The sequence below is a fragment of the Balaenoptera acutorostrata genome, chromosome 14, assembly GCF_949987535.1.
Source record: "Balaenoptera acutorostrata chromosome 14, mBalAcu1.1, whole genome shotgun sequence".
Lineage (NCBI taxonomy): Eukaryota > Metazoa > Chordata > Mammalia > Artiodactyla > Balaenopteridae > Balaenoptera > Balaenoptera acutorostrata.
This window is the reverse complement of record NC_080077.1, coordinates 73456373-73522850: the sequence shown is the minus strand read 5'-3', so window position 1 is coordinate 73522850 and position 66478 is coordinate 73456373. Positions and strand designations below refer to the sequence as shown.

Sequence of the window (66478 nt, the reverse complement as noted above, 5' to 3'; positions counted from 1 at the left end):
ACTTGAAAATAATACCCAGATTAACCTAAAAACCAGGCTGTACCCTTTGTTGTTGCCTGCTTTGGGAAAGTGGTCGTTTCCTTAATGTGATAAGAAACTGAAACATTTTCAAAGACATAAGAATTGGGTGACGTGTTTGTCAGGATCCATAGCGTCTTGACCGGCACTTGAGGGAATATTTCCATGGCGAGAAATTCTCTTAAGCTTCTTGTTCATATTGAAAAAATAATTGAACCAGTGTTGTGGAATGTCCCCGTTTCAGAGGTGGTATAAGGCGTGTATATGGGGGTTTATTCGCCAAGGAAAGACTCTTGTAATCTGAAAGCACTGACTGTAATTCTAGTAGAATGCACACAGAATTTAAAACCAAATTTCTTCCTTGAAAATTCATAGAGGAAGATGGAGATCTTTTCAAGTTCAGGATTATTCCTTAACTATCGCGTGTGTTACTAATTCTATATTCTGTGGAGCTATGTGAGGCGTTCTCTTAAGAACTGGAGCAAAGGCACCGTGGCTGACTCATCTTCGGGTTTGGATTACATGTGTGGGGTTGTGTTTTGGATGGAGCTTTCTGGAATAGCAACACTCCATCAGAAACACAGTGGCACACCTGTACTCCAAATGGCTGAATAAGGCAAAACATATGACATCAAAACGCTGGGAATCATATTAAAAAGAAAAAAAAAAAAAAGAACACAGGCTGTAGCAAAGATAAAGACAGCACCAAGGCACTGATAGTCATGGAGAGTAGAAAGAGTTTTAAGTATGTTGCTCATGAAATGATTTATCTATCATTTAACCTCTGCTCATAAGCCATGTTTGTTCTGCCTGATGTCGACATGAACACCACACTCAGAGCGTGTGAAAATTGCTCATTTGGACGTTTATCCTAAAAAATAAATTCTCATCACATGTTGCACAACTAGAAAGGACTGCTCCTTATATTAACAAAGGCTTTGGAATACCACGAAGAAAGTAACAAAATGGCTTCTCCTGGAATTTTGAATGGTAGCTGATGGTGTAGAATAGATTTCACTATTTTTAAGTGGGGATGTAATAAATTAATGTTTAATATTAGAAGGGGGGATTTATATCATCTTTCATATAAAACTTTCACAAATTACCTTTCCATTCTAATGAATTCTTACTCAGACCTCTTAGAGGAAAGCGTTAATAGTGTCACTCTGGTTGAACTTTTAATTTTACATAGATTTTTTTAATGGATATGATTTTTAAACAAATGTAATAAATTTTTCTGTTTGCATAATGACCTCTGCTTACTTAATTGACTGCAAGAAATTGTTCTTGCAGGTAAAGTACAAGCAGGCAGGTGTGAAAGTGAACTTCTTCTAGATAAAAGCTTTTTTCTATCTCTCAAAAGATTGACTTTTAATAACTGAGTTTGAACTTTCATTCACTAAAACTTGTATTATAGTTTTATAGTTCTTGTAGTTATCTACACAGATTTCTATTCTTTTTCCTTGCTACTTAGATAACAAGAGCATGTTGCCCATTGGTTAATATTCCTGTATTATAGTTCTTTTCAAAGAATGCTTCTATATTGAGATTGCAATGGACTTCGATTTTAAATAGCTGCCTTCTCCCCGTGCATTACATGCTCCATGCATTACACCAGTGAGATAGTTTCTTATCAATTCCAGGGCTGCTCCGTGCTGGCATTACCATCAGAATTTGCCAGTCCGGCTTTCTGGTAACCCTGTGTCCATTGACAGGTTCTATGCAGAATTACAAGTTTTGGCATTAAACCTTTGACTTTTTCCTCTGGAAATATCACAAGAGAAATAATTATTAAAAACAGTAACTACTTTTCATCTTGGCCACTCAAGAAATGCACTCAGAGCATCTAAATTGGAAGTTTGGTGTCACCATGGTCTTTATTGAGAAACATGTGGCTGACAATTGAGAAGCCGGGAAATATCGTGTGGATTAAAGGAAATAAATTAAGAGCTGAGTTATATAAATCTTGAGGGCTCGTTGCACCTGGAATCATTTTCATGGCCATGAACACAACTGTGCTTTCTCCTCTTTAAAGTATCCTCGCTGCAGAATAAAAATTGCTGTTTTGAGTAAAATACTATACAAATCTTTCATTCGGCCACTAGGAAAAGATTCTTTTTTGAAAATATTTTATTTTTCTTGTTGAGATTTTCAAGAAGGACCAGAGTATTTTGGGTAGAGATTACTAAATTCTTCCATCACATACCTTTTATCTTGGACCAACATTCTCTCCTTGTGCACTATTCTTTAGCTTTCACTGAATCTGTTTTATTCAGCCTATGCTTTATATCCTTAGAAAATTTGGGGAACAGACACAAGCTGAGTTTGGTACAGACAATCTGGATATGGTATATGAAGTTTTAGGACATTTTAAACGAGATGCTTTTGAGGACACTAAACATATTGAATTTGTAGGATCACGGAAATAAACATTACAGTTTCCTTTCGTACTATGTTTAGGAAGAAATAAAATGATAATAATATTGCCATTTTTTGAGTTCCTACTTTACCACAGCATTCTGCTAAATATTATAGGGGCATTATTCAATAATATGAACATTTATAGGGCTTCCCTGGTGGCGCAGTGGTTGAGAGTCTGCCTGCCAATGCAGGGGACATGGGTTCGAGCCCTGGTCTGGGAAGATCCCACATGCCGTGGAGCAACTAGGCCCGTGAGCCACAACTGCTGAGCCTGCGCGTCTGGAGCCTGTGCTCCGCAACAAGAGAGGCCGCGACAGTGAGAGGCCCGCGCATCGCGATGAAGAGTGGCCCCCACTTGCCGCAACTAGAGAAAGCCCTTGCACAGAAACAAAGACCCAACACAGCCAAAAATAAATAATAATAAATTAATTAATTTTTAAAAAAGGGGATAAGTTTAAAAAAAATAATATGACATTTATTAAGTGTTTAATACATGTCAAACTCTGGCTGAAGCCCTTTAAATATATTAAGTCACTGAATCCTTACCAGGAACCCTATTAGGTAAGTGTTTTGTTATTTCCACTTTGCTGATAAGGAAGCTGAAGCTGACAATGTAGAGCTTTAAAACTCTTAACCACTTTGCTACTCTATTTTCTTAATCTTTGTAATATTCTGCAAGATAGGTGTAATTATCCCTTTTACATATGAGGATATAAAGCCCAGAGATTGTCACTTGCTCCAAATCATATAGCTAAGACGCGGGAGACCGAGAATTCAACCTGGGCCTGAATGATGCCAAAGCTTGTGTTTCCCCATCACAAGAGATACACTTTTTCTAGAAGGCTAAGTCAATGGCTTTAGAGAGTTTGTTCTGCAAGCGTGGAACTGGGAAGGCTCTGGGACCGTAACTGCGAGGCGGTGTGGCAAGGGCACGGCAATCTGCCCAGAGCTGTCGTCCATACACATGGTTCCAATTGGCCTTCGTACCCAAGCTTCAGGATCAGTGCTGAGAGTGAATTGGGAATTTCAGAGTGGTTTGCTTCCCAGAGTGGACATGTGCCTTCAGACAGGCTCTTTGTGGAAATCCCGCTGGGACTTCCACATAGCACACATATTTGTAATGCCTTCCCCTGCCTCAGGCTACAAGGGTGCTTTGTAGTTAGAATCTAGTTCATTTTAGTATCCCATCTGGTCTTTGGTGGAGTACATTGGAAAAAGTGAACTATAGATTAACCTCCAAGCCAGAAAATATTTTCATGGTTCCCATTTCCATAGGGTCACAAGGGTATATGAGAATAGAATGCTTGGCAGGAAGTAAAAATCCATACTCTCAGAAATATTCTATTTAGTTCTAACTGTATCTCTTCAGACCTAAATACTTATAAGAGGCCACAAGTAGGGGCCAGTGCAGAAAACATCACCCTGTTCCTATGGCAATGGATTAAAGAGAGAAGGCAGTGTATTTCAGGCTCCTCATGTTCAAGTCATATAGAAATAAAATTTCAATAATTGCCTATATAAATGTATATTTTTATATTATGGGGCTTCCTATCAATTTGGGGGATTAAAATGATCAAACATAATAAAATACACATTAGAGCTACTGTTCACATTGTTTTGTGAGTACATTGTCAATATGGCTCCTGCTCCTTTACATTATTTTCCAGATTCATGGACATCATAAGGTGTGTGCTCTCAACTGTCTTTCTAGGAGGAAACAGCTCAGGTACTGGGTGTCTAGCCTTTCCTCTTTTACAAGGTAGAGATTAATGTAGTTTTATCTACAAATTGAATCCAACAAACACAAATAAGTTAAGTGAATCTGGATCCATTGTAGTAGAGACCATGACCCCACTGTGGCCAGATTCTGAAATTTCTTAGAGCAGAAGTTCTTAACCTTGGGCCTTTAGGACATAGATAGACTTCAGTAGATCCATAAGCCCCAGAAACTGAATGCAAAATTTTGTGTCTGTTAATTGTGGGAGCAAGGGACCAAGACATTCATCAGAGTCTGTAAAGGCCCTATGACCCACAAAAAGGATGACTGAAAGATACATGGAAATTCCACCAACACTGCCTTCTGTCTCTCGCTCAGCGACAAATATGATGAAAACAACACTACAATGAAAATACACATATACACACTTCCTTTTGTTTTACTGTTTCCTCATGGATAAGGTTATTCTTTTTGCATGTAGTGTGCTGTGTATCAGTATGAAGATGTCCACTTCTTTTTGATATGCAAAAATTCTGTAATATATAAAATAAGTATGCTGTATGCATAGAACCCTTCAGCTGTTTCTCAACTGGAAATGAAACATTCAATGACATTTCTAGAAAAAATATTTCAGATGATTCACACATCATTCATAAATAGCTACTGGAGGTCACAAAATGAAATCAAATTCTGGGAGTGATTTTTCTTTTCTTTTTTTTCATTTTTTTTAAATTGAAGTATAGTTGATTTACAATGTTGTATTAATTTCTGCTGTACAGCAAAGTGATTCGGTTATGCATACATATACATTCTTTTTTTATATCCTTTTCCATATGGTTCATCATAGGATATTGAATATAGTTCCCTGTGTTATGGAGTAGGACCTTGTTGTTTATTTATTCTATATATAAAGGCTTACATCTGCTAACCCAACCTCCCACTCCATCCTTCCTCCAACACCCTCCCCCTTGGCAACCACCAGTCTGTTCTCTATGTCTGTGATTCTGTTTCATAGATATGTTCATTTGTGTCATATTTTAGATTCCATATGTAAGTGATATCATATGGTATTTGTCTTTCTCTTTCTGACTCACTTAACTTAGTATGATAATCTCTAGTTGCATCCATATTGCTGCAAATGGCATTATTTCATTCTTTTTCTGGCTGAGTAGTATTCCATTGTATATATGTACCACATCTTCTTTATCCATTCTTCTGTCAATGGACATTTACGTTGCTTCCATGTCTTGGCTATTGTGAATAGTGCTGCTATGAACATCAGGGTGCATGTATCTTTTTGAATTATGGTTTTGTCTGGATATATGCCCAGGACTGGGATTGCTGGATCATATGGTAATTCTGTTTTTTTGTTTTCTGAGGAACCTCCACAATGTTTTCCACAGTGGCTGCACCAACTTACATTGGGAGTGATTTTTCATATGGGAATAAGAAAATGCTATTTGTACTCTTTAGGACAGAGAGAAAAAATATACCAAAACAGAATTAAAGATTAATTTGTAAGAAATTTCCTCTCCCCCAAATATTATAGAAAAAACCCTCAAAAATCATAATGCAGATAGTCTGCACCTCATATGCATTAAAGATGAATTCCCACTCCAGAAGCAGCAACCCTGGAGCCTGAATTCTCTTTTCTCTCTGTGACAACCAGCTGACATTTCCTTCTCGTGCTGTCCCTTCCCTCCTTCCCTGCTGCTTGAGACCACTAACACCTAGGATACTCTACCCAGCAAGACTGTCATTTATCAATAGAATCTAAGGAGAGAGAAAGAACGTCTCAGAGAAGCAAAAATAAAGAGTTCATCGATACTAAACCTACCCTAAAAGAAATGGTAAAGGGTCTTCTCTAAGTGGAAAAGAAGTTATCTTCATTTTATAAGGGAGAATCCTGAGGATCTAATTGAAAAAAAAATAGAAAAAAAATATTTTTATAGATAACCAACAAGGACCTACTGTATAGCACAGGGAACTCTACTCAGTATTCTGTGATAACCTACATGACAAAAGAATCTAAAAAAGAAATGAGTATATGTATATGTATAATTGAATCACTTTGCTGTACACCTGAAATAACACAATATTGTAAATCAACTGTAGTCCAATAAAATTAAAATATAAAAATAAAAAAAATTAAAAATAAATTTTTTTTTCCCTTTAAGCCCATGTGTTGCAGTTTGGAGCAGTAGGCAACTAGAATGAGAAGGGCCCTGGTCTAGGTCAGGCCCAGTGGCATCCAAGGAGGTCTCTGGTCAGTTTTTACAGCCCAGGGGCTAATTCTTAACATTAGGCTAAAGCTAAAACATTTGACGTTAAAATTAAGTATAAGTAACTTTATTCCAGGAAACTCAGTAACCACGGTCACAAAAGACTGATATATAAAAACAAAAATTCTAATTTATTAATTTCTGATGAGAAATAGAGCTGTTCAGTAGATCAGCCACTTCTGATCACTGATCATTACATTCTTTCCCAATAGATAAACCTTTATGGAAAGCAAAGTTACGATTAGAAAGTTGCTTAGTAAGTGTGAAAACGAAGGAGAGTGTTAACTGAGTGATTTCAATAGCTGTGTCATCAACTTACAATAGCTAATAATAACAATAATAATAATAGTCACCAGTATTGAGCTTTTACTACATAGGAGACGTGCTAATTTACATGGATTTACATTTGAATATGATAAAACTATTTTTCAGAGGAGGATCTGAAGATCAGAGAGGTTAGGTGATTTACATAAGATCACACAGCTGATAAGTGATTAAAGCCAGGATTTAGCCCGAGGTCATTTTGAATCTAAGGTTCCTGTGTCTCACCAAAGGATGGGGTTGCCTCCTCCATGGGAGGGTGTACCTGGAGATCAGAGTTCCTCTCCCTAGAACAATGCTGTCCTCATTCTGTCAATATTGATCTTTCTGATTCTTTTCTCCATGCTTCCATGGGTGACCAGTGCCTCTTCTGACTGAAATATCCTTTCTTTAGCCCTATCAACACCCTAATCATAAATCCTGCACCTGAGAGCCATTCTCTCTCTCTAAGTTAGGTATCTGTACTCTGCAACTTTGGATTCCTATTTTGGAGTTTAACTCGTAGGAAGTATTTGTTTCTTATTCCCAGGTTCTTAGGTTACATATTCCTCCGTGCTTCTCAGTTCTGGGTGTGTGTCAGAAATTCTCCACCCTGACTGTGCAGTAGAAGCACCTTGGAAGCTTAAAAAATGCTTTCATGAGGTCTAACAGACCAATTAAATGAGAATGCAAGACTAGGCTTGTTCATTTTATTAAACAAACGAACGCCTTCCCAGGTGATTTAAAAAAAAAAAAAAGGCTTACTTACGTTCTCCAGACTTTTTAGTTAATTTATTTGGTGGTAATGGTATGCTCAGAATATACAGTTAAATTACCTTTACTTTTGAGGTCAGATTTCCTCCTTAATCTTTATACATTAATAAAACTTTTAATATAGATTATTCTTGTGCTTTGTGTAGCCAAGATATTGGGTCTTTGAATATGCGGGCTCATTTTTCCAAAACCCCCATTTTACTCAAATATTTAGGAGAAAAAATATTATTTTTATTAAGATAAATTCAGTTATATCAGTTATATCAGTTTCCATTCAAAATTTCCATGAATTTTAAAGAGTAATTCCTAAGACTTCAGTGAAATTTCCTACATGTGGTGGCTTCAGTTATGGTAACAATTCTCTCTTCTTGGCCAAAGGGAAAATTCCACAGAAAAGTAAGGAAGAAGAAGAGGTTTGGGAGGTAGAACAAAAATTAACATTATTCTTGTAGACAGTATAGTAGTGAGGCAAAGACAAGAGCTTTAGGCTTTAATGGAAAGATGGAAAATGAGAAATGAGTTAATGAAAATTGGGGGCTCTATATAAGCATTCACTTGGCAAGTAAATCATTCAACAGACATGTACCAAGACTGCCCTGGGCACTGGAGCTATAAAGATGAATTGAAGGATCTTGCAGGCTAGTAGGAGGAACAATCACATAGGTGTGATTATAACACAGGGTGGTCACTGCTGGGAGAGAAGGATGTACAAACTGTAAATGGGGTAGAGTGCCAACTCTGATCATTTTACTTTATTTTTTTTAACATCTTTATTGATAATTTTAAAAATTAAGAGCGGGGGCTGAAACTTGGCAGAGATGATACCATGTATTTGTATAGTAGTACTTTATAGTTTCAAAGCACTTTTGCATGAATTACTTGTTTAATCTTCCTCAAGCACTTTGAGATAAAACAGATTATCTCTAATAAATGAGGAAAAGTAAGAGACTCGTCCAGTATCACGTTCCTAAGACCATGCCCTGGTCTTCTGTTTCCCATGACACCACCTTCCATTTATGCTGATTAAATATGATTCTAGCAGTGTTAATTAGAAAATGGAAGAATCGTCGTGTTCTTTTATTTTCCTTTTTTTAAAAAGACAAAATGTTAAATTCTTTTGGATATGAACACAATCCCTCACTTCTTAACACTCTCCATAATACCTGCACGATGCTTATGACAAAATTGCTGCTTGACTGATAAATGGAGTGATTTTGCTTGTACTGAACACTCATGAAAAAAAAAAAAAAAAACCTCTGCCGGTTAGTGCCTAATCGGTCTCAGGAATAGAATTTGTCTTTCCTTTGAAATACTCAAGGAATCCTTTTCATTGTTAAAGGTTAAAGCTTGTCTCATTGGTTTCCCTTAAAAATATGTTTTCCAACTTGTGCTGTGTGTGTTATTATAACAAATAAAAACATTAGAAAAAGTTCTGGGTATGCTTTTTCCTTTAGATAAGTGCGGTGCTACTAGAACATATGACATCATCTTTGGCTCCAGCATTTGGAAATGAGAGTGTATAAAAGATGACAAGTTCTAGTAGCCACGTCATAACAGGGGATGAAATTTAAAACAAGGCTGACAAAATAAAGTTTGAGGAAACTGACTATTTTTTAAATTGTACATTTATCATGACAGTTTGGGGGTTAATCTCTGGAACCAGCACAAGCATGAATGAGGTAATTGTTGCACATGTTGTGGATAAGATAACCAAATGGGGGAAAAGTCCATTTCCAGGCTAATGTGCAACTCAGATTATGTGCCTGATGGCTGGAAACTGTTGTGTGGTTAGGATAATACAGGATTCAAAAAAAACTCCTGCCGAGGGAATGGTGAGCGGTCACATTGGATCTGAAGCTTTCTGAATGGGGCATGAAAGGAGGAGGCAGGAAAAGGAGTAGGCTGGGACCCGCCAAGAGAAAGATTTGGAAAGCAAGAAAATGGGAGGTGAACTACAAGACTCCCTCGCAGAAATGACATGGTAAGGGTTGGTAATTAAAACTTCACTGAAAAGTGAAATCTGATGATAAAACTAGCTTAATGCTGTTCCTGTGTACATTAGGATATGAGAGAAGATTGTAACACTGATTGCCACTCCTGGGTACCCAGATGTTCTTACCATCAGAAAATGTTCAGAGGTCTTGTTTGAACCCACTCTGTTTTATTCTGTGGCTTTGAGGACGGGGAGAGAAAGCGCTGTGAGGGACATGTTGACTGAAATGCACCATGAATTTCATGTCTCTTTTGTAAAAAGCACTTTTAAAGCGTGCCAAGATATTTTAAGTGTTTCAACAACATGCTTTTGTGACAATAGAGAAACGAGGGTACATTTTCATGGTATCAATAAAAATATCATAGTAATTTACAGGGTTGGACTGAACTCTAAATTGGGTCACAATGACGCTCTTTCAGGGTGGAATGAGATAGCAGCAACCTCTATTTTGTTCCTGAACCACTGAGATCAGAACAAACATCATCTCTGACTGCCTCTATGAACTGAAGTCTTGGTTGCCAGGGGGCTGGAGTTTTATGGAGGGCCTCCATTTTTGGAACTCTCTCCTTTTCCCTACCCAACAGATCCCAGATTTACAAGCTTTGAGGTCTCAGAAGGAAAGGGAAAAAAAGGCCTATTTGTTTCTTTCTTAACTGGTGTAGGTTTCCAGATGGTATTAGAAGCTATTATTGGCTGAGAAGAAACACTTGTTTGTTTCTCAGTCTTGTACTTGGGTCCCTAAATTTGGCAAATGGCTCACTTTGAATATCTAAGCAAATAAACAAAGCATTTTCAGTATTTTCTGACACTCACTATCCTTTCCTTCTCAAACTTTGCCAGATGCAAACACCAAAGGCCAACTTCTCTAGTTTCTGTTCTGTTTAGAATCTCTTTAGAGAATTACACCGGTGAGAATCCCATATCTGATTCTTTTCATTGATGAGTCTGTGGACATATGATTCTGTGGTTCAGTTAATGATGTAATGTAATAATATAACTTAATGAGTTAAGTTGCGTATGGCAACAAGATAGGGCTTGTTGATTCCGCCCCACCTCCCCAATGTCATGCTGATGGGGCACTTTCATCAATGTCACATTATTCAAGTTTCTATCAATACTATCCCACACACAGCAGTTGGCACTCTGGTATGCAAAGATGTTTAAGACCAAGTTTCTGACATGAAAGTATCCACAAGATTATAGAGACATTGAGGAGTACACACACCACTTTTCAATCTGTTTTTCTAAGAGAAGGAGGCAATGAGGCTTGATGGAAAGAGACAAACATGGGCTTTGAACTCTGGTTGTACAGCAGTTCAGATTCTGGGTCTGCTACTCCCTTACCTAGAGCACACCACTTTACCTCTCAGGGCCTTGCTTTCTTTATCTGAGAAGTGGGGAAACTGATACTGTGACTTCATAGGGATGTTGTGAACGCTGAATAGGATAGTCCATGAAAACTACCCAGTACCACACTGGATACATAAAAGATGCTCAACAAACATTGGTTCATTCCTCCAAACAAGGAATAAAGGATCCATAGCTGAGGGGATTAGGGAATGCTCTGCAAGTAAGTGGGCTTTGGGCAGGGTGTTGACGGATACATAGAAGTTCATGCTAGTGGTTTGCAGAGTACTGTTCAGGAAGACAGACTAGCATAAGGAAGGAAGCGTGTCTGGGGAATAACATGTGGTTCAATTTGATTAACTAATAAGGGAGCTCTGTATAGGGATGGGCTACAGATATAGCCATGGCGGGCCTCCAAACGCAATGTGAGGAATTATTATAAAACTCTGAGAGCAAAAAGTATCAGTGAGATAAGTAGGGGGCATTGTACAATTGAAGTTGTCCCAATGAAACATTTCTGGCAGCAATATATGCATTAGATTATAGTGGAGAGAGGCAGAGGCCAGGAGACGGGTTAGGACCACTGTAAAGTAGTTCGGAAGAGAAGTAATAAAGGTTTAAACTGGCGTGGCAGGAGAAAGGGCATGCAAGTGTAAGATGAGCAAGAAGGGAACTGGAATTGCTCCTTAACTCCTGCCTAGACAAAACCCTCACTTCCCCCGACAGGTCTCTGTGTTGATCACATTAGACAGAATTTTATTTGTTTAAGGGCTCGCCTCCCCTACTGGTCGGGGAATTTGCAGAGAACTGCATTTTACTCATCTTGGTATTTCTAGACTTTATCACAAAGTCTGAGAAGATGTCAGCTTTAGAAAAAAGTTTGTTTCTTGCGAGAATAAATGTGAATAAATGGGGAAGAGAGACCAAAAATGTAATGGCAAGAGGAAAAGAAAAAGAAAGGAAAGTCAAAGATAAGTGCAAAACGAGGGGAAGGAAATAAGGAGAAAGATGAGAGGGATGTGTGGGAACAGCTTGAGTTCATTCACAACTGGGGATATGGAATTTTAGCCATTAAAAAATTAGATTAACACTTCGCTTCTTTTTTTCCTCTACCCCGAAGCCTTCACCCTATGCACTGCTCTTAATAAATAATACTTGATGAAGATGGTGATGATGTGTCCTCTTCATGTTAATCCAGGCAGCTCTCAGTTTATGAATGGGTTCGGTTCCAAATGTCTGTTGTAAGTCAGCTGTTTGGCTATGGAATGTGTTTTTCCTTTGAGACAATGTAACAGTCAGTGGTTAAATTCTCCAACCACTTCACAGAAGGCTATTTAATCCACAAAGTATCAAAATTAGCGTGCTAATGAACTGTAGAGTAGTAATTCCTTATAGGCATATTGCATACTTCTTCATGGTTTGCAAAGAGCTTTCGCATACATTTAAAGAAATGGAATGTCTCTGCATAATATTCTTTTCCATGGAAAAATGTATTCCAAGTTTTAAATGAGGAGGCTAGTAACACATCCTCCACCCACTCTGGTCTCTGTGAAACGACTTGGCTTCCAAGGAGAGGCTCCCACACTGCCCTTCCAAGAGGGGCGCGCTCCAAGGGAGACCCCGTGACAGGGAAGCAGGATGGCTGTGTGTCTGCATGGGGCTCACGGTGAGCGGAGTCATCACTGGCCCTCTAGACAGAAGAGCCAGTCGGTATCTAGATTCTGCCACTACCATCTGGTAACCTTGTGTGAGTGTTTAGTTTCCCTGGATGGAGAGTGGGGATAAGGAGGCCTCCCTCGTGGGGTCTGTGATGTTGAAGATGAGATAATGTGTGAACAGTACCTGATACATAATGGATGCTCAAGAACGTTCTGTTTATTCTTTTCCCCACCTGCCCACCGCCACTAAACTCTGAAGCGGAGTGGGTAAAGAGGGGCTCCTGCGGTGATCGTATCCGCTGATGAGCAAGGTGATAGGAACCAGGGAGAGGCTCTGGGGCGTGTTGCCCAGGTGGGTCCAGCTCCCGGAGGGGGAGCAGTGAGGGCTCCAGGGTGCCGAGTTTCCCAGACACCGGCGGCAGCTGCGGTGCTCATTTCTGCATCAATATTGTGCAAAGCTCCGTCTCAAGGGGAACCAGGGCTGGGTTGTGTATTATCAGTGTAACTGATATACCCCCAAATCTCAGTTGATTATCGCAGTGGAAGTTCAGTGCTTACTCACGCTCACGTGAAGTCCTCCTGCGGGCAGTTTTCCTCCGTGCGGTTTCAGTGATGCAGATTCTTCCCACCTGGTGGTTCTGCCGGTCTTCACCACTTGGCATCAAGCTGGTGGTAGAGGAAAGAAAAAGCGTTATCGGACGACGTGCATTGGAGATTTTTATGGGCCAGGCCTGGGAGGGGCTCACATCACTTCCACTCATATATCATTGGCTAGTGTCAGGTGACCACATAGGATCGCAAAGGACTGGAAAGTGTAGTCTTGCTGTTTTGCCCAGGAAGACAAGGAAATAGCTTTGGTGGTCAGCTAGCAGTGTCTGCCACAGATGAGAGCAGGGTCCTGAGTATCTTCTTGTTGCTACAAATTGATTGCAAGTGAGTAATTATAAGTAAAAAAACCACCTGAGGGCAATGCAAGGTAAACAAGTCAAGCTGAATGCATACCAGAGAATCCACACTAAGATAAATGGCCTGAGTACTTTGTGGGTAAACCCTGACACGTTTGCTAGTTTTCCTTCTCTGGCAGAAATGAAGGAGATGAAACAGATGAATACCAACCAGTTTTCAAAGTAGATGAAAACAGAGAGATGATGATTCTTTGAAGTTCCTCCACCAAGAAAGTGTTGAAAACAATGTCAAACTTAATAATATAAATGAACTTCTGCTATTTCAATCTACTGGTGCTGTCTGAAAACACACAGCCACTTTTCATGTTGTTCTTTCCTTTCTCTGAATTACTTAACACGCTGACTCAAGGTCTGTGTATTCAAGTCACACCCAGAGCTATGGTTGATTAGGACAAGTTACCTACCTCCTAACCTTCTCTGACTGCTCTTGTAAAAGGTCCCAAAAAAAAAAAAAAAAAAAAAAAGGTCCCAGAAAGAGCACGGACTTTGGAGTTTAATCATTTAACAGGTCAAAGGTATTCCTGGCCGCTGCTCTGTTCCAGGTGTTAGAGATAAGACACAGGATGGCCCCATGAGGAGCTTACAGTCTAGGGATGGAGACAAGAATATAAATGAGATTAGTGCAGCACCGGCAGCATGTTCATGGGATGATGGCTCCACAGAGTAAGAAGTGCTGAGAGTGGAGGGTGAGGAGAGAAGGGGAAAAGTGAGGCGTTGCCTAGCAGCAGAGATGAGGGTAGGAGGGAGCCAAAACACAAAGGATCTTGTAAGCCATGTTAGCCTATCGTTGACTGGGAGTTAATTTCACTCTGGTGTGCAAGCCCAGTGAGCTCAGAGGAACATTGTCTATTGATTTAAGAATCATGCCAATTTATCTGCAAAAATGGCTTCCCCAAACATCTCTGTGTGGTCTTACTCTATAAAATTATATTAGCAAAATGTGTGTGTGTGTGTGTATCTTCCAGAGCATACAAACATTTTTCAGATTACTGGCATGGAAGATATCTATATATCAGGGGGAGTAAGTGAGAGTTACAAATTATGTTCCCTGTGTTCCCTGGGCCTAGACTTGTAAAATGATTTCTTTTTTCTAAAAGAAAAGCTGCTCAAAACCAACTTAAAATACAATCAAAACACATTCCACTGGAAGTTTGGGGGCATTTCATATTGCATTGATTTAAATACTGGTTTAGCAGCCAATAACTAAAAAGCAGTCACTTTGCTTATTCCCAAAGAGCAGGGAATGGGATCATAAAGGCAGGGAAAATAACTAACTGTCCAGTATAACCTAAGACATTGCAGTTACGCAATAAACATGGGATCACTTGGAGAATCTGTCAATTCGGGAAGCATCTAATCGTTAGAGCTATTCCCACTCTTGGCTTCTCGCTAGAACCACGTGGAGAGTTTTAAACCATTTTGATGCTCAGGTCACACCCTGGACAAATTAAATCAGGATCTCAGGAAGTGGGAGCCATGCAGTAGCATTTTTAAGGCTCCCCACGTGATTTCAATTCACAGCCCAGTTTGAGAAGCACTGGTCTACTAGACAGGATTACCGGGTATATGGAAACAGCAAGTTCCAATTAATCAACTCAGTGAATTTCGATCACGTGCCAGACACTGTGCTTGGTCCTGCGGGCTAAGACACAGGCCCTGCCTTCAAGTGTGTCACATTGTAGAAGAAGGCTGGAGGATGCGGGGGGTGAGGGATTGGAGACTGGGTATGGATGTTGGTTCAAATGCGCAGCAGCGAAAGGAAGAGGCCAACGTCCTGGTAACTATTCGATAACAGTCATGTGTTGTAGCTGGAGAAACTGGAACATAAATCTAGAAGGATGCACTAGAGGAAACATTTTTTCTTAGATGGGGATGAGAAGCCAGGAAACTGGCTTCCTCCTTGTGTAAAGCACCCCGTTACTTTAGCCTATCTACTCCGGCCTCTGCTAAGCATTTTAAAGGAAAACAAAATCCAAAAGCAAATCAAGGAGGCTTTTTAAAAAATTGCTTAAAAACAACAATGTGTTTCTAGCTAACATAATTTGTTTAAAATATACTATAAAAAGAACACTCACTTGAAAAAACAATGTTTTTCTTTTAAATGTTTTGAACTAAAGACAGACAGCAGACGAGATTTTATTTTATAAGCCAATGGCAGCATTCTCATAGGGTTGTAATCTGTAATATTACAAAGATATTGACATTTTTTGATCAATATCTGATAAATGACTGATAAAACACACTGATTCTTATTTATTTATTTATTTACTTACTTACTTATTTATGGCTGCGTTGGGTCTTCATTGCTGCGTGTGGGCTTTCTCTAGTTGTGGTGAGCAGGGGCTACTCTTTGTTGCGGTGCCCGGGCTTCTCATTGCGGTGGCTTCTCTTGTTGTGGAGCACGGGCTCTAGTCACACGGGCTCAGTAGTTGTGGCACATGGGCTCAGTAGTTGTGGCTCGCGGGCTCTAGAGCACAGGCTCAGTAGTTGCGGTTCACGGGCTTAGTTGCTCTGCGGCATGTGGGATCTTCCTGGACCAGGGCTCGAACCAGTGTCCCCTGCATTGGCAGGCGGATTCTTAACCACTGTGCCACCAGGGAAGTCCCATTTTTTACTTTTTTACTTTTTTTTTCATGGGGTGGACCACTCTACACCTTTCCCAAAGTAGTATCTGTAATTGCACTTTCTTTTCTCTTTTTTTAGATGAGTAAATATCATGGAAAGAGCATGGGTATTGAGCCCCGGTTCTGCTCAGGACTCTGGGACTGTGTTTCCTTGTCTGTAAAACAGTGACAGTAAGTGTTTGGCTGAAACGCTAGAGTATTAACTCTAACAAATGTGAAAGAACCATATGCAGGTTTTTATACTTATTAAATAACAGCTGATAAATGTACGAGTAGTGGGGACATCACTCCTTATTCTTGAAAGTACATTTAGAATATCTACTTGATATTATTATGTGTTCTCCCTAATCAGCTGTGCTCAGGTATCTTTCTCCATCATCTGGAAGAAGCCATGGTAATGTCCACTAACACTGAAACAACAGATTCATACAGAGTTCCTGCAGTGCTGTTTGGGGCGGGGCCGGGGGGCAGGAATTTCTAGGTATTAGTGAACAAAAGCTAAATCAGAAAAGAATGTAACAGTAGTTTAGCAAAAATTTTACATGTCGCACAACAATTTAAAACATAGGATACTTTATGTTATAGCTTATAGAACACAACTGGATTCTCAAATATTGTCATAACTAACATAAAATCAAAAGTTAACTTTTATAATACAATGTCTTAACTAATGAAGTCCTCTTATCTTGATGATGTATAGATTAGTTAATAATCATTTTATTTTATTTATTTTTAAAAATATTTACTTATTATTTATTTATTTGGCTGCTCCGGGTCTTAGCTACAGCACACAGGATCTTCCTTGTGGCATGCGGATCTTTAGTTGTGGCATGTGGGATCTTTAGTTGTGGCATGCAGGCTTCTTAGTTGTGGCATGCATGTGAGATCTAGTTCCCAGACCAGGGATCAAACCTTGGCCCCTTACGTTGGGAGCATGGAGTCTTACTCACTGGACCACCAGGGAAGTCCCAGTTAATAATCATTTTAAAAGGCAATCATTTCTAGGTTCCAGGAATAAGAGGTCAGCCTCATTTGTGTATGAATTCTCTGTGAGTTGACTCATATCTTAATAGACCTTTCAACTGGATGCTGGTGTTTTAAATTAAAACATCAAGTCAGTTTATACATCTGGCCTTACTTGGTGGTTTTCTAACTTGTCAATGGTATATCTTAAATGTACTTATAGTCATCATAGTTCAAAATAGCCACATCCTTAAATAATAATTTTTTGAGAATATAGGTTCTTAGAAATACACCCGCTTCAGTTTTTGTTGTCAGATCCTGGGCTGAGGAGGGGCTGGGGAGGAAAAGAATGCCAAATCTGCGTTTCGGGCCATTGGCCACCTCCCAGAGCTGTTTCAGCATCTCGATTGTGCTGCCAAAGGGAAGATGGGGACGCAGGTGTCCACACTCTCATCCTCTCCTGCCAGCTGCAAACCTCATCACAGTTCCTGTGAAGTCCATTTCCACAGATCAGGTTTCTGCCAGGGAAGAATTTAACAATCTCCTACTCCGCTTTCCACCACCAACAATTAGTTTTAGCAAATGGTTCAGGCCACTGCCTGGGTTTACATATGATTTCTATTCAAAAAAAGACAAACTCCCTACTCAGACCAGACCCACATGCTGGACACTTGAGCTCTCCTCTTAGATATAATGGAGTTGAGGCAGTTTCTATCTTTCATTTAAATAAAAAAATCACTCTCACATTTGAAATCAAGTTGGCTGTCTTCCCTCGCTGGGTTAGCCATCTGGTAATGGGGGTTTTAGAAGGACTTACGTTCAGGCCAGGAGTTTAGGAGAAAAAAATCATTATCCTTTTGTCCTTGTGTGCCTTACTCTTTTAATGTGGTCAAATTTTTTTTCTTTTTTAATGTTTTCACAGCAGATTTCCCCCCCCCGCCCCCTTTCAGATAACACATATGGCAAATAAGTTAAATTCTTAATACATTTTACAGTCAAAATTTGCTTTTTTAGAGTTGTGGATCAGAAAAGCACATACCTGATTGAGGTCACTACAGCTCATTGTAAAACAGGAGAGATTCAAAAAGTTTACTCTCTTGATCTACTACATACTTGTGGTTCTTTTAACATTGCTATGTTACTTTTCAGGGTAAGGTCAGTTTCCTTTCACGTGTTTCAAAGGCTTATGATTGCCCCACAGAGAGGGATTACAACTTAGCGTGTCCAGGGATCTCACTGTTCTATTTAGTTAAGTTTTTTGAAAAACAGACCTTGATGGCTACTATCTATCTAGTCACTCTTCTGGCTGTTTTCTTCATAGATAGAGGCTGATTATATCAAGCAGTTAAGAAACATGTTCAGAACACCCACCTCATAGTAACCATTCTTTCCATTACATACCTTCAACTTCAGAAAATCGTAGGTAACTCAAAGTTATGTTTCCTGGAATTGAAGGTAGCTGAAGAGTTCATTCTTGTTTTGTGGATGAGAAAATTAAATTTCAGAGAAATAGGTGATTTTTTTAATATGCCTGCCCACCTCAGACAGAGTGGAGAGGGGGCTAGAACCTAAATATTCTTTCTGCCTTTTGTAACTTTATTCATTTTCCAGGTTCTATGCATTGCATCCTTGAAGACAATTTTTTATGGTAATGACAATTTGCAGGAAACCATGCATCTTCGAAAAACACTCATTTGGGAACTGCCTACATCTCAGTTAGGAACCTGTTGTTAGTTTAGATGAAGCTCACCTTTTGTAAGTCAATAACTAAGTAAATTAGTATGTAAAACATACGTTAATACGTATGCATAGTATGCATAGTACTCTAGACTCATGGGGAGTATTTTCTTTTTCTCTTCCTAAATAAAACACCTTGAATTCATTTAAACATTTTAAGATAAACATTTTGAAATCAGTTTGATATTAATTTTCTCAAAAAGAAGGAAAGAAGGAAAATCAGAGAAGTTTATGGCATGAAAAACCTATTAAATGGCTTTGTGATGTGTCAATTTGGCTGGATTGAACTAAATTTCCCAGAGTCCTCTTTCTTGTATGGCATGAACCACACGGGAGATTCTTGGGAGATTTGGAAGCAAAAGGAAGCAGCAGCTATTTTGTAGCTAACACACACACCACACACACACTCACACTCACACACACAGGACTGCTGATGTGCTGACTCACCCTGGAACAAAGCAGTGGCTGGGCTTCAACTGCCCTACCGCCCCCTGGGTCTTCCTTAGCTTCTCTGAGTCTTGCGCCTGGTGTGTTGCTTTAGCTCTATGACTAACGGCCCTGGTTTCTGCAAGTATTAGTATTCATTTTCTATTGTTGCTGAAACAAATTATCACAAACATGGTACCTTAAAACAATTTCTTGGAAATTCCCTGGTGGTCCAGTGGTTAGGACTCTGCATATCCACTTCAGGGGGCCCGGGTTCAATCCCTGGTTGGGGATCTAAGATCCTGCATGCTGCACGGCGCAGCCAAAACAACAACACAACAAAAAGTTTCTTATCTTACAGTTCTGTAGGTTAGACATCTGACATGCATCTCACTGGCATAAAATCAAGGTCTTTTATTCAATCCCATGTTTTTGCTGATGGGGAGAAGAACTTTGCATTAGTGAAGCCCATGACAGCAGCATTATTTCTGTCAAAGCTGGAAAAAAGTAAATTGTGGGGAAATTTTTATTTTAAACACTTTTTCATGATTTTCTTCTTTAAAATCCAGGCAGCAATATGAAAAAATAAGAAAACTATCCTTTAGATTAAACACCTCGAATATGAAAGTGTTTGTATTAGTCATAGGCAAATAACATATCCCCTTAAGTGTTAAGTAAATGTATAATCATGGGAAATGAATTTGCACAGCTTGGGGTTTGGGTGAAATTACTGACTTTTTTTTTTTTTTTCTTTTAAGCAATGAAATTCTTCATGAAAGAGGTGGGATTTAAGTTTCTTTGGTAATGAATTAAGAAAAAAATTGGTTTTGGCAGGAGGGTTTTTTTTTCCCTAATGTATTTCAAATCCACTTAGAAACATCTAGATTAATTCCTGTCCCTATTTTCTATCCTCCCATCTGAATATAAATGGAATGGAGTCAGAGATATACAAGTGCAATCAAATCATGCAGGTAGTGTCGAAAATATAGTAATGTAGGCGTAGTCACAGAATTCCCATATGTAACTGGCACAGACAAGTCTTCCTCATGTGAATCTCACAGAGAAACATTGATCATTATGCAGAATTGCCTAGAAATATGACAGTCCGGAAAATTTTTGAAATGTGGTGGATGCCCACCCTTTACGCATTGGAAAAATCACGTCCAATTTATCTTCTTGTCTAACTTCATTCAAAACTGCTGCATGCGTTGCTCAGCTAGTGTGCTGATGCGGTTCCCAGAAGAACACTGCTCCCTCCAAAAGCACTTATTTTACCACCCACATCCTGGCTGGAGGCCCCCTGGGACACTGGCTCTCCTCTGTGATTCAGGAGTGGAGTGTGAACTCAATCTGCTACACACACAATAGCACATTCTTGGAGAATGGCTGTCTAGACCCGTTTCCTTCACACAGTGGCTCAAGGGTCTTTTCACGGAGTGATTACTGGATGTTAAATTTCAGGTAGTGGCTTCTTCAGCTGATTCCTTACCCAGTTCTGACCGTGGCGTTGTAAGTGGCCTTATTCCACAGATTAGTGTGGTTGTTAATGTGCCCATACACATTAGCTTTAAAGTGAGTTTTCTGGCAGCTGAAGCCTTTTACCTCTTACCTGTTCTCTCTCTAGAAATGAAGAGGATTTAGTCTCTACTCCTCGCTCTTTTGCAGGGGGGTGGGGGGTTGGTCTTCTGGACTGGGGTAAAAGCTTTTGGGGAAAAATAGAATATTCAAAACAAGTCCCAGACACGCAGATGCTCCAGCTAGCATCTGTGGGTTTTGAACTAGTTTGAGGAAGTCCAAGTATCTAAAATGACAACTTATGCCTTTGAATTCCTGAAACTCTGTCCATGGCTCCACACTTGTTAGCCAAGCAAATTTATTTCCTTGTGCTTTATTTTATCTATCTCAAAAAAAGAGGTGGCCAATCAGTAACAAGAGCAAAATATGTGTTAAGAGTAAGGATAGAGAGATCAGAACTGAGCAGGGAGAAAAACCCCTAAAACTATTCATATAGTTAAATACTGTGGCACATTGTAAGATAATACATATTTCTTGGAGCCAGAAACTATGGCTTACTTATGTTTGGTTTAGGAAAGCCTACTTCCTCCTAGTATTGTAAAAGTGTCATTCTACATTTTCTTCTCTTGCTTTTATGATTCTTTTTTTGGCTTTGATTTTTAACCCAGCTGTAAAATATTTTGGTACATGTCTTAAGATAGGTATTATGTCTGATTATCTCAACATCAGTTATTGAATCCTCTTCCAATTAATTTAAAAGATACTTATATCAAATTCTAAATTCCCCCAAACACCTGGGTCTGTTTCTGGTGTATTGACTTTGCCAGTACCATGATGTTTTAGTTACTATAGCTTTCTATTGTGTTCTAATACTTGGTTTATCAAATAAAAACTGCCTTGCCTATTCTTTTAGAGATGAGCTATAGAGTCAACTTGTCATATTTATTAAAGAATTCAATTTAGGTTCTGATTAAGAATATGTTGCATTTATAGAAGTATCTGGGGCAGTTGGCAATTTCATATTATTGAATGTCCCCATGCAAGAACATGGTCTATTTAGGTGCCCTCTTGTGTCTTTCTCTTCTTGTTCAGTTAGTACATAATCTGATTACATTTAGAGAAGAAACAAAACAGAAACAAAGCACTCCCATGACGCTTGAATTCACCCAAACCACAAGTTCCTTTTGTGATTGTTGTTCTAGAAGGGGTCAAATTATTAAACGTGTTAGTTTTTTTTTAAAGATTTTTTTTGTTTGATGTGGACCATTTTTAAAGTCTTTATTGAATTTGTTACAATATTGCTTCTGTTTTATGTTTTGTTTTTTTTTTTAGCTGGGAAGTCTGTGGGATCTTAGCTCCCTGACCAGGGATCGAACCTGCACCCCCTGCACTGGAAGGTGAAGTCTTAACCACTGGACCACCAGGGAAGTCCTGAAATGTGTTAGCTTTTAAAATTAAAAAATAGATATGTAATTGCTTTGGCCATTTGCGCATATAATGTCAGTCCTCTTGTATCGCAAAATATCACTCAATAAATGCTTGTTATTAGAGAGGAAGTGTTGAATATTTTTTCCAGGCCTGTCAGCTTCTACCTCCGGTTTTATAACACTTCTCCTTATGGTCAGTAGGGGGCGCTCCCGCAGCAACAGGCCCTCTTTCAGTGCCACTGAATTCCCCCAAATTTCAAACCTTAGGAAATACTGGTTTATAAATTATCAACTGCAGCTCTCACACATTCTAACAGACTCACATCTGTGGGCATTTTATGTAGAAGACAAGTAATGGGAGAAGGTGAGATCTTCAAAGTGTCTTGTAATCGAAGAAGGCCTGTATTATATAAGCACAGGAGGCTGAAAGGGATTATAACAACTTGTGTTTGGGCTAACGAGTGGAGCCTCTGCTTTTAGGGGCTGTTCTTTTGAGCCCTGGTGCCAGCAGACTACTTTGTGAGCTGTCAGTTTCCTGATCTTAGTCCTCTAAGGGCAACATTTTTTAAGTGGTGCTTTAAATAGGGTAGCGGAGCTCAGGAGAGCAATGAGTTGGAGGCTATGGAAGGAAACAGGTCTGGTTGCAGACAAGCCTACAGGGAAAATTTTGATTCTCTCTACTGGCTTTGGAGCAGTTGCCCTCATTGTTGAGGGTGGTTATGTTCAAAGAAGTGTGCCACTCTCCACCTCCCCTACCAGGCTGAGCTCAACGCTTCTTCCTTATGCTCCCAAACCATCCAGAGTTTATTTCTACTTTGCAAATATCACATTTTGTGATATTCACCTGTGTATTTGTTGTATCCCCTCTATGTTAAGATACGTGAAGGCAGAATCATGTTGTGTTCGTCTAGCATAGGGTTTGGTATACTATAGGCAGTTAATAATTATTTGATCGATGGATGACAGAAAGAAAGGAAGACAGGTAGAAGGAAAGGAGGAAAGAAAAACGTGTCACAGGGTGGTAGATTGATATCATAGGGTAAGTGAATTTTTAAACTGATCCAGAATCTGGAAATAACAACAGTAACAAAACACACAAAATATTACTGGGTATAACCCAATACAAATGATAATAACAGGAAGCAAATGGTTTCTAATGAGGTTAGTAATAATATTTGTAATAGCAAATATAGAATGTGACCATAACTACCTCACAGTGAAATAAAGACCATTTGATATTTATGTATAATAGATTCCAAAGTTTAATTGCATAATGTAAAAGTATCCTTAAAAATAGTGAGGTTCTAGAATGCAGTATTCCATATACAATTTTATTAAAATCATTCATCTTACTGAAATTGAGATATTGAACAGTCAACTCATAATTCCCACTGTGGCTCTTATTTGAGTGGAATTTTTCTTATAGCTCCCTCTCTTAATAAAGCACCAGAAAATTATTAATTGAGGAGGTTAGTTCAGGTATTCACATTCATAATTCCTTGGGTTACCTTTCCCAGTAATACTGTGAACTTTCCTTATCCTCAAACAACTGCACATAAGGGTATTTTGAGAGTCTTCATTCTTCTGGATAGTTCATTATCCAATAATCTAGTCTATATGAATTGTTCTTAGAACACCTAAGGTTAAACTGGATGATATAAATGCTGTTTTGAGTAGAACAACTCTTTTTTTTAAATAAATTTATTTTATTTTATTTATTTATTTTGGGCTGCATTGGGTCTTCGTTGCTGTGCGTGGGCTTTCTCTAGTTGTGATGAGCGGGGGCTACTCTTTGCTGTGGTGCGTGGGCTTCTCATTGTGATGGCTTCTCTTGTTGCGGGGTATGGGCTGTAGGTGCACGGGCTTCAGTAGCTGTGGCACACGGGCTCAGTAGTTGTGACTTGCAGGCTCGGTAGTTGTGGCTCGCGGGCTCTAGAGCACAGGCTCAGTAGTTGTGGCGCACGGGCTTAGTTGCTCCGCGGCATGTGGGATCTTCCCGGACCAGGGCTTGAACCCGTGTTCCCTGCAGTGGCACGTGGACTCTTAACCACTGCTCCACCAGGGAAGCCCAAGAACAACTTTTTAAGATGCCCCCACTCAAAAAGTTCATGCTTACTAATTTGATAAAAATAATTATCTATTTTTTCTATACAGTATTGACTTCCTATATTTACCTAAATGAGCAGTTAAAATTATGAAGATCACCTGAGTCAAAGATTCATCTTGACAGTAAAAATTACCAAATGTTGTTTGATACATTGTGTTTCATTAACTTGATATAATATATTATTTACATAAATTTGGTATAACGTTTTCAAGTCCAATGCAAATATAATTATCTGATTTTTTGTGTGTCTAGTGTGATGCAGTGAACAGAAAGTAGGTGGACAAAATGTTTTTCACTGAAAAAAATTCAATTAGACAAGTATTTGTTGAACATTGACTTCGGAGGTAGAACCTGCTCTAGATTATAGGGGTTCCAATTCCAGCTGTGCCACTTAAAGTCGGAGGAACTTAGGCGTGGGACTTTACCTCTCTAAGCCTCAGTTTCCTTATCTGGAATATTCTTTAATTACAACCACTATTTTTAAGGTTGTAGGAGGATTAAATGAGCTAATGCACGTAGAGCAGTTGGCATAGGGCCGACAACACTGTGATCTCTCAGTAAATGGTACCTGTTAGATTCTCACCATTGTTCTAGGCCCACGGGATAACATAAAAGATGTTTGAGATACTGCCTATGTTTAAAGAGGCTACACTATTGGGAATTCACTGGTGGTCCTTAGGACTCCGCACTTCCACTGCAGGGGTCACGGGTTCCATCCCTGGTCGGGGAACTAAGATCCCACAAGCCATGTGGCATGGCCAAAAATAAAATAAAAAAAAAAAAGAGGCTACACTATTAATAACACTTTCTCTATTATATTAAGAATCCTGGGCTCTGCACAGCAGGTTGGAACATTTAAAAAATGATTCATTTAAAAAATATTCTTGCCTACACAATGTATCTTTCATATAGGTATATAAATTATATTTGATATGGGATATGCTTGTATTTTATTTGATTTATTACCTTTTATTGTAAGATAAAACACAGGTACAGAAAAGCACATACACAAAAATGTATAGTTTAGGAAATTATTATAAGGCAACAGCCTTGAAACAACACTCATTTTAAGAAATAGAATATTGCCAGTTGTGATGGCTAATTTTATGTGTTAACTTGACAGGCCACAGAATGCCCAGATTAAACATTGCTTTCTGGGCATGTCTATGAGGATGTTTCCAGACAAGATTACATTTGAATCTGTGGACTCAGTAAGGTAGATTGCCCTCTTCAATGTGGGTGAGCACCATCCAATCCATTGAGGGTGTGAATAGAACAAAAAGTGGAGAAAGGAGGTACTTGACCCTTTGCTCCTGCCTCACTGTTGAGCTGGGACATATTGTATGTTCTCCCGACCCTCAGACTGGGATTTACACCATCAGCTCTCCTGCGTCTCCAGCTTAAGACCACAGATCAGATCGTGTGACTTCTCAGACTCCAGAATTGCATGAACTTATATACCTATATCTTTATCTCTATCTCCATCTCCATCTTTATCTCTAGCTCTATCTCTGTCTCTCTATATATCCTACTGGTTCTGTTTCTCTAGAGAATCCTGACTAATACAGCATCCTTTCCAGATATACCTCCAGGAACATGTTCCAATCACAGCACTTTCCTCCCTGCAAAAGTAACCACAATCCTGTTTTGTATAGTAAGCACTTCCTTGTATTTCTTTATAGTTTTATCACCCAAGTGAGCATCTTTAGTTCAGCCTTGCCCATTTTATAAAACTTGATACATCTTTTATGCCTCTTTATTTAAATTTTATTGACGTATAGTTGATTTACAATGTTGTGTTAATTTCTTCAGTACAGCGAAGCGACTCAGTTACATACACACACATACACACACACACACACACACACACACACATATATTCTTTTTCATCTTCTTTTCCATTGTGGTTTGTCACAGGATATTGAATATAGTTCCCTGTGCTATACAGTAGGACCTTGTTGTTTATCCATTCTATACATAATAGTTTGCCTCTGCTAATCCCAAACTCCCAATCTTTCTCTCCCCTACCCCTCTTTTATGCCTCTTTTAATCTATAGGTTCCTCAACCATTTCTTTCTTCCTCTTACAATATATCTGTGAAGAACCCAGAGCATTTGACCTGTCTAGAGTCAACAGTCCGGATTTTGCTGACTGCATACTCATAGTACAGTTCAACATGCTCTTCTGTCCTTTGTATTTCCTGCAGATTGGCAGCTGGATCCAGACAATTAGACTCAGGTTCAGTCTCTTTGACAATACTATGGTTTCCATCAAGAGGTTCATTATGTTTGATTTTTGCTCTTTTGTAATGTTTATAGCAGTTGATGTTCAAAGTTTAGGTATATTAATTCATTGAGGTTGCAAAAAATGTAATACTTAATTCTATCACTTCTTTTTCATTTATTAGTTGGCATAATTTTATAAGGAGATGCTTTCTCTCATCTACTAATTGGCTACCCAATTCAGATAGGAGTGGAAGCATAAGCATATGATACTTTTTTTATTTACCCAATTTTCAAGATAATGAAGCAGTTCTCTGTTATTCTGTGCAGATGACTAATTAGATTATCTTAAATATCATTACAAAATATAAATATATTGGTTGGGTTTCTACTGATTATTATTTTTATCCTTCTTGATATTCTTTGTCCTGTTTTTGGCCAATTGGAGCTTCTTTCAAGTTGGCTCCAAAGTCTTCTGACATTATAGAATGGTCTTTCCTTGCTCTCTGGTATGTCAAGATATTTCAGGTCATCTTGTATATTTCTTGCTCCTGACTTAGAATCAGCCATTTCTCCAAGAAGCACAGGTATTTTTTAAAAGGAATAGTTTTTTAATAGGATGTATGCTTTAGGATCACTCAGTGGAACTAGGCTTATCATTGTTTCTAGGCTTTTTCAGAGAATTCACTCTAATATTTCCAATTCAAACACAGGACTACAGGGTTTGTCCTTTACCTTGTCTATATTCCATCTGTATTTTCTTCTGTCTATAATGAGAATCTTAGTTCTCAAGGACTTAGGGGATGATCAAATTAGAATGTCCCAGAATTACTCACTTCCTTTATTCCATGTTACACATGGACAGTCTCAGAATAACAAAGCTTCTGTTGAGATCACCGTCATGACTACTGAAAGCAGTTAGGTTTGTTTCCATCTTCTCGCCCTATTCTTCCCCTACCTTTTTCATGATTGTTTTATCTGTATTATCAGCTCATATACTCTTTACCATCTAGAACAACTTTCTCATTCAATTTTAGTTCTGTAAGTAATGACATATTTAGTGTTCAACCCTAGTCCTTACGTCCATGTCCTTCTAATCCTTTTAACTGTCTGAAGCTCACTCTCTCATAAATTCTAAAGGGAAGACCTATGGGAATGAAATTCCCTGAGTTCCTACATGTTGACAGCAATTTGTCAATGGTCTTTATACATTTTACATTCTCTTCCCTTGAGTGTCTTCAATGTGTTCTTCATTTTTTTCCTGGTATTATATGCTTCTGTCAAAAAGTCTCTTTATTTCCCCTTATAAATCATGTGCTATTTCAGCATAGATGCAAAAAGGATTTTTTCTGTTTTCAAAAGCCCATTGGTTTTACTAAATTATGTGTAGACATTGGTCGTTCTGAGTCAATATTCTCAGGTACGTGCGTTCTCCTAACATGTTGCTCCAATTTTTTTTTTTTCAGTTTCAGGAAAGTTTTCTTGAATCATAGTGTTATGTTTATTTTCTTGTCTTTTTTCTTTTTCAGAAACTTTTTGACTATCAATAATATTTGTCACTTTTTCTTTTTCCCTTTTATTTTTCAACCTCTTTCTTCATTTATTTTTATAAATTGAGGTAAAATATACACAAGGTAAAATATACCATTTAACCATTTTTAAGTGAACAACCCAGTGGCATTAAGCACATTCACAATGTTGTGCAACCATCACCGCTATCCACCTCCAGAACTTTTTCATCTTCCAAACTAAAACACTCTGCCCATTCAACAGTAACTCTCCATTCCCTCCTCTCTCTTCACTTACTTTTGATTTTCAAATGTTTCAGTCTTTTCACCAATTTCTTAAGGCATTTTTTGTTGGGTTTATTTACTTTTGTGATCCTTCTATTTTGTGAGTCTTCATTTCTAAAATGATATTTTTCCTTTATTTTCAACTTTTCTTTAAATATATCATCTCATTTCCAAATTTGTCTAATTCTTATTTAGGTCTGTTGTTCATGTCTTGTACCATCATTTTCTTAACGTCTTTTAGCTCATTTTGAAATGCTACATTACAATTTTGATCTGTTTTTTTTGAGCGTGTTTCTGGAATATGGTAATTATTTATGGGACTGTGATTCTACTTCTTCTCTTTTTTTTTCTTACAGTAACTTACCATGGGATTTGACCTTCATAATTTTCTGTGAAGTTTAGTTTATGTGAATTAGTTTTCCAGAGCTTCAGAAGGAGGCTTGGCTTAGATGGATTTTCTAACTTTACTGAGCATGCTCTTCTATTGTTTTCACATAGTATTAAAAAATATGGTGCCTTGGTTTTTGAGATTTCTTGGTTCTTTTTCTCTCCTGCACCTTATCTGGATGTTTTCTTTTCTTTGCCTCCACTGTCCCATCCTGCTTGATTTTTGTTCCACTTCCAGCAGTTTTTGCTCACTGTAAAGCCCTGTCCTAAAAAGGATCTGCCTCATCACCTTTGAGAGTTCACAAGGATAGGAGTAGATTATATTCAATACTAATGAATATCGTGGCAATGGATAACTGATACACTGGCATCCTAGATCATAGAATGTAATGCCTATAGAACGTTTAAAGACCATTGGTCCCAACCCTGTAATTTTACTGATGAAGAAACCAAAGCCTGGAGTAAAAAAGTATCCAGACTAAAACATCTACAGTGCTTGCATATGTAGATGAAGACTAGATACATTCACTCTTTCATCTGTACCACATCTTGTCTCTGTTCCTTGAATAAGAAGTAGGATTTAGAGAAGTATCTTCACATAATATTTCTCACTCATGCAAAGTCCAGTGCAGATATTTCTGGTCAAACCTCAGACTGGAGAGTTATATGATGCTGCCTTCTTCAGACATGACATCCAAGGTTGCTGCAGAATGGGGAAGAGTTGGTGGGGAATGCAGGCTGCATATGTGAGTATCTTCTGATCACATTCCATTGGCTAGAACTAACCACATAATTCCATGTATGAAAAGGGGGATTGGAAATATGGTGCCTGGATAGTCAGCTGTCTATCATAGAAACCTGTCATAGAAACCTGCTATGAAAGGGGAAAATTAAACTTTAGGGGTCAGCTAACCATCTAGCTATAGAAACCTTTCCCAGAGAGATGCCTGTAGACTTCCTCTTACACAGCTATGGGCACACTCATCATTGTGGAGGAGAATGGGGAAACCATGACTGACTTAAACTAATGCAGATTTATCTTTCAGCTGCTTACAGGATCACTCTGCCTGAGTAATGAATATCTGAATGAAACTGAGGTTCTCTGGAAGAAGATTAACAAGATCTTCTAGTCACCATAGATAATGTCTTTTTCAAAATAGTTATACTAGGCTGAACATGAGCAGAGAATGGACTTTAGCTGCTGCTGCAGGGCAAGCTGATATGGAGATAATTAGAGAGAGAGAAAAAAAATTGAATGATCCTTGAACAATCATGGAATAATTCTGTATAGCTATCAACAAGGTCCATGTTCTACTACAGATTCATTTTCAGTAGGATATTTAGGCTGAGTAGTTCTTCTAGCAAGGCTAATGGATTTTGTTTGATTTAGCTGTGATGTCTTGCCTAGATTACTTCAAATGTATTTATGAGATGCCTAGTCAGATTTAAGACCATGACACATAACCAAATTAACTGGTCCTAAGAAGAATCAGCATATAGCCTTGATTTAATTAGCTATTAATTAGCAAAGTGGATGTTCAGTCAGAGATTTTACTTCAAGGAAACAGCAAACAAACCTATTTTGAGCGAAAGAATGGCATAGACAATTATGAGACTGTGAAGTGATAAATGGTTGCTACATAAATTAATGCACTAGACTTTACATATATGTCAAAAGAGCATAAATTATGCATCATTCTTTTCTAACTTTTAAACACACCAAATGGCACTTAATTTGGACAAATCTTTTGACTGCTCTGGGGATTAAAATGAGAGGTTAGAATTAGATGACCTCTGAGGTCTCCTTCAACTCTGTATATTTTCAGGCTTTAAGTCTTAATTTTAAATAAATTATAACCTATGGTTAAACTATGACATCTTATTTCTCTTAGATTCCTCAGTGGCTAGTATATACTGGATCTTCAGTACATATTTGATGAATAAGTGAACCTAGAGTCCTTTTCATTAGCTTCCATAAGAGAAAGGAGGTTAATTACAGTATTTCTCAATAGATGTGACAGACCTACAGACTTTATTTTGATGACTGCTATTATGCTATTTTAATATCTCTATGTGATCAAATAGCCATTATACTTGCGTATTTGAGTGACTACAAGTAGTCAGAAACCACAGTTGTTCTTATAGCTGTTGATTTTAAAAGTCAATCCAGTTCATGAGTTTTGAAATAGGTCAAGTAGTGAGCGCCTGGGGTCACTTCCTTTGTATAATGTATGTTAGTTGTACTAAATCTTCATTAATTTGATTTTCATTCATTTGATATTTTTGATGGTTTGATGGTTTTGGCTGGGCTGAATTTTTTTTTTTTACTTCTTTCTTAAGTGATTGATGTCATAATCAAGATTTCTGGGAAATGTTTATACTATTAAAGAATAGCCTGCTTTGTTAATTATTCATTTTGCATTATACATTATTAGTTATCCAGAAATTCTCATTTACATATGAATAATAATAAACACAGACAAACTAATCACTGAAGTATAAGGTAACTTTATTAGATCATTTTGAGTCTCTTAAAAAATTTAAATTAATTCAAATGCATATTCTTGAAAATAATCCATAATATAGTCTTTTCACTAATTTTGACTGGTTCTCCTGTCTAAAGGTGAAATTTTTGAACATTTTGACATGTTTTACTATGGCAAAAATTGTAGATATCTGAGATAGGTTATCCTTTTTGGTTATAAGAAATCAAAATGCAAGGCTTCCCTGGTGGCGCAGTGGTTAAGAATCCGCCTGCCAATGCAGGGGACACAGGTTCGAGCCCTGGTCCGGGAAGATCCCACATGCCGCGGAGCAACTAAGCCCGTGCGCCACAGCTACTTAGCCTGCACTCTAGAGCCCACGAGCCACAACTACTGAGCCCGTGTGCCACAACTACTGAAGCCCGCATGCCTAGAGCCCGTGCTCTGCAACAAGAGAAGCCACTGTAATGAGAAGCCTGCGCACCAACACGAAGAGTAGCCCCCGCTTGCCACAACTAGGGAAAGCCTGCGCGCAGCAATGAAGACCCAACGCAGCCAAAAATAAATAAATTTATTTAAAAAAACAAATCAAAATATAGATAAAGTGCAATGGTCATCATAAAATTTTACTTTCAGAGTGGTTATTTGTATTTTATAACTGAAACACTTTCCATGACTGATCAAGTGCTTCCCAGTCTCTAGTGAGCCAAGATAAACTGTCTGCAGAAAATCTGGTTATGAATTCATCAAAAAGAAATTTCTTAGGCAAACTGGAGCAGTGGATAGGGAATTGGTGGAGATCATAATAGGTCCTGTACTGAGTTCTTCTGTGATATTTCAACAAAATGAATGAAATGCAAACTAGTGTCTCTAGTCATCAAATTTTTAATTAGTTCTAAAAATGAGGCAATATATATGCATATCAAATCAACGTTTTGTGCTGATGATAGCTCTTTTAGTGGTAAACTTCCTACTCAAAGAGAATCCAACAGTCCCTAAAGGAAGGGGTCACCCACATTTTTCTTAAACAGGGAAACATACTTTCAAGGCCAGTATCTTTTTATTTAAATCATTAAGAAACAAAAAAAGAAAAAAATTAAAGTAATACATTTCAAAATAGAGAAATATGTTTTAAGTTAGTTTTGCCACCCTCCAATCTCAACTTAAGATATTTTCAGAAACATTAACTTCTTTTCTATTTTACCTTAATATTTTATTTTCAAAGAGACTTATTAACTGATACATAAAGTCTTATGATATTGGATCCAGATTACTACAGGAAAGACTCAGTGTAGTAGGGCTTAGCAGGAAAAAATAACAGATGATCATAACTACCTGTGTTATTAAAAAAATTGCTTCTTTAAATGTGACCAGCTCATTAATATTAACATTGGTTTTTTTGTATTCCTGGATGCTTTTCCGGGATATCAGTTCGTTTTGCAGGCTGCTTTTCTTTGCTCCTCTATGAAAGCGTGTAAAGGGATTCAGTGTAGGAAACTATTCAAAAGAAATCTAAAACCTGAAACTTTTTTACTTTCTTAAATTAGAGCTACAGCACACCTGATAGACTTAATACACGAGGAAAAGAGTGTCCAGGTCAGGCAATTGCATGTTTTCCAATCCTGATAACATGCAGAGTGGAATCAAGACTCTCAACATGAAAATTACCTTAGAAAAACTTATTTGTATGCAGAAAACAATTTTTAGAATATTATTTCATCCTGAATAATACTTTCAGATGTCCAAATTACCTTTTACTCATGGTTATGCTGCAAAAAGAAAAATTACAAGACGTTTGGCTACATCTTAGTTTTCGCATATGCAACACATATCGTTGCATTCACATGCGGTAGAGATCTTCAATAAAATATTGAAATGAAAATCATCTGCCAATGATGGCCTATTTGTGCCTTCTAATCTATAAATTGCTTATGTCCTGCTTCTGAGGTGCAGCGTACTTTCTCATAAATCGGGGGAAGTTTATCCTTTGAGAAGATGGATCAAGAGATGACAAGCTGTGGACCAGTTGGGAGCTCAGGAGTCCAGAGGAGGGGATTTTAAATGTGGATGGCAGGGGATCTCGTTCTGCTGTGGGTCTGCAGAATGTCTTGAAGTGGTTTTCAATGTTTTGGGTTTGACAGACCCAAAGTGTGTTTTGCTAAGCACTTTTCTCTTCATTTTAAGCCCATGTGTATTATAAAGGAAATTTAATCCGTATGTTTTTGATTCCTTTACACTTAACTCATCAAAATGTTGTTTTGGAAGAGCTATTTGATGTCCAAGAGGCTTTGAGTCTTTTTATAACTTTTAAAAGCTTTTCTCCCTCCTTAGAAACAGGAAGTTGTGTTTTTCTGAGTAAACGAACTAAAAAAACCTAGAGGCTAGAGTTGGTTAGAAGACTTCAAACCTAGGCTAAATGTTAAAATTAATAAAACAGGAGACACATATCATACTCACTATGCACTTGGTTTGTTCTAAGCATTTTTGGTGTTTCAATTTATTTAATTCTTGCAACTACCATGTATGGTAGGTGCTGTTACTATCTCTATTTTAAAAAAGAAGTTATGTCACCTTCCCCAGAGTTACACAGCTCATGGGGTGGAGCTGGATTTGAAACCAGGCAGGCTGGGCCCCTGTGTCTAAACATTTAACCACTATACTGTACTTCCTGTTTGCATAGTGTTATCCTGCAACTTAAGAATTTTGGACACTCCTTAAAATTAGTTATGTACCAATACTGTACTAGATACTGAGAAGGTCATGTTCTTGCCCCTAAGAGGGTTTATTTTGTAATGGGCACAGATAGACAAAACAAAACAAAACAAACAAACAAAACAAAAACCAAAAACCCTAAATGAAATACTGCATGTTTCTTCCATGTCATTCATTCATTCAACACACATTTATAAGGTATCTACTGATGTCAGGCTCTTGCCTGGTCATTAGTGAGAGCAGTCCTGGAGCTTGTATCCTCATGGATAACGGATATTGTATTTCATCCCCCACCCCTTAGAGCAGACCACTGGGGGAAATGGGCAAAATTCCTGGGCTGCTTCTGATATTTCCAACAGTGACAGAAGGTTAGGAGGCAGCGGGGATGACTTGTACTTCCAAGTACAGCTCTTCCTTTCCTCAATGATGTTAAGAAGCTAGTATTCCTGTTTATGTAAGATAAAGATTTTATCCTCAAAAGTCTTAGTTAAATTGAAGAATACCCAGAAAACCTTTAGAGAAGGGTTTTTCACATTCATTAGTATAAATTGGTATGGTTTACTGCATCTGAATTATGAACAAAAGATTATAGCGAAAACTCCTAGGGGCAAGACGGGAATAAAGATGCAGACCTACTAGAGAATGGACTTGAGGATATGGGGAGGGGGAAGGGTAAGCTGGGACAAAGTGAGAGAGTGGCATGGACATATATACACTACCAAATGTAAAATAGATAGCTAGTGGGAAGCAGCTGCATAGCACGGGGAGATCAGCTCTGTGCTTTGTGACCACCTAGAGGGGTGGGATATGGAGGATGGGAGGGAGACGCAAGAGGGAGGGCATATGGGGATATATGTATACGTATAACTGATTCACTTTGTTATAAAGCAGAAACTAACATACCATTGTAAAGCAATTATACTCCAATAAAGATGTTAAAAAAAATAAAGATTATAGCAAAAACTTAAGGAAGTGTTAACAGTTATCTCATTAGGTTAATGTTTATTTGAATCTTTATGGGTGTTTTTTCATCATAAAAGTAATACAAGTGTATTAAAAACAACTTGGAATGCAGAATCAAGTTAAAAAATGAAAATCTACCCACAAACACAAGTACAGCGGACATTCCGTTGGTTATAGATGTGTAGTTTAGTATTTTTAAGTGGCTATAATTGTCTTGCTTTTAGTTATATACTTACTTTTTCAAATGCTTTTTTTCTCATTAAAAGCAAAGAAATACCATGTTTTATCTTTTAAAATGAAATATCACAATAGAATTTGAAACCTTGAATTTGGCTTTCCTTTAAACTTGAAGAAGTATACATTTTCTTGAAGAGAAGTCCACTTAAGATGTTCCCTGGGTAATGAGAATGACCAAGGCATGGCTCCCACTAGAGGGAAGTCACCCAGGGAAGTGTAGGCTGAAACATGGAGGGGCTGTGTGGTGTGGTGAGGTGAAGTCACTCAAAATGATATCCTTTCCTCAGGAAATGTGCCTTGGATTCCAAATCAAAATTCTTCTAAAATTAGATGGAAGAGTTTAGAAAGAACAAATACTACCAGCTGTATAAGACCCGAAAAGTGGCTAGAAATAATAAAAATTTGTCAAGCCTATTACAAAGTTGTGCTTTTTTCTCAAGTGCTCAAAAGAAGTCTGAGATTAACTGTATTTTGTGAAAATTATTTTTCTCATCAATATTGTTTGTAAGAATGAACACCTTTGAAAGATTTAACCTTTAAAAACCTCTAAAACGTTTATATAAAGTAAGCTTTAATATAAAATAAGCCTCGACACAAGCTGAAAGTGTTAAAAATTGTCAATTACCTCAAAGAAAAGAGAAAGCATAATCGTACTTTCATTTGTATTGAAAAGTAATATAGAAACATACTAAATAAAAATCATTATGTTGAAAAAAGAGTTATGTTTTTAATTTTTCCATGAAATCCCTCCAAGCAGCCAGAATGCACATTTCACATAATTTTCCAGGTTTTGTCCCTAAGTCCCTCTTGGCTTTGAGAATTTTATTCAAATGTCAAGGGAATTAAGAAAAACAAAATTTCTTTGAAGAAAAAAAGGAAATCCTTGAGCCACGCGTGTTTCAACCTTTGAAGTGTCTTGTTCAAATAATTACCTTTTCTCAGGTTTATTACAGTTTTTCATTTGTCTTCTCACATTTTTCTCTCAAAATACTTTGTTGTCCTTTATCATATTAATTTTTAAGTTTAAAAATTTCAGTCTCTGCCTATCAAAAACAAGCAAACAAAAATAAAAACCCCATACAGATACCAGTTCTAATGGGCTAAACTTGATAGCAATGTCAGACTTGCCATGACATCTGTTGCTGACTCTCCAAAATTGGTGGCGGGAATTGAAGCGATTCAGTTTGCCAAAACAATGATCTGATTCTACAGCTAACTGATGCAGTCTGGCTTACCAAACTCTGGGTCCTATGTCTCCATTAGGGTGGAGAAAGACAGTTATCACAGGTCCCTGCCTTGTCTCATCTTTGTTTTCATACTGTGACCCTGCCTTCTCTCTGCTCAGGAAAGGAAGGACAGAGAGAGCTGGAAAGGTACAGAAGGACTGAGGGGAATTAAGCCCAGGAGCATCGTCCTCTATACTGTATCACCAACATATGAAACTGAATATTCACTGCAGACCTCTTTAGATCTGAATGGATTCCTAGTTTATCTAACTCCCACGCCAGAGGCAACTTAGTCTATCCTGAAATGTGGCTCACAAAACAGTCTTATTTGAAAAGAAAGAAAAAGATGGGAAAAGCGAGAAAAAATTCAGGTTTCCTAATCTGAGAACTAATTGCCAAAGATATTGCACAGTTCATCTGGAAGGACAAAGTCAGGTTAAATTAAGTAAAACCACTTTATTCCCCACAAGTTAAAAATATGAAGCTCAGGTTTTACAGAATTCTTTTATAATGTATTCTGCTATTTTTCTGGCTTTGATTTAAATTAATATAGTCAGGAAAGCATTTAGAGAGATGAGGTTATGTCAATTTTTGTACTTCCAAGTTTTGCTCAGGTTTTTAATCAGAAACTGCATAGTTTGGGGAACCTGTCATTTTCCACATAGAAAAATGTTTGTGTTTGTGTGTGTGTGTGTGTGTGTGTGTGTGTGTGTGTGTGTGTGTGTATTCAAGAAATACTCCAATACACAACCTGAACTGGATTGGTCATGTCTGGAGTACCTGGAAACTTTTGCTTTGAGTCTAGACGCTCAGGTAACTGATTCAGCCAATTAGTGAAAATAACAGTAAAGACATGGCTCTTTAGTTGCATGCTAGTTATGTGTGCAGTTACTGCCTTTGAGGGTTGAACTTCCCAAAGGAATCCTGAGAATTTAAAAGAATTCCCAAAGAACTTGATAATATGCTTTTCCAACTTCCAAAGGCAATGGATTCCCTACATATATATTTCCTATTTCCTCTTCTTCTCCCTCTCCCCTCCTCCTCCACTTTCTCCTACTTCTCATTCTCTTTCTCCTTCAGTTTCTTTATCTCTCACTTTTGACAGTCACACATCATAAGTCTGCTTACTTACGACTATCCTACAAAATATAAACAGCAAGTGTACAAGAGTACAGTGACAGAAATGCAGGACTTCAACATAAAAATCAATTCAAATGAGCTTTTTCCCTCATTGAATCAGGAGAACAATTTTTAAAATAAAAGGCAATTATGTGGAGAAGCAAGAGTAGAACTAGATAATGAGAAGAAAAAGGACACACGAGAGGTGACAAGTCCAATTAGGGAATGGGGGAAAGCCTTCTTGAATTTGGGTTTTGGATCATTGAAACACAAGTTGGCTCTTACCTTCTCTCAGCCATGGTTAGGGTTACAACACATCCTGTCAGTCTTTCACTTCAGTAGAAACAGGACAGGAAGTTTTGAGGCTGGAAATTGGATGGGTGCAGCCAGGGTACCTGAAGATTTAGAGAATCTATGAGAAAATCACCTCACAGTGATGCTGAAAGAACTGACTGCAGGGTCCTTAACTATTACTCCTTTTCCTACAGGTGTTCCTCTGGGCTGGGTCTGTAACAGACCTTTGATTCCTGCCTTACACAAGTCGTAACTGGTTTAGTAGTAGAGGGAGAGGAGGATGAGAATGAAGCCAGCAGAGAGGATGGGCCTGGGCACTTTCTTAGTGCTCTTAGGAAACGAGTGTATGGACCACAAAAACAGCATCCTGCCTGGGTAGAGGCTGAGGAGGGTGGAGCCACCAATGGGAGCATCTCAGAGGGGAGGAAGCATCTAACTGGAGACAGAAGATGATGCACGTGGCATGCAGGACAGGGTTGCTGAAATGAAAGAGAGGGAAAGCCACTCAGCAGAAATGTTGCAAAGGCAGGGGGAAGAGAAAGAAGAAAAACATAGTGAACATTTGAAGATTATTTTGTGTTAAGCTCCATCGCAGGCACTAGAAAGATAAGTCATTGAACCATGACAACAACTTGACAAGAAAGGGAGTTTTCATTCCCATTCCATAGATTTCCATATCTGAGAAGTCTAGATTTCTAATTGATTTACAAATAATGAATTTTGGAGACCTTTAATAATTGGAACAAGAGAAGAGGTAAGATTATAACCCAGAATTCTCTGTTTTCGTGGCCAGTGATCTAAGTACAGCAGTTCATCACAGAAAAATTCTTCCCAGTGAGTTCATTTGACAAATCAGATAGAATATCTTTGGAAAGAAGTTAACTGTCTTGATAAAATAAGATTTTACTATTCAGTGTGTCAGAGGCAAAATGAATTAATACAGGGAGAAAACCTGCACTCTTTCTATGTTCCCCCTCAAATGAACCCCTGAGCATGTTGCAGTGGGAAATACCTTGATGTCACAGTAGCCTCACCAACAAGACACAGAAAGACTCACCAGACTGATTAAGAGCCCTGAATCACACAGTATATTGAATCAATTAAAATATATAGCAAGATACAAAGGGCAAGAGATGGGGTGAGTTAAGACCCTTAGGATAGAATCCAGTGTGGTAAAAGGACCTCATTACCTGAATCCTGGGGCGTGTCGTGTCTTTTTGCCACATTGACCTTCCCTGCTTACTGTGGGGTTACAAGGACCAGAGATGAGGGTAGGGAAGGGAGCGCCATAGACAGAAGGTGTCTGGAGCCAGTACACACTTGCTTTGCTGCAGAGTTGCAGGGACGGTATGCAAGGTCAGAAAGTGAAGATCACTGATAACTGCTGAGCAGCCGCAGCTTCTATTTGTGTGTCTTTAGCAGAATGATTCACCAATGGCTGATTAAAGGATTCTAAACTGTCATAAATATTTGATATCTCATATTTTTTTTTCTCCAAAAATATATTTACCACCCTGTGTAGCACTGCCAATGTTCTTCATTCCTCTCTGTAGCCCCAGATTTCCATTTGGCCTCAATCTCCTCTGCCTGAATGAGTTAATTTCCTTTTCTTTTTTTTTTTTTTTTTTGGTGTTTAACGTCTTCTTAAGAATTCTTTGAGCTCTTGTATGTCTGAAAAAATTAGTTATTTTACCTTTATTTCTGAAATAAATCTTGCTGTGTATAGAACTCTAGGTTGACAATTTTTTCTTTTAGTTTTTTAAAGATACTGATCCATTGTTTTCTTGCTTGCATTGCTTCTGATGAGAGGCTATCATCCTTGTTCCTCTGTATATAACATGTCTTTTCCTCTGAATGCTTTTAAGATGTTCTCTTTATTACTAGTTAAGCAAGTAGATTATTATTATTTTCATTGGTATAGTTTTTATCACTGTTCTTATGCTTATGGTTCATTGAGGTTTTGGATCTGTGGATTTGTAGATTTTGTCAAATTTGGAAATATTTCATTCATTATTATTGCAAATATCTTTGTCTCTTCCTGTCTGTCCTCTTCTTTGGGGGCTCCAATTACATGTATTGATATATTAGGCTGCTTCGATCTGCTCTCTCACAGTTTCCTGTTTCTCTATTCTTTTTTTTTTCCTTTTTTTAGTTTCTTCTCTGTGTGTTTCAATTGGGATAGTTTCTATTGCCCTGTCTTCAAGTTTACTAACCTTTTCTTCTACACTGTCTAATCTGCTCTTAGTCCCATCCAGTCATTTTAAACTCAGAATTTCAATTTTGGGTGGTTTTTTAATTTAATCTTTCATGTCTCTCCTTATCATGCTTATGTTTTCCTCCACTTTCTTGGACATATGGAATATATTTATAATAAATGTTTTAATATCTTTGCCTACTAATTATGTCATCTATATAATGTCTGAGTCTATTTCTATTGACTGATTTTTCTTTGAATTATGAGTTACATTCTTTTGCTTCTTTGCATGTTTGGTAATTTTTTATTGCATGCCAGATATTGTGACCTAGTTGGGTGCTAGATATTTTTCTATTTCTTGAAATATGCTTGCGCTTTGTTCTAGAATGCAATTAAGTTCCTTGGCAACAATTTGATCCTTCCAAGGCATGCTGTTAGGCTTTGTTAGCTGGGGAAAAAGTAGCATTTAGTCTAGAGCTAATTTTTCCCCACTACTGAGGCAATACCTTTCTGAGTACTCTACCTGATTCCTTATATATTATGAAGATTTTTCCAGGGCTGTTGGGAACATAAACTCTTCCCAACCTTGGATGAGTTCTAAGTATTGTCCTGCCTGTTTCTTTCCTGCAATTCTTTCCCCAGTATCAGGCAGCTTTCTCACACATATGCTGACCAGAGTTCAGCTGAAAGCCCTGGGGAACTCTGTGTAGTTTCTATCTTTCTCTCTCTCTCTCTCCATCTCTATCTCTAACCCTATCTCTCTCCCTCTCTGCAGCTCTCTCCTTTCCATGAAATGTATTCACTCCTTTCCATGAAGCTCTGTCCTTGCTAGTACTCTACTCTTCAAATCCTAGCTGTTTTGGTGTCCCTGAATTCTCAAGCCTGTATCTTTAGCTCAGGGAATCTGATGGGCTCTGTCTGAGTCTCCTCTCCCTGCCCTATGGCCTGGAAACTCTCCATAAACTCTCTTCCACTCTCCTGTTATTCCATCCAGTGCAGTGCTCACCACATTTGTTTTCTTTTCACCAAAGATCACTGTCATGTGCTGCCTGCTGTCCAGTGTCTGAAAACCATTCATATGTAAGTTATGTTCAGTTTTCTAATTGCTTAAAGAGGAAGGTCTCTCTTCCTTCATCTTGACCAGAAGTGGTAGTTGCTTCATTAATTTTGGGTAGTCATTTGCTCCTTCCTTCCATCCTTTCCTGTCTATGGTCCTTTCCAACTTACTTTATCTGTGACTGACTAAGATGTCTTAAGAGCTACCTGCTTACTTTTTAGATGTACACACTCATATTATAGAACAGAATACTTTAAAAAAAATGTTCTTCTTATTATACAAGTACTACATGTTTATTTGGGAAAAAGTAGAAAATAAGCAAAAATCACCTTTAAGTCTTCTACATTGAGGTTATTATTCTGACACTGACATTTCCTGATAGATTGACATATGCAGCAGAAGATAGTTCTATTTAGGATTGACATATGCAGCAGAAGATAGTTCTATTTAGAGCAAAAACTTACTACTCACTCCAGTTTGGGGAGGAGCAATGCCATCTCAGAGCTAGGGGATTCTTTTATTGGGAAACACCATCATGTTTCTCGGTGGAATTTTCTGGCTGATAAAGATGAGGTCTCATGAGCATGTCATAGTCAAGTAGGTGAGAAAAGAGAGGACTGAATTTTTCTTCCTAATAAAAAGGCAAATCTGTAGTTTTCCAGAGGAAAGTGGAGAAGAGGAAGAGAAAATAGAAGGCTTTAAAAAAAGAAGCCCATGATGAAGGTAATAAACTGTGGTCTAAGGAGAGAAATTTCCTGTGGCCAGAAATTGTTTAATGAATTTTTAGAACATATATCTAATATTTAATTAGTCATTGCTATTTGTTTTGTGCCAACATTTCTAAAATTTTAACCACAGTCTGCTTACGCTTTTGGTGCTTTGGGGCAATTCATTCCTTTACCAGATATTTTCTGAGCATCTACTCTGTGCCTGGTACCATTCTGGCATTCTGGGTGCTTGGGATACAATAGAGATCCCTGTCCTTTGGAGCTTGCTTTTGGATGAGGATCAAACAGTATAAAAGAAAAATAATAAATAGGTAATTTTTATAAAGTTTTATAAAGTAATAAGTGCTATAGAAAAAAAGAAAAAGTAGAACAGAAGTGTGGGTAGGCAGGGGGTGAAGGGGGTAGTTTACAATTTTAAATAGCATGATTAAGATAAGCAAAGACTTGAAGAAAATGGGGGAGCTAACCACGTGGATCTTTGGGGGAAGAGTGATCTCAGCAGAGGGAATAGCCAATGCAAAGGTCTTGAGGCAGAAACTGCTTTTTGTGTTAAGAACAGCAAGGAGACCAGCGTACTGTTTCATTACTCATAATCAGAAAAAGAAAATAGACATGTATACGTTCAATCCAGGTGTGCTTCAGTAAGTCCATAAATTTTAGGAAAAAAAGAAGTATTTTCATCTAGGAGCAAGAGCAAGAAATCCAAGTAGCTGTTGCCTTGGGGGAATGAGGTAGGATGACTATCAGCAACGAAATAGTAAAAATGGCTCAAAGATGGCAACAAGATATTTCTCAAATGTACTCAGATTTGTTATTGATACTATCTTAGTAGTTAATCTCTTTTTTTTTTTTACAGTGAATTCTGGCTAAAAGTTTTGTTTTCTTTTTTTTTTATTGGAGTATAATTGCTTTACAATATCGTGTTAGTTTCTGCTGTACAATGAGTTGTTAATCGTATAGTTGTTTTGTCCAAGCCCCTGTCTGCTTATACAGTATAGAGGTCCTTTGTAACTTTTTGTCCCTCTTTTTCCCCCTTCCTTCTGAGGACAGGCCCTTCCCATTGTGGGCACATCAACCAACAGGCCTCAACTACCTCTAACCCTGCAGTAGGGGCCATGAGTCAGGCTGGAGAATCAGAGTATTTCAAACTCTTGGCCACAGTAGTTGGTCCTGAGATGGGCAAGTTACATGACCCAGACAGATTTGGGTTCTTCTGAGAAATGATGTGGATACTGGGAGATTATACTCCTTTTTAGGAATACTGGCTACAAATATGTTATGAGCCTGGTAGATATTTTCCTGACTTGGAAAGTCTTCTTAATGAAAAGCGGAACTGAGAAGGGAGAACCAGAGGGAAAGAGAGACACAGAAGGAGAAAGAGACAGAGACAGGAACAGAGACAAACATACAGACAGAGACAGACTAATGACATTGAAACTTTGAATTCAGCCATGCTGGAAGTCAGCACTGCCCCGTTGGATTACTCATTATGTGAGCTAATAAATTTCCTGCTTAAACCAGTTTGAATTGGAACTTGAGCTGCAAGTTCCATCACCAAAAAATCCTATTGCATGACAACTCTTGCCCTCTCTAAACTTTCCCCAGAGTGTTTCTGGGAGTCCCAGGAGGGGTCTCACATGCCTCTAGAATTGGTCTGGGTTTTCCCTCTCTGTTGCCACATTTTCAGCTGCAGCTCAGAAGAGGTTCTGCTGCTCCCAGTGTGAGCTAAGCCTGAAATCTGCCAGCCAGTGTGTCATTGTCTCTGCAGAGCGGAGTCCCCTTCACAGTCTGAGAATTCCTGCTGACTGCTCTGGGCGGTTGCTGAATGTAAAGAAGCCTCCATCTATGTTTTCATTTAGAAATCCCAAAGCAAGGTGAGCCCGAGGCGTGACTAAGTAGAGTGGAGACCCTGCTGTTAGTGGCCACATTCACTCACCTTCAGAGAGCCTGAGCCAGGCTCCACGCTTGGGACCCTCTTCCCTGTAACTTCGGGGTCCACTGCAGCACAGCTCACGTGCAAGTTTCCTTCCCCTGTAAGGGGACAAGCCTCAGGCACGCTGACTCCCCCCACCTCCATTGCTATTTGGCTCTCAACTGTCTTCTTAAATTCAGCTGACATGTCTGTATAGATGCAGCCATTGACACTGCTCTGATTCTGTTTAGTTTGTGTTTTTCCCAAGAGGTATCTCATTCCTGAGCAATTCTGATACAATTGGTTAGGGACAGGGCCACTGTGGGTGGGGCTGGTGTAGTCACTTATCACTGCCTTGCGATTTTCAGACCTTGATTCTGGTTCAGTGGGATCAGTCAACTACATACAATATGGCATGAATTTTGATTGCTGAGGTTGAATAGCACTGAATAGATCAGCCTGCCATGTAGGTTGATATTTGTTTTTGAGCCAAGACTATAACGACAGACTGTTTAAAAATAAAAAAGCAAAAACATCCTCAAAGAAACTGATGTATTGGTGACTTGTCAAGCTACAGCAGCATTTTCACAAAATAATCAGCCTTATGATAATTAATATTGTAACAGGCATATTCAGCATTTCTTTAGGGCAGACACTATGATAGACACCTTCTTACTCTGATTTGATTTGGAAAGGAGCTACGCAATGCACTCGCTAAATGTGCAAGCAAAATCTGGGAGTAGTGGTTGAATAAAACCTTTGGTAAATCTTTGAAGCTGCCGAAAAGTTTTACAGTCAATGAGGTCAAGTTCAGGATTATGTATCTGGTTTGAAGGGCTGGAGAGTAGTTGATGAATCAAACACCACAGCACATATATAGGGGTATGGCTGTGAAGAGAGTGGTGGATGTTAGGATAACTCCCCCATGCTTTTTTATGGAGAATCAGCATTTGACACTATTAGACATTTAATTTAGAAGCCTAAAGAAAACTAGAGTTGAGAAAAACATAAAGTATTTAAGCATTTTTTTTCCTGTAAGTTTGGAAGATTGTGCTTTCAAATTGCTGGATAAAGACAAAACCTTAGAAGTAACCAGCAAAACCCAAACACCCAGAATCACTCAACACACTTGGAACATCCCAGTGAAACAAACACACCACGCAGGATTTGTGACCGTATCTCTTGCTTATCCTTTCTTGTACCTTGTGATGTTTCCATCCATCTCTCTCAAGCCTACTCGGTGGATCTCAGAAGAGTCCTCTTGCTCTGCAGTGAGTCTGGCATTACCACTGTCCAAGTCTTCAGGCTCAGTCCCGGCTCTAGGGTACCATACCATGATTGGTGTAACCCACTTTGGCATCGTGTAGCTGACCCAGCAATAATGGATTCCAGCATCTAAGGGAAGTCTCTGCCCCTTACTCTTGCTTCCGTTTCCTGCTGCACACTCCAAAACATGTTGAAATGCTAAAAGAATGCAAAAGAACAAATGGGAACTTAAAATGAAAAGAGGCACTTGATAGACTTTGTTTTCCTTTCATAGCACTGTGTGTTGAAGCGGACCTGATTTCTGAGTCACTGAGTGCACGGTTTGGCACCCTGTAGTGGAAAAAGATCCAGTGATTAGTCAGTCATCCTGACTGGCCAAAAGAACTGCCTCTGGCCACTGATACCCTGTGATGGGAACATTCGGGCCAAGCGTGTGGTACTCTGGTGGTGGTGTTGGAGGACAAGCCACACCAACTGGATCTCTGCAGCCACTTTTTGTTGAAATTGCAGTGCAGAACTTAAATAGAATCCTTCCTAAAGCTGAGGCCCAGTTCCTCATTGCAAAGCTCGCTGTCCTCAGAGATGAAATACCCATCTTTGTTAAGGTTTGCCAGTTTTAAAATTTTTCAGGGACTTCCCTGGTGGCGCAGTGGTTAAGAATCTGCCTGCCAGTGCCGGGGACTTGGGTTTGAGCCCTGGTCCGGGAAGATCCTACATGCTGCAGAGCAACTAAGCCCGTGCGCCACAACTACTGAGCCCACATGCTGCAACTACTGAAGCCCGTGTGCCTGGAACCCGTGATCCACAACAAGAGAAGCTCCCACTCACCGCAACTAGAGAAAGCCCATGTGCAGCAATGAAGACCCAATGCAGACGCTAAAAATAAATAAAGTTAAACATTTTTTCAATATTTTATTCATTCTTTTATTAAGTAATATGAGTTCTATGAAAAAGGACTAACACCTAGAGGAATGGAAATACCACAGAGGTGAAAAATCATCGCCTAAACATTTGTACTGTTCTTCAAATGGTTGCAAAGGAGGGAGGTAAGCACGTAGGACACTAGGGAATTCCTTACTTTTTTCTTTGTGGAGTTTTTGGCTTTTGCCACGAGCTTCCTTAACTTTAACAACTAGAAAACATCACCCTTCCCTTGGTTTTCTTTTCCTCTTCTTTTCACCAGGAATCTGTAAACAAGGATTTTGTTTTCCTCTTTTAATCAAACATTCCTCTCAAGCCACAGTGTTTCTCCTCTCAGAATCAGGGCCCTTTTCCAGGGTGGGCAGATACATCCTTACTATTTTCTGTTTCTGTGTGAATCGTCGATTCTCATGATTATTTTTACAACCGGAAGAGTCTTAGATGCTCGTTAAGAATTTTTCAGAAGGTGATCTGTGGGGCAACTGTGACCTGTAATAGCACAGAACCAGCCCACATTCTGCCACCTCCCCTCACTGTCCAAGGCAGACATTACGAACCCACTGTGGCACGCCTTCCCATAGATTTTGAGTGTCCTTCGGAATCTTTCTCAGTGGCATGCTCCAGACAGCTACTACCAATCAGAACTGGTACATGAAAGGACTCTTCTTTGCCAGCCTTTGGCTCCAGTGTTTCTCGTCAGCCTCAGCAGAGTTGCCGAATCTGGTTCTTCTGGATGGAAGGAGGTGAACGGGGATTCCCCCGGCTGGAAGGTACTTCAGAAATACTTATTTCCTGAGCCTCCTGAATCAAAGCAGCACCTGGCTTTAGGGATTCTGCAAGAATAACATCTGGGGAGGTCATTTCCAGCCATAGGGAATCCCAGTTCCAAGTAGCCAGGAGAAGGCAACCAGCATGAGAATCTAATAGACGCTGCTATCACAGAGGGCTCTGACTTTTTATTTAACTAAGCATCACCACTTCTCTCCACTCTTGGAAGGACTCTGGGTATAACTCTGTCCTGAGATGTCCCTGCCACAACAACCTGAGTTTACAGAAGAGGATAGTAAGCTGAGAAGTAGCAAAACGAGCAAAAGTAAGCAAGACGAGAGCTGCCTTTCAGAATAAAAGAGGAAGCATGAGGGAGCCAGACAGCAGGGGAAACCTCATTAATGGCATTTCATTCATAAAATACCTTTCATCATTTGGACAAGGCAGGGACTACAGTTCATTTCTGTACTATCTATGAAGAATTGTAGGTAAATTAGGAGGACAAATAAGATCATGCTGCGTAAGAGAACAAATTGCTTTGCACAGAGAAACCCATGTTATTGAATATAATTGAGAACATAAAAATTGCATTTTATTTAAAATGTTCTTTAATTCAGACTTTTTCATAATTAAGGCCAGTTTTACCCAGGTGATCTGAATTTGTTTTTCCCAGAACAGGCCCATTCCAGGCTTCGTAGAAAATACTGCCTGCTTGCTGTAGGTAATCCCCACACCCCAGAGGCTCTCTGTGTTGACCAGCCTGATTCCTGATCCCCTTTCTAAACCAACTGGTATCTAGTTCCCTTCTGTCCATCTCTTCATCTTCTACCTTATCAATAACTCCTGACTCTTGGCTCCATTTCCCAGGATACCTAGAGTGGTGCTTCACTTAATGTATTAGGGAGTAACCGTGCCCTTAACAGAAATAGCTGCTTTTTTTGTTTTTACAAATTGAAGGTTTGTGGCAACCTATCATGGGCAAGCCTATCGGCACCATTTTTCCAAAAGCAATTGCTCACTTCGTGTCTCTGTGTCATTTTTTGGTAATTCTCACAATATTTCAAATTTTTCATTATCATTATACTTGTTATGGTGATCTGTGATCAGTGATCTTTGATGTTACTATTGCAAAAAGATTATGACTCACTGAAGACTCAACGATGATTATCATTTTTAAGCAATAAAGTATTTTTAAATTTATTTTTTCATTTTTTTGTTTGCGTTGGGCCTCTGTTGCTGCGCACAGGCTTTTCTCTGGTTGCGGTGAGTGGGGGCCACTCCTAGCTGCAGTGTGCTGGATTCCCATCGTGGTGGCTTCTCTTGTTGCAGAGCACGGGCTCTAGGCGTGCAGGCCTCAGTAGTCATGGCACACGGGCTCAGCAGTTGTGGCTCGTGGGCTCCAGAGCGCAGCCTCAGTAGCTGTGGCACATGGGCCTAGCTGCTCCACGGCATGTGGGATCCTCCCTGACCAGGGCTCGAACCCGTGTCCCCTGCACTGGCAGGCGGATTCCCAACCACTGTGCCAGCAGGGAAGCCCCAAAGTATTTTTAATTAAGGTATGTATACTGTTTTTCTTAGATATAATGTACTGCACACTTAATGGACTATAGTATAGTGTACACCTGACTTTTATATGCACTGGGAAAACAAAAAATTCATGTGACTCATTTAATTGCAATATTTGCTTTATTGCAGTGGTCTGAAACCAAACCCACAATATCGCTGAGGTTTGTCTGTACATTGAATATGCCTAAGGAAACTCACAAGGGATACATAAGAAAATTCACAAGACTGGTTCCAGTTAGGATGGGTTGAAAGTAGGAAGAGGGACCTAGGTGAATATGGGACAGAGGTAAGAGACTTTTCATTGTATGACCTCTTATTGTTTATTTTATTTCTGAAAGATGTTAAGGTAATACACAGTTAATGAATTAAGTAAATGAATTGGATTTAAGAAGAAAAATAATGACATCGCCCAGAAAAAAGGAAACTGCTCATTCTGTGAAATCAAGTACCTTGGACTGAATAAAAATGCACTGGAAGGATATCAAGGCTAGTGTCACAAAGTTTTCTGTTCTTTTTAGTTTAAGCCGCCTTAAATCAGTTTTGGAAATAGAAACAGACAAATAAACAAATGTGTATGTTTATGCTAACGTTTGTTGATCAGTCTTGACTTATCTAGACAGACCAACAATTCCTTTAAGTTAGGAGGTGGGTGTTACCTCAGAATTATGCAGAGACTCATTGGTCTAATTGGTACCCTCTCTTGGGAGATGTTCACGGGGAGTCTGTGTGCTGAAAGAGTGATGGGAGGCATTCTGGCATTCCATACAGCAAGAGAAGAATCTATAGGGTGGATAAACAACAAGGTCCTACTGTAGAGCACAGGGAACTGTATGCAATATCCTGGGATAAACCATAATGGAAAAGAATATGAAACAGAATATAGATATGTATAAATGAGTCACTTTGCTGTACAGCATAAATTAACACAACATTCTCAATCAACTATACTTCAATAAAATTTTTTTAAAAAAAGAAAAGAGGGGTTTCCCTGGTGGCACAGGGAAAGAATGTGGTTAAGAATCCGCCTGCCAATGCAGGGAACATGGGTTCGAGCCCTGGCCCAGGAAGATCCCACATGCCGCGGAGCTACTGAGCCTGTGCTCTAGAGCCTGTGTGCCACAACGACTGAAGCTCATGCACCTAGAGCCCGTGCTCTGCAACAAGAGAAGCCACCTCAATGAGAAGCCCATGCACCACAACAAAGAGTAGCCTCCGCTGGCCGCAACCAGAGAAAGCCCGTGCACAGCAACAAAGACCCAATGCAGCCAAAAATAAAAATAAAAAATAAATAAATTTAGAAAGAAAGAAAGAAAGAAAGAAAAGAATCTCAAAATCAAATATGGTAAAATTCAACCTGTCACTAGAAACTGAGTTACTCTGAGGGGAAAACACACTCTTCTTGCTAGACACTGCCAACTGTGACCTCTGTCTTTGTGGTGTGAAAGGAACATCACAATCAGAAATCATTTTCACATTAAGTGTAAAGTTTATTACTGCAATTGTACCATTTCACTTTTAACAATGGAAGAACTAGAGATCATAAATTTCTCTTATACATACCTGTAGAGTAGGGTTACTCTATACAAGAGCATAAAGTGTATATGTTCTGAACAAACAGAACAGTTTCCTTGAGATTCTGTTTAAAATAGAGGTCCTGATGAAATCCACATGTCTTACATTCAACCAAAATGATGTTGATTGACAGGGGAAAGAACTTCAACAACTGGCAAGCAATAGGACTTCATTGTGGATTGAGGAAGTTTACCCCCAAATCATGAGGCTGAGATGGAAGACTTAAGTTTTTTAAGTTCTTACCAGAGTCATTCCCAGCTCCTGACTTTCGTTGACATCAATGGCTAAATTATTTTTCCACCCTCACCTTGCCAGGAAAGTCTGCCAGAGCCATCTTTGTGCTCAGTATCTCTTGGATGAACTATTGTAAAGTGATGAATGGGGTGTAGAGACAGGGATGGGGAGGTGGAGGGGGAATGAGCAGAACAGACTATAGAGGTTTTCGTAAGCGGCTCAGGCCTTGGGTTGGAAGAATTTCAAGAGGCTATCCTGTTATCTTTTTCTTTTTTCTTTGGTAACAATACTAGCAGTTTCTGGGAGGTGATTTAAATCAACATTGCTACCTTAAAATATTTTCAGTCTCTTCTTTTAAGCAATAAAACCTCTTTGCTCAGTAGCTCTGTTCCTTTGAACTCTTCGGAAGGGTTAGTTTAATCAAGGATTTCCGTTCTTGTTCACTCCCTACATATTAAATGAATATGTCTGAGATAGTTATTCATAGCTCTCTCATTTTCTGAAAGAATTATGTGTGTATAAATATATATAAATATTCACCTGTTACTTAGTATCGGTTTCCCTCTACTAGAACAAAAACTACATAATAATAGACGCCTTGTCTGCCTTATTCCCCTCTGGATCCCCTGTACCTAGCATAAATCTTGGCACGCAGCAGGTACTCAATGGACATTATTGAAAGATACATCTGAGTTCAAATCTAAATTCTGTCACTTAGTACTTTCTGTTCTTGGATACGTTAATTAACCTGAGCCTGGGCCTCTTCATCTATACTAATAGTATCTTTCTCATAGAGTTTCTGTTGCAATTAAAGAGTGCTTAGTGAAAAGCCTGGCACATAATAAGCATTTATAAAATGTTAGCTGTTTGTGGTTGCTAGCTCTGGGCCACCTGTGGCTTCTTTCAGAGAAATTTATGATAGGACAATCATTTCAAACCCGATGTGTTGTATATGTGGTTTACATAGTGAAGAATTTTGATTGTTTTAAAATTATACCTAAATTCTCACTGTCTGTTTTAATATCAATGTTTCCAGCTATTGCTTTTATTTTCAACAATCCGAAATATTGATCTATGGCATCTGACAGGTTAGTTGGTCTCTAGGTTGTTATAAAGTTAAAGAATATGTTGTTTATAAAGAGCAGTGGATTAACTGTCCCAGAGATTAAAGCTAATCCAGATTGGTTTGCTAATAACTGTTTGTAAACTTAGGTTAATAACAAGTTATACCAGGTGAGCAATTAAAACATCTCAGCAATTTTACCATCCTGAGCTGTTAACTATCTAGACACTAAAAAATATTTCAGCATAGAAAAATTTGGGGGAACTGATTTCTACACTGGCTAACTGTTGCAAAAGTTCAAGTATTGATTTTTTGACAATAGAGACAAACAAACCAGCCAGAAATAACGTAGAAAAATATATGACAAATATAATCAAGGAATGGGAGATAAATAAATATTTACAAAATAAGAGTATACTATACCCACTTCTTTGATATACTTAGGAATTTGAAAATCTTGATAAAATATGTGTTCTTATTCTAGAACGCTAAATAATTATAAAAGTAGAATATTTGAATAGATCACCAACTATGAAGAAAATTCTAATTAGTAGGGAACTACCTCAAAAAAGTAGCAGGCATGGAATTATTTTCAGCTGATGGTGTGTATTATTTTAAACTATTGAAGAAACTAATTTTCATATTCTTTAATCTGTTACAATGAATATAAAAAGATAGAGCTATTGTTTAAATTTTGTGATGCTAGCAAAATCCTAATAACAAAATCTGATAAATATAGCTTCAAAAATAAAACTATATACTAAACTATCTTTTAAAGATAGTTACCTAAAAAGAGTGGCGAATGTTAAAATTTATAAATTAAAGAATCAGCCACCCCAACCCATCAAGTTTTTCCTTAGAAATGCCCAACTGTTTTAACATTAAAAAAATTATTAATACATTCCATTAATGGGTAGGATAAGACTATTCATGAGATAATTTCAATAGATTTTCGAGAAGGTATTTGATATCATTTAATACCCATTCCTGATTTAAATGTTTAAAAGAAAGTTGGAAAACAAGGATATTTCCTTGGTGTAGAATATCTACACCAAGGAAATAACACCATAAATAATACCGTAATCCAGCAAGAAACACCACCATATTTAATGGTGAGATAATAAAGACATTCCTGTTCGCATGAGGAATGTGATGTTCATTGTCATTATTATTATTTAATTTTTTCCTAAATATATGATCAATGAACTTAGATATGAAAATTAGCTGAAATATAATTAGAAAGGTGATTCAGACCTTATGATTTTATTTCAGACCATACAATTATATACTTGACGAAAACAAAAAATGAATGCAAAACTCTGAAAAATAGTAAGAATATTAAGTAAAATTATCAGACATAAAATAAATACAAACAACATTTCTTATATTGCAAAAACAAACAGAAGATATTAAAAATGCGATATTTCATGGGAATTCCCTGGTGGTCTCTGCACTTAGGACTCTGCTCTTTCACTGCCGAGGGTGTGGATTCAATTGCTGGTCTGGGAACTAAGATCCCACAAGCCCTTTGTCACAAAACAAAAACAACAACAACAAAAACCATTCTAAATATCAACAACAACTACAACAACCAAAAGAACCCAGTAAATATATTTAAATAACTTCTAAAAGAATTATGGGGAAAGAAAGTTAGCAGACTTTTTGGAATGATATAACAGAAAATCTTAATACATGGAGAGATATTTCCTAATTCTTGTTGGAAACACTAGAAATATGTTATTTATAAATTATTTTATAAATTTAATGCTATCTTAATAATAATAATGATTATGCTTGTTATGATTTTGAAGATCATCTGCAAGTATAGATCTTAGGCAATAGAACCTGAGACTGATGAGGATGCTTCTTCTCTCCCAGATATGAAAATGTGTTTTAAAATTATAGTAATGGGAAAACAGAGTACAAAGCACATTGCTGAAATAGGCCTTGGTATGAGACAGCTATGTAAAAAGGAACGCCATTTCCAGAGTAAGTTAGAAAATATGATTTTGATAAAATGTTATTGTAAGGAATAGAAAACATAACAGAAACCATAGATTATAAAAGCTGGTGGTCTGTAACAACTTTACCAGTTTTCCCAAATCCTCATACTAATCTAGACTTTGGTGATAGAAACTCCGGTCATGCACCTCAGATAAGTCAGATGAGGTGTACATGCAACGAGGCAACCTATCCTTAGCAGGATTGGTGTGTGTGTGTGTGTGTGTCTGTATGTGTGTGTGTGTGTAGGAGATTGTTTTGTTGTTTAATAAGACAACTGAGAAGCAAAAAGAATATTAATAAAATATATATGGGGTGTGAAAGGGGATGATACATTGAACACTGGTATGCTCCCACACAGATTAAGGTACAGAATGTTACCATTTCCTTCCATGTCTCCCTTGTACCCTTCCCATCAATTTCCATCCATCCCCTCTCAGAGGGTAATCATCATCCTGAAGTTTGGGGTTTTTTTCTCTTACTTTCCTTTATATATTTTAACATGTTTTTGTATCCCTAAAATAATATATTACATGTCTATAAATTGTGTTTTTCATTCAACCTATGTCCTGAGATTCATCTATGGTTTTGTATGGAATTAAAAATTGTTGCTTTCAGCTGCTGTATTCCATATTTATTTTTCCCATTTTGTGTGTGTGTGTGTGTGTGTGTGTGTGTGTGTGTGTATATATTTATATATATATATATATACTCAATTTATTCCATGAACAAGGCATATCTCTCCATTTACAGAGTCTTATTTAATGTATTTTGATAAAATTTTATGACTCCATAAAGCTCTTATACAGATTTTGCTACATATATTCCTAGGAAATTTATATGTTTGATGCTGTTATATATTGAGTCTTAAAAAATGAATTAACTGGAATATTTGGTCTTTTTGTGCTTACTGTTATTACTGATATATTTGGATTAGTACTATCATCTTATTCTGTACTCTTTTCTCCCACCTTTTCTGTGTCTCTTTTGTAATTTTTTCTTGCTTTCTTTTGGATTGACAGAATATTTTCTCTTATTTCATGTCTCCCATTTATTGGGAAATTAAACTTGATATTGGTATTCTAATTGGTTCCCCTAATCATTTTAGCTTGCATACCTAACTTATCAAAGTCTACATCTAATCTATATCTGTATCTACCTCTGAACACTCCCAGGCCCCTTAGATCACTGGAACTCCAGACACTTCACTGCAGACTTACATGATATTGGTGGCAGGTATTTTAGGTATATTTTTCACCACATCCTCGCAAGAGATTATTACTCAACAATCGGTGATTTATACACCTAGTTACCATTTTCTTTGCACGTCATTCTTTTTTCTTCCATCTCAGACCTTCCATTTGTAATTGCTTTCTCTCTGCCTGAGGTGCATCATTTAGAAATTCCCTGTTGAGTGTCTGTTGGTGGCAAACTCTCTCAATTTCTATTGTCTGAAAATGTCTTTGTATATTATTCTTGAAATACATTTCGTTGAGTGTACAACTCTCAGTGTACATTTTTTTCTTAACATGTTGTTGATACAATTCCACTATCTTTCTCCTTCTGTTGTTTTTGGGAGGTCATTTCACAGATTGTCATTTCATTTTAGGTGAACTGGCTTTTCTTTCTGGCTACTTTTACACTTTTTTTTTGCCTTTGGTATTGTGTACTTTCATCATGAGTGGGTTTCTTTATATTCATCCTGTCTTGGATTTCTAGGTCACCTGAATAAGAAGATTGGGTAAGAAGATCAATTGTGGAAAATTCTCAGTCATTATCTATTCAAATGTAGCTGTTTCCTGTTCTCACTCACTTCCCTTTGGAAACCGTGTTAACTTCTTCCTGTCTTTGCTGACTCTCAACTCTCTCTGACTCTGTCATTCTGTGCTGCATTATAGACAATTTTTTAGATTTGTCTTTCTATTCATTCATTCTTCAGCTCTATTGAACTTTTCCACTGAGTTTTAATTCTAATAATTATATTTTTACTTTCTTGAAGTTCTTAAAGTTTTTAAACATCTGTTTGACCCTTTTAAAAGTCTCCTTCACCTTATTTGTATTTTAAAAACTTCTCACTTTATTTGTTTAAACATATAGAACATCCTTAATTTATAGTTTGCCTGATGATACCAATAGCTGATGGCTTTTTGGGTTGTTCATGGTGTCAAAAAACAAAATTCAACAGAGTAAGTTTGAAGATCTAATTTGCTTTATTCAACGAGGCATGAATCAGGTAGCATCCCATCTAGCAACTAGAAGGGTGTTGGGAGGAGAAATAAAAAATGGAAGGCTTTTATAGAAAGGAGGGTGGGGCAAGGAAGTCATTAGCAAAAAAGGAAAGGGTTACATTGGGCTAGGACATCTTTTTTGGGGGGAGGGGAGGGAATGGCAAGTGTTTTACCAGATGGGTCACCTCTTCTTCCTCTCGGGGATGGACAGATCACTTCATTGGTGCTGACAAGAAAATTTCAAACTGTTGATGAAGATTACATTTCTGGGGAAGGTGGAAACTGAGATTAGGTTAGGTGTTGAATCTAGGCTTGGTATTGTTAGGGAAAACACTGACTGAAACCACCCGCCCTGCCCAGGCTCCACAGTAACCACCTGCATGAGTTACCTTAAGCAGGAGGTCCTGGTAAGGAACGCGGAACTAACAAGCTACCACCAACCGGAAGAATTTGGGAAAGGTCAAAAGGTGAGAGGAGACTCCAGTCCATATGTCCTACCAACCTCCCAGAGTCCTTCTAGCTGGAATCCATCTTGGCTGAGTGATGTGCGTGCCCCCAGGAAGGACCCTGAGTCTGAGGGATTGGCCAGAGATAGCCCGGAAACTAACCACATTACCGTAAAACCTGAGACTTCAAGCCACGTGGCAGAGCAGTCCTCCTGAATTCCCTTACCCTCCTGCTCTCCACCCGGGTGCCCCTTCCCAATAAAGTCTCTTGTTTTGTCAGCACGTGTGTCTCCTCGGACAATTCATTTCCGAGTGTTAGACAAGAGCCCACTCTCGGGCCCTGGAAGGGTTCCCCCTTCCTGCAACAGTATCATGGGATTCAGCACAAGTGACACCACTTTGGGCCTGTGGTTTTTCTCTTTGACAACAGTACTTTATTTCCTAGTACCTGTTAGGAATTTTATTAAATCTTGAATTCTAACTCTTTGGAAATTTCATCTGATTAAATTCTTTGAGGACTAGATTGCAGGTGGATTTCTCCAGGAATGATGTATATTTGTTCTGCTAGTCAACTGGGGATACCTCCAACTTGGAATCACTTTAAACTGAACTCTGGATTTGAGGTTCTTTATATCTTCCAGGCTGAGTGAATTTGGGCTATAACACATGTAAGGCAAGTTTGTGGTTACAAATTTTCAAGGGAGTTTATTTTCTCTCCTCCCCCAGCACCAATGTCTGAGACAATTTTCTTCGGGAACAGAAGAAAGATGTGTTTATTTATAGCTCACTGTAACTTGGATGATGCCTTTAGGGAATACACGATGCACATGGTGGGTGGGCCCTGGCCTTTATCTCTTGTCTTCAAAGCTTGATAAGCCTTGAAAACAGAAGCTCAAGTTAACCAGGGGTCAGTCTTCAGAATGCAAGTTGTTCTTAGCTCTTGGCTAACAGCTCCAGGTTCCTTCTTTCCCTTAGTTATCGGAGTCTGAAAATTTCTGATTTCCTTGACAAATTATAGAAGCATCCAAAAAGATACTTTAAAAATTACCCAGCATTTTAAGTTATTGTTAGCAGAAAGCTCTGTCAGGATCGCTAGTCAACCATATGGAAACAGAATTTCCAGGATCCATTTTTTAGGAAGGATGCTCTCTGTATCTCATATCTTCTGGATACTTGCACAATTGCACAATGCTTGGCATATCTTTGGAGTATGTTTGTGATTTTTGTCCTTTTTTTTGTTGTTTTTGATTTGTCCTATTAGTTACCAGATGTGAAGTTATAATTTTCTTGGGAATTTGAACACATGCCTTATTTTGGTAACTTGCTTGATGTCCGCTGGGACATAATGTTGTATCCAGATACATTATTATTGTTGCAGAAATGTGGGAGGAAAATTAGCTGGGGAATATGCAAGATGAGCCTGAATCATCTTGTAGTGCCAGGAAGTATGGAAGTGCTCAGGAAATCCACAAGGATGGGGGTGCATCAAAAAGATACATGAACCAACTGAAGAAGCTCCCAATGGCCAATAGTAGAACAATTAGAGCAATATACGTGTGTATGTATATATATATATATATATATATATATATATATATATATATATATAGCAGCTTTGAATGAGAACCCAAAGTATAAAATATATACTCGTGTGTCCACACCGATATAAAGAAATTATCAAATAGGCAAATAAATGGGAAAGAGTAGACAAAATAATTCTAAATAACCTCTGTAGATACTATCCCTTCAATGTGGTGGAACATAACTTCCCTCTCCTTAACCGTGGGCTTGCACATAGTGACTTCTTTCAAAGGAGTACAGTATGAAAAGGGGGGAAAAGAGTAACTTTACAGTGAAGAAACCTGACAATCACCACCTCAGCCAGGTGGTCAAGGTTAACGTCAACAGTGGGAAGGTATGTGTACAGTGTGTGCCCTGGAAATGATGTGATGAAAATGGTACTTTGATTCTGTGTCCTTCCTTCCTCAAACCCTTAACCCCAGTCAAACTATGAGGAAAACATCAGATGAATCCCAATGGAAGGATTTTCTGCAAAATGCCTGACAAGTATTCCTCAAAACTATCAAGGTTATCAAAACAAGGGAAGTCTGAGAAACTGTCATGCCCAAGAGGAGCCTCAGGAGACATGACTACTACAAGCAATGTGGTATCCTGGGACAGAAAGAGGACATTAGGTAAAGATAAAGGAAGTCGAATAAAGTGTGGATGGACTTTGATTAATAATAATGCATCAATACTGGCTCTTGGATTATGACACATGTACCATACAAATGTTAGATGTTAATAATAAGGGAACCTGGGTATGTGGTATATGGAAACTTTCTGTACTATCTTTATAATTTTTCCATAATCTAAAAGTATTCTTAAATAAAATATTTACTTTAAAAAAGGGAAAAGCAAAAAAATTAACTTGGGAATATGGAGTTGTAGTTTTGGCACGCAGTTAATCAGGCGTAATGACTTTAAACAAATCACTCAGACTAATATTTCTTATGTGTCCTATGGAAAGACACAACAATATTAGATCTAAGCTCCCTTTTATTTCCTACCCGTGGGCATAAAAAGTCAAAATTCAAATCAATTAATTGCAAATAAAACAATTTGCTTTCTTTTACCTGTGTTAGTGTTAGCCGACCCCTCCTCTAAAAATTATAGAGATGGTGTGAGTTTCCTGGGAATCAGCATGGTGGCACGTACTGGGACTTGTGATAAGAATCAGGATATGGTGGTGATGATAATGATGGTGCTGTTTTAAGTGTTAATAACTACCTTGAGGTGATAAATTACTATGCATCAAACGTTGCCTAAAAGCTTTGAATAGTATCTCATTTATTCCTCCCAATGTCCCTGTGAGGTAAGTATTTATAATTCCCTTTTTTTTTAAAAAAAGAAAAAAGAAAAATTATTGTCAGATGTTAGGCAACTCACCCAAGATTCCACAGCTACGAAAGGATAAAGACAGCTTTCAAATTCAGGCCTGTCCAATAGTAAAATCCCTTCATATAATGACCACTGATTTCATACCTGCCATTTACCAACTCTGTGCCTTGCGAAAGCACATAATCTCTCTGGACCTCAATTTCTTCATAAAGTGAGGAATTTGGAAGAGATGATTTTGAAGATACCTTCCACTTCTAATATTTTTAATTTATCTTTATTCTGAGAAATTATCATTGAATCCCTCAGTATAGAATTTAAGGATTCCCCACTTTGGCACATTGGTCGATGGAGCTCACAAATAAAGATAATTAACCAAATGGGGGAAAATGATCAATTACATGAATTTGGACAACTGCCTACTACTCCAGTACAAAGCTTTGGTAGAACCCAGGAGGCCTAAGTGAAGCTTCTGAACTGAAGGCTAAAGAAAGCTTGGTATAAGCCCCTCGAACTTACTCCTCAGCTGCAGATAGATAAAGAGAGAGAATGGGATGCGTTATGTACCTATCGTGACTACTGAAACGGGCCCCATGCACATCAGATAAGACACCTCTAGGGGCAGCAGTGAGTATAGTGGGCATAGAAGAAAGGGAGCTTTATCCAGACTCTTCCCTGTATTAAAAAAGGAGGATAGAAATACTGTCCTCTGTGGGCTGAGGCAGAACACAAGAAGAAGATCATAAATATTTCCCCAGTTTCTCTACACTGCCCAAATATTTTTTTTTCCTGGCCAAGTATAGTATAAACCATGGGCATAGCTATCCTCTTAAAGAAGAGGGCAGCAGTTTATGAGGTGAGTCCTGGCCCATATATGTGGTTCAATTCCATGGACTCCAGCTTTGCCCCTTATGTTCTAAGTCAGTGAGATGGGCAATTCAGCTGCTGTCCCAAAGCCTTTGAGGTGGGTCAGAGAGGACTTTTATGTTATCCTCCTGAACCCTGAACCCAAAATTCACTCTCTATGACACTTCTTTCAAATTACGCACTGTCAAAATACCTGGCAAAACTCTTCAGAGACATTGCAACAAGCTCAAATAACACAATGAATGAAATAATTCCCTAAAATGAAATACCCATTGCTATAAATCATCACCCAAAATGCCCCCCTCCACAATTTTGTATTTTGCAGATTCTTCCGTCTCCGATTTTATATTTTGCTCAGTATCAGACCAGGGCTCCCCCTCTCTGCAGCCTGGGGAAGCTGGAGGTGGGGTAACTAGTAGTGGGAAATTCTGTGTGATTGGTTAGGGTGCATATTTGGCTTTCTCTGGTTGGCCCTAAGTTGGAAGTGCAAACAAAAATTATTAATCAAGCCCTGACCATTTGGGGCAGATTATTTTGCTTCCTGGATTGTTACTAGAGATAACAATCTGACTTCCTATAAGTCTGACTTATATTCGAGTGACCTCCTAGCTGGATATTCCAGTAAATCCCCTAAGAATGACAGCGTGTTCATAAGTCCAGTTTTGTTCTTAAGTCCAACAAAGTTAGCCTAGTTACCCAACTAACACAAGTGGCTGTACAGTACTGTACTGTAATAGGTTTATAATACTTTTCACACAAATAATACATAAAAAACAAACACAAACAATAAAGAAAACATTTTTAATCTTATTGTACAGTACCTTGAAAAGTACAATAGTACAGTACAATAGCCAACATCCAGGGGCTGGCATCGAGTGAACACGCAAGAAGAGTTACTGACTAGAGGAGGGAGAGGAGGTGGGAGATGGTAGAGCTGAAGGATCGTCAGCAATAGGAGATGGAGGGCAAGCTGCAATTTCACTGACGCCTGACGTTGATGGAACGCACGTTCGCATCTTTGAAAGTTTGCAACTTGAAGGTTCGTATGTAGGGGACTTAACGGTATAGATAAAGGGGTTGGGTTCCTGGGAAGGTTGCCACAGGCTGTGGGTCAGAGTTCCATTTCTGAGCATTGTCCCTTTGTATCCTCAGTCTCTCAGAAGTAAGGGAAGGCCAGGGAGAGAGGAGGAAATGCCATCTTTTGCTACCTCACACTCCCAGAGAAGGAGCAGTTTTTAAGGGCAGAAGTTTAAATGTGAGGAAAAGGGCATAGACAGGCGGTCCCCCTTGCCCACCAATCTTGAATATTCTAAAAAATTCCCCTTGAGAATTTGTCCCCAAAGCAGTCCAGAAAAATAATATACAAAAATAAACAACTGCAAACCAAGTTTGAATTAAAATGTGTGTCTAGCACAGAGGGGATTTCTAGGTGAAATAACTTTCTCTATGAAAACACTAATGACACATTATGCTGTAGTACCTGGTGATCAGGTGGGCAGTATGTGTATGAGTGTGCCTGACAAGAACGGGCAGGGGGGAGAGCAAACGCAGAGAAAGCTCAAGATATGTGACTTGAACCATCAGAGCTGTGTATAATTCAGAGAGACCTGGGAAACGCCACTGTTAATTTCACCTTCGGAATAGACAATATTGGTTCAGATGAAAATCCATCAGCCATTCCAGGGATGCACAAGTGAGACCTCTTAGGCTGGCTACTTAATTTGTGCTTTTGATCATTCTGTTGATGGGCTGGCTTTAGCAGAGTGTGCCCTGGTTAATATTCACCACGATTGATTGTGCAGTCTGACCTAGGTCTCAGCAGACTGATGGCAGTGAAAATGGAAAGCATTTAGGAGACCAGTCAAAATATCTATGCTGCACTATGAAAAATGGAACCCTGAATACCCTGATATGCATTCTAATCTGCCTGGTTTACCTGGTGTTAATTGCTTTCTGGCCTTACCCTTAGAATGGACCTTTCTATTTCGTATCCTGTTCACTTGGAAGTCCAGTATTTTAACACTTTCCACAGTATGAAAGTGGATGCATTTGGGGGCTTTACTAAAGACAGCTCAATTAACCTTTGAGCAGTAGGTGTGACAATTCCGACTTTACATCTAACCATTTTCTTGAATTTCCTCCTCTATTGGGCCCTTGGTGGTGAGATCAGGAAATTATCATGAATGAGTCATTTATTTCCTAAATCAAATCAAACAATGGGAGTTTGTGCAAGAGGTTTTTAATTCTTTCTTTTTATAAGAGCCAATTCTTAAAGGAAAAATTCCTTTTTTTTATTTTGTTAATGTACCTGTCCAACATTTTGGCTATAGATCACCTTGCATATATTTTCCATTTACCTTGTATCTCTATAGAAAACTCGGCTATAGATTGAAAAGAAAAAAAAGGAAGCAAGCAAAGTAGTCTAAGGGCCTTTGGACCACCCTGTTATGTAGACAGTCTGTTCCCTCACAGCATTTGGAAACTGCACGACTGCCCTTCCTTGTATTTAATGAGACCTGTGGGCAAACGCATGACTCGGTGGAAACTAAGAGGCAGAATTTAAATGTGCTCGATGACAGCTGGCTTACTTGTGCAAGCTGTTGCAAAAGAACTTTACTAATGGTTCAAGCAGATGGACAGAAGGAAGAAAGCTAAATGTTAGAATGTGTGAGAGGCCAAAGGTCAAGGTGAACGAGCCTGGTGATTTCCTGAGGTCTGTGGGTGTTTCGTGCTGCAGCTTAAATTGAGGGTTGTTTTTCATTGGATGCATTTTTCTAAACTTTAAGTAGGTTTATTAAACCAAAAAAAAAAAAAAAAAGTCTCAGCTCTTCATTTAGTTCCCAATTAAATTTTGGGTTTTAACTTCCAAGATAATATAGCACTTAATTGTACAGTACAGGCATTTATAATACCTTTTTAGGGATAAGTTCAAAATGGTTTATTTAACAGAAAGTTTTTACAAAAGTTGATCCCTTAAGTTTTTTATCAATAACGCACATATACTATATCCTTTAGCCCCTATTTTTTTTTAACTTAAAAGTAATTTTTCTTCTGGGGCAGGGAAATTACAAAACAATTTAAATATATTGCATAAAGAATAACTACTATTTGGCTTTTTCTAGAAAATCCTACTTTCCAGATATTTGCTGAGATTTAGGTTAAAAAATCCAATGTCATTTTTCTATTTCATATGATTTCGTAACTATTATGTTTTTCAGCTTTAATCAAGTTTTATTGAAGCCAAGACATTAACTAACCTTTAGTTTGACAATCAAGCCTTTTGGAGGAGGTCATAAAGTTCAAAGGAAGATGGTTTTTGTTCCAAAAACGAGATTATTTTGAAAGCTAAAATATATGTACCACTTATGGAAAGAAACAAAGTAAAGCTTTGTTGCTCAGGTACATTCTGTATTTATTTTCCTGGTTCAGAGAAAGGAGCAGGTCTCAGCAAGAAGTTGAGAAAGGTCCACAGGCGCCACTTCGGCAGCCCAGGTACTATGCTTTTCTTCCAAGAAGGATGTCATTGGCGCTGGCAGTGGCCTTGGGGTCAATTATTTATTTATTTAAAAATAAAAATTTTATTATATGAAACCCAAAATTTAAGGGTGTGTAAAATATGAACATGACAATTAGACATATTGTTTATCACCTTTATTTCCAAACCCTTTCAGACTGAAATTCATTTGGGACTCATAAAAAATTGCCAGGACTGGCCATTAAAAAAATTACCTCAAATCACAATTAGCAGCTCTTTAGTTGCAGTTGGAATACATATGTGGAGGTGGTGTTTGTTTTGCCATTTCAGGAATAATTCAGTCTGATCAGGTGCATTTTAAAAATGAGGGCACAGGCAGAGGTGGAGGTAATTCAAAACCAAACACATTCAAAATTCAGAGTAACATCCTTCCCTTAGGTAGTTGATTTCTCTTATATATTGGTTGCTGGCGATCTACTTGGGGAAATCTTTGAAGGTTATAATTCATTATTAAATGGGTTCTCTAGATGATGGGAGAGGCCCCCAAAGAAACATAGAAAAACAAACTATAACACCTACAGAAGGAAGAAATACAAATAAAGGAGGTACTTCTTTGTAACTGCTTCATATTTCCAATAAAAGACTTTTACTAGAAATTTTTTTTAAAGATTGTATTTAATAAGTGATATGCCTAAAGAGAAAAATGGCAGTTCCACTGATTTAATTAATTTCCCCAATGGCTTTAACCACTTTTATGACAAAAGGTACAGTCTTTGCTGACAGGATCTTGACTGAGGAGCTAAGGAATTAAAGGAAGAGGAAACACCAGTAAACTTGACTATATAAACAATTTATTTTTGAAAATAATTAAAAATATTTTTAGTGGATAATATAAATATTTGTTTTAAACAACTGTCTAGTCATTATGGGTAGATTTTTAACAATTTTTAGTTTGTTGCCTCTTAATGCTTTTTAAAAACATGTGCCCAGAAAATGTTCCCTTCCAACTCTATGTCACTGTGAGGAAAGACAGCCTGGCAGTGAAAGGAGCAGTCAGCCTGGCTCCTGACAGACGTGACCCCACTCACAGCTCGTTCAGTGACTGGTTTTGTGAGCTTGGGCAAATTCCTTAACTTCTCAGAGTCTTCATTTCCTTATTTATAAAGTGGGGATGATACCAGCCTTGCAGGGCTGTTGTGAGTTTTAGGTGAGAAAATTCATGTAAAAACAGTAAAATCTGTCCAGCAAATATTAGTTTTCTTCCTCTTTAAATCACTCAAAGAAGCATTTATTCAGGCACTGTGCTAATGCTTTATTTGCATTTCTCTTGTTTATCTTAAAACAAAAACAAAACTGAAAACTCATGAGGAAGTTTCTCCAATCATCATAGTTCTGCACTGAGGAAATGGAAGCACTGAAATAGCTAGTAAGTGGCTTTAACCTGGGTCTGCTTGATTCTAAAGCCTGTGCTCTTAACCACTGAAAATGCTGTGGAATGAGACTGCTCTATGAACATGGAGAAGAAATAGAATAGTAATGATGTGGGGGATCAGGAGTAAGAGACTGGAAGGATTTAACATTTTTGTAGCTCTAATACAGGTATCTTGAACCCCGTTTGGAGATGACAATTAAAAAAAAATACTGTAAATGTTTGGCCATCATACATGGATACAAACAAAAGTTATCCAAAAAAGGGGGAGTGGGTAGGGCCCAAATGCACAGAACGTCTGTTGGTGAATTCTCTCTAATGAAGTTATTGTGATGTTGGCATGCTACCATTGTTAAGCATATTTATCTAGTCCACACTGTATTAGTCAGGCTAGGTTAGGTTATGGTGCAATAACAAATAGCACCCAAATCTCACTTGCTTAATACCACACAAGTTTTATTTTTCATTTGTGTAAAGTCTACTGCAAGTCTGATTGCCTTGTCAGGGCAATTGTCCTCCATGCGGTCACCCAGGAATCCAGTTATCTCAGTCTCAGGGCTCCATCACCTCCACCTGCTCTGTGATTGCTGCAGAGCGAGAGAAAATGCTGGAGCACTTTCCTGGACAATTCAACTCTGCCACTCCCAATTCATCTACCAGAACCAGGCATATGCCCTGCCTCACTGCAAAGGAAGAAGGGCTGTGCATTGTGAGTACCACTAATCTGTAACACATACTTAAGACTGTTGGTGTTTCAGACCGTGGCTTTTATGACTACTTTACTAAAATAATTTCTATAAAGTAACACTCCTTCAGCTAGTAAAAAAGTGTCACTTTAATTTCAACCATTTCTGCATTAAAGTACTTAAAACAATTTTAAGTGGGTGATGTTCTCTGGAAGTGATTTTTGAAAAGTGAATATTCATTGATCTTTAATGAGCAGGGATGTTTGTAATGTTTGCTCTGTTTCAAGCATTGCAATGTGATCTAACAGCAACAAACATGTACAACAAGCAAACAAACAAAAAACCCCAAAAGAACTGCTATTTTGCCATAGCGGATTGGTACGACTGGGTCTATTTTTAGAGATTATTCATTTATCCTTGGGCCACTGAGCAGCAGAACAAGTAGTAGGAGGAACCTGAGAGTTATGACAGCTCCAGGGCACACACGTCCTCAGGATCCTCCACAACGTGAACAATCAAAGCTCTGCTCGCACCCCCTCCCCCAATCTGAACAATAATAGCAAGTTACTTACGTGTGGTAGCATAATCTTTTAAATAATTCCACTTGAAGCAAACAAACATTTCAGTAATCCAGAAAGCACAACCAACTCACGGTCACTATAAAAATGAGACATTTTTGGTCAGGAAACATACAGACGTCTGTTGGTCTGGATTTTTAAAACAATTGCTGGAGATTATTCTATTAGTTCTTGAGAAAGCAAAATTTACTTCTCTGTTATAAATATGGTGAAATTACAGGCACGGAAGAAACTGAAAACTTTCTAGCAGTTTATATCAATTGTTTTCCTTGGCGTCAGATTTTTGTTTTTAACAGGTAGAGTGTTGTATTTATTAAAATAGTAAGTGGAGCACAAAAAAGGTTATTTCAAAACCTGTCGGCCAAGCATTTATTGAGCACTCAATAGCTATGACCCCAAAATGTAAAACTAAGAAGTGAGTCAATTATGTTTGCAACCAACCAAGCCACAGGTCAGGCTTTTATTTTTGTCCTTTAATTTGTTGGCATCTAAGTCTGCACATCCCAAGATTTGTACTTCTGGTTTCATTTCCAGAATGTCTCCTCTTCACATACCTACGAGGTGTTCTAGGAAAAAAACAGTTCCAGCATCAGAAGATTTGGGAACCGTAATTTTCTAGTTCAGTTGACTGGGGCGTGGGGCTCTGAAATCAAGTATTTTCAAAAATGCTTCAAGCGTTTCACACACATACCCTCTCGAAAACCATGAATACTTCAGGGAACTACAGAGCAGGCGGCTCCGGGGTCTAAGAGAGAGGTAAATATTTTACGACAACACTTTCTGACAGCTCTTTCACACAGGACTGCTTTTCGGCCGCCCTGCAATACGGCAGGTGGCACCCTATTGGAAGGCCTTCCAATTCTTACCTGCAGGAGGCGT

At 38.3% G+C, this 66478-nt stretch overlaps 1 long non-coding RNA gene across 1 annotated transcript; it reads left to right on the top strand.

Annotated features, from left to right (window-relative positions):
* Nucleotides 1-9350: 9350 nt before the first annotated feature.
* LOC130704715 (uncharacterized) lies at nt 9351-22254 on the top strand. The gene is made up of 3 exons (XR_009005159.1): nt 9351-9493; nt 16179-16270; nt 22073-22254. It is a non-coding gene; the product is annotated as an uncharacterized LOC130704715 (long non-coding RNA).
* Nucleotides 22255-66478: the final 44224 nt, after the last annotated feature.